This window comes from Amblyomma maculatum, chromosome 9 (genome assembly GCF_055883805.1).
Source record: "Amblyomma maculatum isolate TAMU_Amacu chromosome 9, ASM5588380v1, whole genome shotgun sequence".
Lineage (NCBI taxonomy): Eukaryota > Metazoa > Arthropoda > Arachnida > Ixodida > Ixodidae > Amblyomma > Amblyomma maculatum.
The window spans coordinates 50,561,309-50,633,397 of NC_139352.1; the positions used below are offsets into that span (position 1 = coordinate 50,561,309).

A 72,089-nucleotide genomic window follows, 5' to 3' on the forward strand; every position below is an offset into this window, starting at 1 on the left:
TGCTGCGAATGCATCGTAAAAACTGCGTTTGGTCGCTGTCATGATCTGGCAACAAATTTTGAAAGCTGAAAATTTCTTCATCATTGTAATTATTGTTCAGCAGTGACTTAGGGCGGTTGTGTCGTTTACTTGCAAAACAGGTGCCGGATATAAAACTGCCCCGGAAAGAAATGAAGTTCATCTTATTATGAGACTATAAATATGTAAGTTTATTCCCTGACTAAATGCCGATGGTTAAGCACGTAGGAAGCTATTTTACTCATCTTGTCAAAAACAACCAGTTTGCTCGAAAGACAGCACAGACGAAACGGGGTTCTAATGAATCTAATGGGCAACCAGTGTACATTTATCTATGTGTATTATGTAATATTTCGTGTAACAGGTGCTGTGAAGATTTGTTTCTCAAACGTTCAAGCATTTCTTTAAAGCATAATGTGTACATTACCACTGTTACAGGTGCGCAGAATCCTTCAACAACAAACAAAAAGATGAAATCAAGTGTATATATGGGTTTAACGTGCGATATCGGCTATATGACGGATTGTGTAAGGGCGGGCCTCGATGGCGTTGACCACGTGGGATTGTTTACCGTGCAGTCAACGGAGGGCCTTTCGAAATGGCCGTGATCAAACTCCCCTGTGCGAGGCTAGGAAATTCACAAAGAGCAAATAACATCCCCCGTTAGGCCGGTGTCTCAAATAAAAACACGAGCCTTGCACTGCTGTGACATGTCTCTAGATAACTAAGCTGGGAGAAAAATAGTTGTCTGGGCTTGCCTGCCTCTCTGCTGGTTGCACGTCGAGCCGCTTTTTTTAGGCGTCATGGCAGAAATGCGGAAGAGAGGCGCTGATAGGTTTTTGATGAAATGAACATTGACGGGTGATCGTACTTCATGATGTACCCATTTTGCGTTAACGGTGTTGGTTTACCATCACGATTGTTTTATATATGAGCACCGCTTCCTAATAATTCGTTTATTTTAACTGATACTGGCTTTTTTTTATTTTAACTGGCTTTCTGTACGCGGTTCTGTCTGATTCTTGTTCGGGGCGTCTGGAAGATGTAAATATGCTGAGAGAAAGGGAGGAGGGTGGGGGGGGGGGGGGGCTTTATTTTCCTACCGTTTCTTTTTTCTCCTTCGGCACAGGATTGGCTCCTCATGGGTGAAGGCTTATGGAAAGTATAAGCAGTGGGAGGTTCCCACGAGGTTGAAGACAGGTAGGGAGGGGGGGGGGGGGTTCTTTCTATCTCGTAAGGTTCTTCCAGACAATGAAGCCTTCATACACAGACACACAATTAGCAGCAGTTCTGCTGAAACAACTGCGTTGCTGCTGCAGAAGACCCATGGCAGCAAATCACTTTCATCCTGGGCGCCCGCGTCGCTATTATCTCGTGCGCGTGGGATACGTAAGCCATTTTTGAAATGTTTGGAGCCCGAGGGGTCTGTATCTTAGCCACACCGCGTGGACAGTATAGTACTACATCATCACTTATGCGAAGCTACTGAGGTTACATGCCATCGGTCCTTCTTTGTCCACCGGGTGGGACGTCCATGAATGCTCTTGGAGCCATATTAACAAGATTTCATCACCATGACCATCATGGCTACGAATGGGGCTTCTCAACAACTAAGCGTGTTGAGCTTTGCAGCGTGTGTGTGTGTGGGGAGGGGGGTGGTTGTGACTACAATTCCAGAAAGCAGTCCATGTGACCTGGGACTTTTCTGTGCCTATCCCGCCCTCCCTTCTCCCCTGTAAGTGCTCTAGCTTTTCTGTTCGCCCTGTTTTCTCAATTTTATCTTCTTTCAACACAAGATTCAAACAGCTATAATCACGAGGTTGTTACTGTGCCTTTTGGTTTGGTTTTATCGAGTTCAAAGTCGCACAACGACTGAGGAGATGAGAAACGCTGCAGTGGCGGGCTCCGGAAATTTGGATCACCTGTTTTTTTTTTTTTTTTTTTGACGTGTACTGACTTCGCACAGCACACGGGCGTCTTGCTTTTCGCCTTCATTCAAAAATGGCCGCCACGGCTGGGTTTGGACCCCGCACCCTCCCAACAGTCTAGCGCCCTAATCACTGCACCATGCCGCTCAGACTCCTCCAGAGCGCTCCGGCCGCGCTCAGGCTCCTCCAGAGCGCGACCCCATCAAAAGTCAAACACAACATCTACTGGATGCCAGGACACACCGACATAGCGGGGAACGAACGCGCCGATCAGGTATCTCGAGGGTACACGAGCCGAGCTTCCTCCCAATCGGACGATCTACCCGAGCGAGTCGGCCCTACGTACTCGGACATTCTGAACTACAATAAGGGGGTACGGATCCGCTATCCGCCACCTCATCAGGATCTAAAACAACAAGAGGCAGTGTACTGGCGAAGACTGCAGACAGGAACATTCCCAAACCTGCATATCCTAAGCAAAATTTCCCCGTCACAATATCGGGACACTTGCCCATTGTGTGGTAGCAAACCTTCGTTATACCACATCACGTGGCAATGTAAAAATAAAGACAGCTTTCGTAAAGACCCGAGTGCGGAACAGTGGGAGAGCCGGCTCTCCAGCGGCGATTTGGAATGCCAACTAGGTCTAATCCCGCACGCCCAGCGAGCAGCAAAGCTCAGCGGAGCCCTGGAATAGGGGCACCGACCCTTTGAGAAGACGGAAGATGGAACTCTTCTGCAACTAGCACAATACCCTCCTAGAGAAACTAACGTATTTTCTATCCTATCCTATCCTGCACCACGGCGGAGAGTATACTAAGATTGGTTCATTTAAGTTCGTTCTTTATGAAACACCGTTCATACACGCTTTCCTGAAGGCACACGGGCGGGCGTTTGGGAGGCTGGTTTGTTGGAGCTGACTGCCTAAAGCTCGAGTGCTTTTCCAGTAAATGGCCTGTCTTTCGGATGACATAACATGATGCTCCAAAGGATTTACCTTGCGTCAATGGAGCAGCAGATTTTAATAATAATAATAATAATAATAATAATAATAATAATAATAATAATAATAATAATAATAATAATAATAATAATAATCAATCAATCAATCAATCAATCAATCTTTATTTAATGTGCGCAGGAACAACCATGTGGTCTTTGTGCTGCAGCACAAAAAAAAAACAAATGAAAAAGCACAAACATGTTTACACACACAGAGAGAACACAAAAAAAAAAAAAAGAAATAAATAATACATGAAATGAAACTGAGACGAAAAGTATCACGGAAATTAAGCAAACAATGAGTATCATCACTTATATACACAGTGAGAGAATTTTTTAGCACACCAGGAAATAAAGAAAAAAAAAAAGAACGGTAGGTAGAAGAGAAAAAAAAAAAAATAAAAAAACAGATGACTGACATTGATTATAGTAATATAGAAATATACATAAAATAAACAACCATTCCAGGCGCAACAAGTGCATGGTACTTAAAACACAGGCTAGAAATACAGAATAATACAATAAAGAAGTAAAATTGAACAAGGGACAGTAAGATTCGAATATAAAGTTTAAAGTTGAAATATAAGCAAGAAACGGATAAAAAGTAGTTCAAGATACAGACAGCATTGAACAGGAGAAAAAGCAAAAAGTGAAGTAAATACAATTTAAGGCTAGAAAGTGGGAGTTATATGTGATAAAGTACTATTTAGAATACAACGCTACGAACATCCAATGTAAATGAACAGAGCGAGTTTTGGAAGATGTCAAGGTGAGGACAAAAAGAGTTAAATAACCACTGCATCCTGTCCAGAGGGGAGTGGGAATGAAGAGGAGAAACCTGAAATGGTCTGAATTCCCTCATGCTCTTTCGCGGAACGCGCAGTAGGATGTACTCTAAGAGCTGAGGGCACATAATGTGGCCATGAAGGAGTTTGTACAGAAATATGATATCAAGTCTGATACGACGGCAGTGAAGGGAAGGAAGATTCAGTTGGGCGCTCCTGGTGGAGCGAGAGGGGGAAGTTGCGAAAGGAAAGCGATAATGAAATATCCGTAAAAATTTCTTTTGTACTCTGTCAACCTTGTCCAAGTTCGATTTGCAAGTGCCATTCCAAACAACCGACGCATACTCCAAGACCGGGAGGCATATGGACAGGTACAGTTTTAGGAACGGAAGTGGAGTATGGAACTCTCTCGAAAGTCTGCAAACGAATCCGAGTGTGCGCATAGCCCGCTGAGCAATGCGTTTAGTGTGAGAGGAGAAGCTGAGGGTGCGGTCAAAAAGTACACCAAGGTCATTAATTTCATCAACCCTATCCAACAGCACAGAATTGACAGAATAATGGTAGAGAAAGCTATGTGTTTTACGAGTAAAGGACACAACCCTAGTTTTGGAAGAATTGAGGGTAAGTCGATTCATCGCACACCAATCAGAAAAAGCAGATATGTCCGATTGCAACAACACGCAATCTTGAAAAGAATGTATTACCTTGAATATTTTTATATCATCAGCATAAAGAAGAAACGAGGAGTTCTTTATCGCCGAGGAAACATCATTAATAAAAACGGAGAAGAGAAGCGGGCCTAGTACTGAACCTTGAGGAACTCCACTCGTTGCAGGGTAAACGAAAGAAGTCTGTCCATTGACACTGACAAAGCAGAAGCGATCAAGGAGATAGTTGCGTAGGAGGGCTACGAGAGAGACTTCAACGCCAGAGAGTAGAAGTTTTTCAAGAAGTAGTGAGTGAGTAACAACGTCGAAAGCTTTGCTCATATCACAGTACACAGTGTCAACCTGACCCCTCTGAAGGACTGCTGCAGAGGCATACGTCATAAACGTGACTAGGTTGGTGGAAGTAGAGCGACCCGACATGAAGCCATGTTGATTCGGTACTATGATATGTTTGAGATGGAAGGAAAGTACGCTGTGCAAAGCTAATTCGAAAAGCTTAGAGGTTGCACATAGAAGAGAAATCGGACGATAATTGGAAACATCAGTTTTGTTTCCAGACTTGAAGACAGGAAACACGCGTGCCATTTTCCACACGCGAGGAAAGGCAGCATTTTTTAAACAGTTATTAAATATGGCAGTCAGTACTGGTACGAAGATATAACTGAAGGCTTTTATGATGGCAGCTGGAATGCCATCAGGTCCAGGAGACAAAGATGGTCTCAGACGCTTAAGACTCTCAGTTATCAACTCCTCGTCAAAGAGAATGGAATTAGATAGTGCACCAGATGGGAGGCAAACGGAATCACAATGTGGATGTTTGTAAACGGAGGAAAAATGTTGTGCAAAACTGTCGGCAACATCCCGAATTTCCGAACCCTGAGAGTCAACTAAGCTGATACTTAAATCTGATTTAATGGAACGCTTGCGAACGTAACGCCAGAACTGACTAGGACGATTTGAGGCATACCTCTCTAAAGACTCAAGATAGGAGTCGTAGTCCCGCTTGTATAAGCGTTTGCAAAGAGAACGCACACGGCGAAACTCATCTGCCCAATTGTGAAACCCAGGGCGTTTCGCTTTACGATGGGCCCGTTCCTTGAGCTTTAACGCCGTTATTAGTTCCCTTGAAAACCAGGAAGGGAACTTCCTACGCGTAGGAGTATGCAAAGGTATGTACCGACGCATACCATCAAGAACTATTTCTGTAAAGCGACTGACTTGTCCATCTGAATCATTAATGTCATTTAAAAGGGACCAGTCGACGGAAGAGAAGAAATTGAAAAGACCGACATAATCACCACGTGCATACGCGAAACGGGGCGAATTCCCCACCCGATCTGAGTTAGTAGAAGGTGAGGCAGAGACAGCAGTAGTAACTAGAAGCGGAGGGTGAAATTTGTCACAGCGAGTCAGCGGTATGTCCGAACTCGAGACTCGAACACTTTCAAAATTCGATAGACAGATGTCAAGAATATTACCGCAACAGTTTTCAATGAAATTGTGTTGCTGCAAAGAGTTAAAGGCTATGAAATCAAGTAGAGCGTTACACTTACTTAATATGTAATGATTGTTGTGAGAAGAAATAAGTGAGTTCCAGTTGATACCAGGAGTATTAAAATCACCTAAAATAAGAAGTTTGTGTTTGGTATGACAGGTTATAACATGTTCGATTGAGAGCAGAACATCATCATAGGCTGAAGGAGGTAGATTCGGAGGAATGTAGAAAGCTGCAAGTAAAAGTTTTTCATGTCGATTTAAAGTGAGCTCGAGCCACACACATTCTTCAACAATAATAATAATAATAATAATAATAATAATAATAATAATAATAATAATAATAATAATAATAATCAATCAATCAATCTTTATTTAATGTGCGCAGGAACAACCATGTGGTCTTTGTGCTGCAGCACAAAAAAAAAAAAAATGAAAAAGCACGAACATGTTTACACACACAGAGAGAACACACACAAAAAAAGAAATAAATAATACATGAAATGAAACTGAGACGAAAAGTATCACGGAAAGAAAGCAAACAATGAGTAGCATCCCTTATATACACAGTGAGAGAATTTTTTAGCACACCAGGAAATAAAGAAAAAAAAAAAAAAACGAACGGTAGATAGAAGACAAAAAAAAAACAACAACAACAAATAACTGACATTGATTATAGTAATATAGAAATATACATAAAATAAACAACCCTTCCAGGCGCAACAAGTGCATGGTACTTAAAACACAGGCTAGAAATACAGAATAATACAATAAAGAAGTAAAATTGAACAAGGTACAGTAAGATTCGAATATAAAGTTTAAAGTTGAAATATAAGTAAGAAACGGATAATAATAATAATAATGATAATAATAATAATAATAATAATAATAATAATAATAATAATAATAATAATAATAATAATAATAATAATAATAATAATAATAATAATAATAATAATAATAATAATAATAATAATAATAATAATAATAACAACAAACATCATCGTCAGCCTGACTATACCCATTGCAGGGCGAAGGCCTCTCCCATATTTCTCCACTTAACCCGGTTCTGTGCTAGCTGCATCCACTTGACCCCTGCGAACTTCTTAACCTCATCCGTCCACCTAACTTTCTGCCGCCCCCTGTTACGCTTTCCTTTCCTTGGAATCCAGTTTGTTACCCTAAGCGACCATCGGTTATCCTCTCTTTGCACTACATGTCCTGCCCATGCCCATTTCTCCTTCTTAATTTCCACTAGGATGTCGGTAACTTGAGTTATTTCTCTGACCCACTCTACGCGCTTCCCATCTCTTAAATTTACCCCTACCATTTTTCGTTTTATAGCCCTCTGGGTTGCCCTCAACTTAAGTAGAACTCTCTTGGTTAGCCTCCACGTTCCAGCCCCATAGGTGAGTACAGGTAAGATGCAACTGTTATATACTTTCCTCTTTAGCAGATATTCGTGGAATTTTAAAGTGTCACCAGTAGTTATACTTTTGTAGAGCCGGAAAAAAAAAGAAGAACTTCTTTCGATTCATTTAAACGTGGACAAGAAAACAGCAGAGCCCATTCAATATTAATGGACTCAGGTTTATTGTTATGGAGAGCAGTACGCTTTTAGCGCCAGCACGGAAATACTTGGCCGAGCCAATTTTTTCCATTTCTTTATACGCGGGTGGGAATAATGAAGGCAGCATTGTGACATGGTTCTTTAGAGTGGAATTCGACATTCCACGGTCACATTCCCGGGAACATCCAGGCCGATCTCATAGCTTGAGGTTATGCAAACCGATGGAGGTCAGAGGCCGAAGAGACCGGGGCTGTCACTTGTACCTACGCAGACATTTTGGAGCACTACCGGGGGACCAGAAGACGGTGTACTCCGCCCCACAAGTTGTTAAACAGGGAGCAGTCAGTGTCGTGGCGGCAGCTACAAACAAATTCTTATCCATGCCTGTCTTTATACAGCAAGATACATCCGACCGTATACAGGGACACGTGTCCCTGGTGTGGACAGAAACCGACAATTTATCACATCACATGGGCCTGCCAGAAAATATATGCAGTGCCGATAATTCACAATGCCATGCCGGAGCAGTGGGAGGCTGCGCTGTCCAGTTTGGAGTCGAAAGACCAGCTGATTGAACGGGCCAGCAGGGCAACAAAGGCCGCGGGAGCCTGGACTGAGGACCCAACCACGGGGAGCTCCAGATTATTTTTCTTTTTTGCATTATATAATATTTTCTCTCTCTCTCTCTCTCTCTCGACATCATTGAAGAAATGCTGCTTCTACCTGATCATGTCATCGTAGCCCAACATGCTCGATGTCACTGTAGTGCTGCTGATACACATTTGGCGACGACATACTTACTTGGCATTCTTAGTCGCTTGGATGGAGCTGCCACCCTTGTAAAGCTACCTGGAGCGAGTGTGTGGTACGTGTATAAGACATACATATTTTTCATGTCGTGGATCTAACGCAGAAACGACTGGAAGTTATTCGCTTTTGATTGTTTTTGCCGTGACCACGCGACACTGCGACATTTGCTGCTTTATCTTCTTGTCATTACAGCATGACCTGCTCGTCACTGCTTTCCTCTACCTTCCATTAATGTCTTAATTTGTACTTATAATAGCTAGATTGTGTCGGCTTGCTTTTCCATTATGGCGCACCCAGGCTTCGTTGATTCTGGCTTCATTCCAACCAGATGTGCGCAGCTGTGTGGACACAACTGCATGCATCCAAGCACAGCTGCCAACTACCAACGAATCGGCAAATTTTGTCATGTCGCATTATCTTATGACTTCGCATTCACCGGCGAACAGGAGACAAGTGATCTGCTAACCACCATGTGTCAGAGTACCTGCCTACTCGGTCATTTTACGCGACCTTGTGATGTCGTTGTGCTCTAGACCTATCACTGCCTGAATGTTCGCTTCATGGTGTCCTCAGCTTCCACGGAAAGGTGTGTTTCAACCACGTTCAGTCATTGTTTGCTAAGGACTCCACCGATAATTTGGGATTTGGGTGTGGCATCAATGTTGAATGCCTCGGGTCTGGACGTACACAAAGGGACATGAGTGTGCCGAGGCAGTTGTGAGTCTGGGCACGGTGACGGGGCTTCGTTGTCTACACATGGTCAATCTTCTTCCAGCAGTTAGGTCGTTGGCGCTCCTCGATGATCCCCCCCCCCCCCCCTCTTATGAGATCATGTCCTTCTCGATCAATCAGCGACATTCCTGGCTGAACACGAAAATTGCATAATGGTTTGCCTGATGTTATTGCATAAATAAGGCAAAGATGGCCTCTGAGATGATTCTCCTTATCATGCATATGCGACACAGGCGTGATGAGTGGCTGAGTGGGGTGCAGCGGCCATTAGATCACAGCCACGCACTCAGCGTTCAGCCTCAAAGAGGGCGAGTCTGTATGCTTTTGGTTGGTCCTAGATTTCCGTTTCCTCCTTCATTTTTTTCAGCAGGTATTTAATTCTTGATATTGGTCTTGGGCTGCTAAAACTGCTCGCCCGAACCTGCTTATTAAGGTTACTAGACCTTCGGATATCGACAGTTCCCCGTAGATTTATAGTAGAGCTGCGAGCGTTGGGGAGAGTGGTGAGTTAATAATCGCAAGAAAGTGGATTCTGTGTTTGAGCTGATTTTGACCGGGTGCACTGAAAAGTTCTTTTGCTATACAATAAAGTCTTTTAATTGTAGTCATCATGTCACCCTGTTTCGTTGTTTGTTTATTCGCATTTTTTATTGGCTCTTTCTACTTCTACACGCTTTTCAAGCGCATCAGAAGTACGGTTGCCAGTAATAGTACCGCGTAGCTGTGAGGGAATAGAGTGGCCTGAGTGCTGTGGAGGTCGGGAGTGAACTCAGACGGTAGTTCACAACCGCGAATCATCAGCAGTGCAGAGTGCAACCTCTTGTTGTATTCATTGAGCGATTCATAATCCAAAGGAGAACTCCGCTGAAGCACCTTGCCAACACATGTTGCTCTCGCTATGGCCTCTCTGTGCGAAAAAAAAAGAATCATTTATATGCAACGCGATTACACTTTTTAAGCATAATTTTTTTTCCATAACAACACTCGATCGCGAAGTATTGAAGCTTTCATTATGATGAGCCCCATAATTCCATGTCTTGCATGTGGATTATATTGACAGCATATGAAATGCATGAAGTGGTAATAGTCTATATGGAATACGCATATAGAAATATGCGGACTCCATAACACCATATTGAAATTATATGGAAACAATAAGGAAAGTATATGGAAACCACGTAAAATACATGTACTTCGTTTCATAGCTGGAATCAAATGGGGTCCAACTGAGCGCTCCTTTATACGGCTTTACGAGACTTTGTTGGCTACATCCGGTACAGTCTCCCAGTACTCTCTAGTGTGAGCATTTCCTGCTTGCGGACTTTAGACAGCATGCAAGCGCAGGCACTGAAAATATGCCTTGGACTGCCCAGATGCACCTCTAACAAAGGCACAATTGAAGAGGCACACGCTCGCCCAATGTCCATATACTTGTCGCACGAACCACTTCGTGTATATTTACGAGCACTTACAATACATCGTTTTCACCCACTCCGCAAGATTCTGAATGAGCGGCATCACTGCAGTTTTACAAGCGCACTCCATTGCCATCAGTCGCAAGTACCGACAGGATATGCCCTCCCATATCGTCCCGCCCAACCACCATGGACGATGGATAAACCTTTGGTGCACCTTCGTGTTCCCGGAATACTAAAGAAATCAATGGTGCCACTTAGTGGACTCAAACAACTTGCTCTGGCGCACATCTGGATAGAATACCCTAATTATATTCACGTATACACCGATGGATCTGTGTCAGCACAGGCATCCGCTGCAGCAGTGGTCATACCAGCTCAGAAAACGACTCTACATTTCCTTTTGGGACATACGTCTACATCAACCGCTGCTGAACTTGTAGCCATTCGGGAATTTATTCGCTACATATGTGGGGAACCACCTCAAAATGGTGTATATCCACGGACTCAAAGACTGCATTGTAAATTTTGGAAAACTTCTTACGCCACGCTGCCAACCAGTCCCTGGCACTAAACATTATGGAACTCCTCACATCTGCCCAGCTGCAAGGCCACAGGATAATGTTTCAATGGATCCCTGCCCACTGCGGGTTCCATGGGAATGAACAGGCCGATGTTGAAGCGAAAAGCGCACTCAGCAATGGCCTCCAAGCAGCCGTGCCTTTTTCAAGAGCGGATACGACGTGCCTTCTTACGAGTTGTATGAAGAATGCTACAGCAGCTTACTGGGCCCAGCCAGACGCCCGAGACATTTGTCTAAAAAGGCTCGATCGAACATTGAAATTTATGTTCCGCGTTATATTTCGCGTCATCAGGCATGCTTGCTACATAGACTTCGTTTAAACGTGGCTTTCACACGAAAGTACTTAGATTTAACTGGACAAGCGGACTCGCCGGAATTTTCAACTTGTGGCATCCCAGAGACTGTGGACCATATATTATTGGTGTGCCCAGTGTACGCGTGCGAAAGAAGTGTGCTAGCCGCTTACTTGAATCATTTGGACAAGAGGCCTCTGTCGGAGGAACTGCTGCTGGGCGCTTGGCAGGACAAGGAGAAGGGTGTCCAGGCAGTTCGAGCTCTTTGCCGTTTTGTGTGCGCTAGCGGACTTGATTCGCGCTTGTGAGGTAAGCTACTGTGCCTGTGTATATATTTCATATGCCTCCTCCCACATCGTCATTCATCATGATCTTCTTTCTTTTCTCCTTCCCCTTCCCAAGTGCAGAGTAGCAGGCCAGATTTCAATTATTCCGGCCAACTCCTCTGCCTTTCCTTTCAATAAATCCATCTATCAATCTATTCATGCCTTTTTCTTTACCATAAGTCTATATTCCCATAATTCCATATGATTGGCTCATACGAAAATTTTCAACCGCTTCTTGCTCGTTGATGTGACAAACGCGTAGATCCGGACTGGCTGTGCAACAGAACGTAACGCTACAATCTGACGCAGGGTTAACGCCCGACTCCTTTACAGTTATACTTTCGCAGATATGCACATATATATATCAAGTAACCCGAGAAAGCCTTGGACCCATATATTTGAATCTTTATTGATTTATCTGCAGTTTCGTATCAACTTCGACCCCGCCGCGGTGGCGCAGTGGTTACGGCGCTCAACTACTGTTCCCAAAGATGCGGAATCGAATCTCGGCGGCCTCGGCGGCCGCTTTTCCATGGAGGCGAAGAGTAAAGCGCCCGTGTGCTTTGCGGTTAATGTACGTTAAAGAACCCAGGTGGTCGAAATTTCCGGACTCCTCCACTACGGCGTCTCTCATAGCCAGAGTCGCTTTGAGACGTTAAACCCCACAAACCAAACCAAATCGTATCACTTTCCTCACCTGCACTCATCACCTGAATTGTGCACTCGAAGGGGATATTGTTGCAGACACTGCTGCAGCCAAGTCTCTGGGGTGGAAGCCTCAGCCTTGAGAAAACCTAAAAAGCGGAAATTTGTTTACAGGCAGAAAACGACTACCGTACTAAAGCCACAAAACTCGTTATGTCATAGAAGTTCTTTTATATGGAATACCTTGAATTGCTAACGGCAGACTGCATGCACCACTGCGCGAACATTTGTTTACTTCCCGCTGGTCTTGTTGTTGGTCGGATATTAAGGGGAATCCCCCAAGGTGGAGCAGATTTGTAATAAGGGAGTAATTGCTCATTGACATCCACCCAAGCTCAGCCATGGATATACGGCTACAAACGACGAATTTTTCTTTAACTATACGAATTTTCTGAGAAATCTGTATAGCTTTTCTTTGCAGCCGTATGGCTTATTACAGGTCTTGTTGCTGTTGGCGCCCATTTCCTGTGCCACGTTCGTCATCATCAAGTGGGAAACACGCCTCACCATGCAACCACTACACGTGTACACTCCGAGCCTCGCGTTTTCCTAACTATTGTCGCGTTCCAAACTCCCATCACCATGTGAAACGCGTAGTCGGAAGACATCGCCAAAAGAATCAAAGCACCTCTTTGACGTTGCGCCTGGGGGATGGGGGGGTGATAGTTGACATTTAACCACATAGGTCTATGCAGGCAGATGCTTTACGTCGCTTATTATTTAATTCGCTGAGTTTTCGAACGCAGAGGCGAGCTTTGGCGGCTCGAGCAACGATGGGAACGGGAACGCAGGCGCCTCCAGGGGTAGTGTATACCTAGTCTGACTAGTTAAATAGGCGTTAAGTAACTTCATGCCCCCAACGTCAATCCCTGGTTGAATGATCGGCAGCTTCGCAGACAGAAATATGGCGATGTACAGAAACAACTCGCGCGTTTCCTTCAACTGGAGCCTCAGATAGTATACCTTGCTACTCTGCCTCGAATATTTTGTACATTTGGCTACAGCAAAAAGGTAATAATAATGCTTTCGTTTGAAATACGGGCTCAGTACATTGTTACATTCGTGGCTATGTATACGTGCCATGTAAGAAGGTATCACTCTCCAGCACTCCTCAAAACTGAATGCACTTTATAACCTTATAACATTTAAAACTTTATGGCCCTGAAAGGGCTTATAAAGAGACGGGCCTCCAATTAAAAACAATCGTTCAAAACATGACAACATGATATATGTATCAAAATTAAGCTCTTGTGCCTATGCAATTTACATAAAACGCCTCCAGTGATGTTCTTTGTGGCCACGTCTTGCGTAGGAGTGCACATTGCGGATGCTATCGGATCGCCTCTTCCACCGACCGTTAGGCAGCCCGAGTTGATGGGTGGAATGCTCTAGACGGTGCGGGCTACTTCGCGTCCGAGTGGTAGAACTATAGGTGCTCTAGGTGATTAATAAATTAGCGAGATGCTTCTCCGCAAGGAAGCGCGCGCATCGCATTGCAAGAATTGCAAGCGCTGACTGCCACGGTGTTCGCCATGAAGCAGGTGTCTTCTGATGCGAGCGCCACATTGCGGAAATGCAGTTCACCGCAGCGAAGGCTCTTTTGGCACGCCTCGCGAACTTGCGCTCGCAAAATGAACACAAAGGTTTAGCGAATGTCAGGCTGAAGTCGCAAAGCAAAGTAAGAAGCATTCTACTCAGGCGCCAGCTGGCTTGACACCGGCGTGTCTGGTATTCAAGGCCGCGGCCGGTCTCGAGGGAAAGCGCGTCAAGGCAGAGGGGTGCCGCCCCATGCAGGCGCCACTATGTCGCCTCCATAATACGAAGACATACTAGCACTTTGCTGAGGCCTAATGATTATTGCAGTGATTTGAAAAGTCGCTAATTTTACACACATTATCATACACTCATAAGCTACTACTTTACGTGCAAGACCACATGAAACATAAGAACGCATTCGCTAGATTCCCCTCTAACACGCATAACTATCTTTTGAGGCCTCGTAGCGTTTGCCTCGATAGCGGAGGGCGTGGATTCGACCACGAATACCCATTGAAGTGACGCACTTTTTGGTTTTATCTAAATGTCGTGGTATTATGAATTGTCACCCTTGCAAGAACCTGCTTGGCAGTTGTGGCTCCATTAGGAGCCGGCCCTATTTCCTGTCACCATTTTCTGGTTCGTTGAATTTTTTTCCGACCTTCGCATGACCGAAGCTGAGAGACGACGCCAGGATTTTTGCGTTACAGGGCGCTGACACTATCGCTTAACACTGAGAAAAGTCAGTTGAGGTGTGTGCCTCATTCATGCATTTCATCTTCGTTTCTGTCGCCTGAGGCCCCACCTTCCGCTTGGTCCGATCTTGCGTACCGTACCATAAAACGTTACATCGTACTAACACTACAATACACCATTACTTACACTGCTTTTTTTTCTGTTGCCACGAAACCCATACTCTTGCCCTCTTTCTGCCGTGCGCACGCTATACCACATCGCATCATACCATACCATGCCATACCATACCATACCATACCATGCCATACCATACCATACCGTACCGTACCGTACCGTACCGTACCGTACCATACCATACCATACCATACCATACCATACCATACCATACCATACCATACCATACCATACCTACACCGTGCCGTACGATAGCTTACGATACAACACAACATCACGCCATACCGCACCGTACCATGACGTACCATACCATACAATATCACGTTACACAAGTGCCTAAAACTCCAGCTATATGAGAAGGCGTTCACTCACCTTTAACAGCATTTATGTCGCAAATGAAATCTCGAAGTTGTCGATAACCTTCTTCAAAAGAAGTCAGATTGGCTTTGATATATTCAGGACAAAAGTCAAGCTGATCGTGGCACAAAGATGGCAGCTTCATCCTCCTGTGCGGAGAGTCGAGTAAGTAGGACTTTGGAATTTGCGTAAAACATTTCAAGTACAGAACACAAGTACGGATAATTTGTAGTAATGAATGTAATCTCGTGAGCCAAAATAAGAGGCTCTTGCGAGCGCGAGCCGAAATCACGCCAAACTGCATGCCGACGCCATCTAACAAAGCACTCCTATTGACGAGACATCAATGCAGTGACCCGGTTTCGGCACCAGGAGTGGTTCGTCACATGGTACCTGACTGCATTTCTTCATGATCCCGGAACGCACTTGCAGGGGTCTTTTAAATTGTCTCTGAATTCTTTGCAAAGACCAAAGTACGCTTCCTAACCCTTGGCTCGCGCATGGTAGGAAGCCTTTTACCGGCATAAGTGCTGATCGTTATTTTTTAAATTTGACAATGTTTTACGCTACTTTAGTGGCCCATAAAGAATGGGCAGGGCCAATTTGCAATACACTGAACCCATGGCAGCTGAGATAAGGACAGTCCCTATGATAAGCTTAGAAAGAATAGAGCTTGGTTATCAATACTGGCATATCTAATCTACGCTGTTTAGTCGATCATCATTATAATCATTAGCAGGACTATACTCACTGCATGGTGCAGGCCCATCCCATATTACTCTATTAACTCGGTTCTGTGCTGGCTGCATTCACTTGGCCTCTGCGAACCCCTTAACCTCATCTTCAAAGTACTTTGGATGGCACGTGATATCCTCCCCGTATCACGTCGCGTTGGGTGCCTCAGGCTCATGAAGCGTTTATCGGATCCAGAAAGCGTTATCAAGTTTAGCAGGGCAAAGGAAGAACTTTGAGTAATCACCAAATCGGTCAAAGAGAGTTTTTTCAATGTCTAGTTAGGAAGTCTTCTAAAAACTAATACACGCAAATTTTTGCGCTCTGTCTTGCCAACAGAGTCTGCATCGCCATCTATAATCATCGGTTATGAAACAACTAATCATCCGTTAATAATAGCTGACGCTTTTAGTGCCCACTTTATATCTGTTTTTTTTCGTCGGACACCCACAAATTTCCCTCTATTCACCCTCCTACTGTGGCAGCAACGATTACTGATATCATGATTAATGAACATGCTGTACTTAACTTAATACTGTAGACACACACACACACACACACACACACACACACACACACACACACACACACACACACACACACACACACACACACACACACACACACACACACACACACACACACACACACACACACACACACACACACACACACACACACACACACACACACACACACACACACACACACACACACACACACACACACACACACACACACACACACACACACACACACACACACACACACACACACACACACACACACACACACACACACACACACACACACACACACACACACACACACACACACACACACACACACACACACACACACACACACACACACACACACACACACACACACACACACACACACACACACACACACACACACACACACACACACACACACACACACACACACACACACACACACACACACACACACACACACACACACACACACACACACACACACACACACACACACACACACACACACACACACACACACACACACACACACACACACACACACACACACACACACACACACACACACACACACACACACACACACACACACACACACACACACACACACACACACACACACACACACACACACACACACACACACACACACACACACACACACACACACACACACACACACAGTGGCTGTACAAAGTCCTGTTATAAACATGGATCTAATTTTCTTTTATCACTTGAATGCAGATTTCGTCATCGCCAGGACGTGTGTAGACGTTAAAAAACAAGCTGCTTGCGAAATAGAGAAGATGCTTTCTTCTGTCAGACCTGGTGACGTGTTCGAAATAAAGGCTTCGGAGTGCAGGTAAGCTTTAGGCGGGAGCTTGGTTTCTTTTTGGTCACTTCGGCGAAACAATGTGCAGGTCTCCTTTCCCATTATGCGGGAATGGCGCAACACAATGGGCTTCTGGCAATGGCGCAACACAAAAGAGTGCGGCTATCATCAACTTGAATTTTATAAGATGAATGCTACTGAATTTCTGTCGTATATGAACTTCAGTGCTTACTCCCAATTTTTAAGACTGCACAAATCGCCGGCTTTCGCTGTAAAGGACATTTATCAGCGGCCGGTGTAGCTTGAGTAAACACAGACATGCAGTCTTTGTCAAAAGTTTAGAGCCCAGAGCTGGGTCTGCTCGTAAGGCGTGTAGTGGGGCTTCTTTAGCTTTTGTGGAAGTTCTGCCCGTTGAAGATGAAAAAACAAATAAATCTTACCTTTAGGAGATTTGGAACACTGGGAATGTATTACGAAGCCCGCTTTGCAGTTCAGAAGCAAGCCACCAGGGCTGTTAAGTTTTGACAAAGACTGTACATGAAAAACAAAACAAAAAACGTTAGCGCTCGTTCAGCAGAGTTTCTTTTCGTTCACCTTTTTTTTTCAACGTCTTCAATGTATAGATAAATATTTATGGGTGCTTACGCTTTCTCTTTAGGCGAAATAGGCGCAATATGGTATTTTGTGCAAACTTTATCCAAATAGGTGGAGACTGACATTCGAAGTGCACCTTGAAGAGCTGGAAGCTTAGCACGCGATGTGTGCAGCTACGGAGATATCACAAATTATGAAAGCATTTTGAAAGTTTGTTCTGCGGAGCAAGTGAAAGTGCTAGGGACTTTGGCATTAGGAATCGTTTCGAACCCGGAGTGCCTCCGCAAACGAATTTTGGACAACAACTGTACCTAAGTACTTAGGTGTCCCTCTTGAATTTTACACTCCTGGACCTTACTTGGGAAGCAAGTTTGCATAATAAAAGGGAAACAGTTTGTTAGATTGAATCTCTTAATATCAGGACGGGCGATTGTTTGAGATCTTTTTTCGGTCAGCAAGCTGCGATACGTGATGCATGTACTACACTGTTCACGTCTATATGTGCTGTGCATAGGCTATTTGCAGTTTTGAGAGAGGACAAGTCGGACTAACCTGTTTCAGCGCTGGAGGTCTTTGTTCATGCTATTTATTTCTATGTAACGACAGCCATTAAACCGCTTAATTTTCTTTGGGTATGCTAAGGACTTATTTTTACGTGTTGTTATTGAGTTGAGAATAGACTAGGGTTTGCTCGCATTTGTTGCGACGTAACATCGCATTTAAAGGCCTATTCCTGGATATTTTAATGTTTTGCAATCTTGTAATTTTTGTTATAAACGGTTTCTATGATATTACCTTCATGTAACACGCTACAAAGTTTTTCAGATATGTAGGTGCGTCACTGTTCCCTGCACTATAGCATATCAACAGTTATACAGTGTAGGCCCTGGTTAAGATATGTTAAGAAGAGTTTAAAAGTGGACATTATTCATTCTGTCAAATAATGTTTTCGTCTACATCACGGGCCTTTGCCAGTTAAAGAACGATTTAAAGAGATATTATTTTTTCTTTCTTGGGAATTCCTCTGCTTCTTATGCAAGCAGAAACCACTGAGCATGTTTTCTTGAAATGCTGGGAATCATTTTTTTTTGTGAGACGTTAATAGGGATTTGTCGTTTAACCATCACGGCAACAGGTATCTCCTGATTGAAAATAGGGGCGCTATGACATTGTAATGGCGTTGGGCATGCATAGGATAGGGAGAAGCAAGATCGCGGTGCGTGACGCAGATCTTGACGCACAGACAGCCAGAACATACTTGAATGGAGCCATTGTATGATTATATCGAAATTATTAACCTTGAGGATCCAGATCTTGACTGGCTCTCGGGCATTGAAACATCAAAGATGATAAAATATGTTTAGCAAGGGTATTTCATTGGAACACGGCTGGTGGTTCTTGCGTAAATATTGTACGTTTTGAGTAGCATAAAAAAAAGCAACTAGATTACACAGTCCTCCAACGCAGTGGTCAACAAAACTGATATATTTGCCTCGGCCACGAGGAGGAAACTGTTGTATCCAGACGCCAGGCCAAGGAACAGGAAGCTTTATTGTGAGGTGCATGCTCGCAGCCTCAAACCAACAATCCCCGTACATGGAGAATGCGCGCTGTCTTATACCTGCGTGAGCTGCCGGCGCATGCGCAGACATGACGAACGTGGTAAGCCATGGCAATACACAGCGAGCGTCCTTCTCGCGATACAACACGACGCTATAACAGAAACAAAGCCGCCTACAGGCATGCCCGAATTCTTCTACACCGGACATTTTCCCCTGAAGACTATGGAGGATGATGTGACCAATAGCCTCAGCAGTGTATGCTGACAATTTCACGCCATACAGAACAGCCAGGCAAGTGTACCCAACAGCACATAAATATTTTAACACGTTAGAAGAGAACACCCTTAGGAGACTACAAACACATATCCAACGCCAGCTAGGCTACGTACACCAGTAATACCCTACACTATACTCTTCGCAATGCGCACACTGTGGAGGAGCAGCTAATCCCTACCACAAGGTGTGGGCATGCCAATTCAATGTCATAGTTGAGCCCATTCCAAACCCATCAGAGGAGCATTGGGAGGATTTTGTGCTCACTGATGGACCTGAACGTCAACATTGACTGGTGGGGGAGACAAGTTCGGCAGCAATGTCCAATGGATTACCTGACTAGGCGGCCCACCCTCATGTTCTACAAGACTCTGTAAATAAAAGATGTTTTCAATCAATCAATCGAAGCTAAGGCATATTGCACTACTGCCTGGAGAACTGAGAAAGCGCCGAGAACTCGATAGATATGTTCGAGCATGCTAGAAATACCCATAGAGTGATATACTTTGATCCGTTTCTCTTATCTCTGCGCACAGAGATGAACGAAGGCTGGTGTAAAACAAGATGAAAAGTGGAAAATTTAGGGCACACCTAAGCTCCGTCTTTGAGGGCATGAAGATAGCGTAGGCTACTATACCTGACATATAATGCCTCACTTTAACCATCCGTACAGTTTCGTTTTATTAAAGTGAGACTTTATATTTCGGCAGTAGGCAGCCCCTCCCAAAGTTCTTATATCATATGTTCTCGATAAGTTGCAGAAACTCGAAGAAGAATTGAAGAAGAATCAGCGCCGTGTCATGCCATCTCGCAGCTACCACCTTCCAGCGCCATGGGCCTGTGACGTTTCGCTTACAACAACGACGTTGACGGCGACATCGCTTTGTCTGAGGGACGGGCCCCTCAACGCTATCGCGGTACTAAAGAGCAAATGTTCATGACACCTCGCGGGTCGGTTGATTCTAGTGACAAATATTCTGGCGCAAATCAGAAAACAAAGGTAAATGAAACAAGGAGAACTTTATGCAACACAAAGGAAGATAGCCAACAGAAACTGGCGCCAAGGAAATGACGTCTAGTGTCCGAGGAATGTCTAAGCATCTGAGGACATCTACATTTGACATTCAAGGATGCTCCTGACAGGGCGCGGTCAACACGGGCCTGTGGATGGGAGAGTGAGATCGGAATGCAGCCTCCCACCCTTACAAAAATGTGCAATGGGTTGATTTAGAATTTCTTTACAGTTTTCTCATTTGAGTATATTGTATTCCTTTTAACTCTGTATGCAATATGTTAAATGAGTTTGAATAATTATTTGGCCACCGCATTCTTACACAACCACGAAAGACGTGCTTCTATCGAAATACAATAGTGAATGTCTTTGGCAACTCTTTAGAGAGATTCAATAGATGCTCTTTTAGGTTTTTTCTATAGATACTATAAAGTAAATAATGATTTTCTATAATTACTGCCTAATGCGCTCCAATATAGACCCTTGGATCCGTCATTAGACATGCTGGCTCCAAGCCACGCAGGCCCGGTAGTTGGCAGTGATTGGTCCGTGGTTTCTATCCCATTGCCTGTCTTTTAATTTGTGTTTACATTTTCTCAAATTATACCTGCATTACGTCAACTGTGAGTATGCGCGTCACATGATTTAACCGTATAAGCTCGCGTAGTGAGCCGAGGGAATTCAGACTGATTTGAAATCGGTGGTGAGCCTGGTCCTTCTCGGCAGTTGGAAGCTGAGACAGCCATGCTATTGCTCCTTATATTATCCATGTTCCGTCATAGGCACCGAGATCAAAAGAAGCCGACTGTCGGAATAAATACCACGGTGGAAGAAAGAAAAGTGCTTCGTAAGCGCGTCCACGCTTTGGCAGCCACTAGCGCGCTCTGCTAGTAAGAGTACGTGTTTCATCATCATCATCATCATCATCGTCATCATCATCATCATCCTGACTATACCCACTGCAGGGCGAAGGCCTCTCCCATATTTCTCCAATTAACCCGGTTCTGGGAACTAATCATGAGAGGTTGCGGCCAATTACTGCACCAGGGTGGCCAACTCCTGTTCTGTTGAGAGAGTGCGTTTCCGGAGGTGTGCACCGGCATCAGGTCGCACCCCAAACTTGTTTATATTACGTGTTTAGGAGACAGTAATTTCCGCCGATTCCGCTGCCGTCTTGTAGAACATCAAATGAGGTTGAAGACCTACCTTACTTAGCTACTCGAAATTCCAAATATTTCTCCATTCTTCGAAGTAACCTCGACACACAATTTTACGCTTCTTTCGGGCTCCAGAAGATTTATTTAATTTCAGTTAACGGCGAAATATACAACACATCTACCCACCATAGCAGCCCAGTCTAGCTGTTTTATGAAGTTGTGCCACAGCATATTATATTTGTAATTTCACTGCATCATTTGATCAGCTCGCTTGCCCCTGCACTTGAGGTCGTTATGACCATTTTGTGGTGTTCCTTATGAAAATGTGTTTTGTGATTTTGGCATACCTAGCTCACTTCAATCACCAGCAATAGCATCATTTTCCTCATTTTATTTTCATTACTTTGATCCAGAGCCTTACTGATCCTTTGATATCGTCGCCAACATCACCCATTCCTGAACGGTCTTAAATAGGAAAAATAATTGCAGCAAGTCTTTCCTGCAGTACACTGCAAACAGCCTCCACTGTTAGACTTGGAGGCTCGAAGCAGGGGCCCCATGCAAAAGGTCGCCTTCAATCTCACACAAGAAAAAGAGAACGTCAATTGCAGTTCACATCCAAGCATTACCATGTTTCAACTTTCTTGCAATTGTGTTTTTATTTTTCAGGAATTGGGGAGTTCAGGCAACTTGTTACGAAAGGTCATTCACCCCGCCATGCCTTGTTGCCAAGGCAACCGCCATCAGCGCTATCAAGGCAGGCTACACAGCAGCTGCCCTGCTAACCGGCTGCGATGACCCGAACGGAGCAGGAACACTGACGGTGTCTCTTGGAACGGTCACAATTCTCTTCGCTCTGGGTCTATTCCACTGGACCAGAGCTTAGTTGTGCCGTCTCCTCTGGGCCCGGCTTAGTTGGGTGAAACCAAGTGTTTTTACAGGCCAAACACGAAATCCCACTCCCTCCTACGAGCAGAGCTCAGGGGAAGAATGATCATCTTAGCACAATAAAAGTACTAAGATTGAAACTTCCTCGGCTGCCTGAGTGATTTGCTTTTTTCTTCTAGTTTGACCTAGGCAAAGGATAATTGCATGGGCCTCGTTAGCAACAACTGCACCTTGTCTAACGACCGCTGTGTAGCGCGAGCACTGCCGCTGCAGAACACTGTACTTAGTGGGGCTAGATTATAAATATTTGAAGTGCGTAAAATATATCTGATGTTTACCTTGACACTTTCTCTCGTGTGCATACTTTTTCTCCTTCCGATCATCCATGAATGGATAGTTCTACTAACAGAGTTGTATCGACTAGGCCCTAACTACTCAAAAATTATTGATGGTCCATTAGCACAATAAGTTCGATATTAGTTCGGACATGAACTGCATGTTGCTATTCAATACTAAAGTGGTTTACAAAGAAGACGGAATCGTTAGAATATTCTATATTATGATAGGGTTGTCGGAAGTGCGGAGTGAAGGTTCCAAAGGTGTGTTTTTGACAGCGCGGAGAGGATAGTTTGCCCATGTTTTCTAGGTAACTGTTGTATTTGTTTGGTTTGTGCTGACCAGCAAAGGCAGCCCCCCTCCCCCTCCCCCCTTCTCATATTGGCCTGAGTTCCTATCGCTCATGCTTCTCTCCTCTTCTTTAACCCTCTCAGTACGAGATGGTTTATAATCTGGGTTCTGGGCAATAAACGCTGTTGTTCACTGCCGACCATCGTTCATTCTGGTGCGCAGTTCGCGCCGGCTTTACTACAGTGGCGACGAGCCCTGAAACCACCTATGCGGTGAAAGTTGAAGCCGACAGACAGCCGCAACGTGAAGCACCGACGAGAGCTATGGCCAGGTTGTAGCCATAAAGAAAGGGATTCTGTAGCTCCCGACCTTCGTTGACACGTCAGATAAGTGGAAAGCGTACCTTATAAGGGCAGAAGCATATTTTGAAGCCAATGCTGTTACTGACCCAAAAATTGGAGGACGCTTAAACTTCGCCTTTAAGAATGGAACGCGATAGCGTTATCGAGCAACTTGCTATACTCATTTTTACTTATTAATCCTTCCGGGACGTAGAAGCGCTGCCAGCCACCTTGCCGAAACGTGCAGGCCTCAAGTTGCAGTCGTAGTTCGTCGGCAACATCGTTGCCGATCCGAGCCGTCGCGATGAAGTTCTCGGAGGCCATGCCCTGTCTATCTTATTCCGTGCACCAGACGCATGATGGCGCTACGTGCACACCAAGCGAAGAGGAAGTACAGCGGAAAAGTAATTTGCCACTGGCCTAACTGCGTGTTCTGTATTTCTGTAATTTACATGCTCATAATTATTATTATACGCCACAATACACTTCTCTAAGAGACATTTCTGAGACAACACTGCAATCAATAGACGCGCCTTTGTCCATTTCAAACCATCTAGTTGGCGTGGTGGAGTGGTTGTCATGCCTCTTGGCTGACAACCGTGTCTAATGGACTTTCATTACCACAAGTTCGCCCATCAGACTCAAGACCTCCTCCGCAGCGTCTTGCTGCTTCAAAATTTCTTTTAGTTTATACACTTGTTTAAAAAAATAATCACATACAGATCGTGCATCGACCTCACAGTGTCTATAAGCCATCCTACTCCTCCATATACTGTGAAGGCCCAATAGCATATTGGTTTCACCGCGCTAACACATTGAACGACAGAAAAGACAAACACCACGGAGCGCGCTCCGTGGTGTTTGTCTTTTCTGTCGTTCAATGTGTTAGCGTGGTGAAACCAATATGAATAACCAACTAGGCCCAATTCTCGCCATTTTCCCAATAGCGTGATGAGGTCATACTGAAAATCATCATTAACAGTTGTCAAGTACCGAATTCCACGTGGCGTCAGTGGCAGGTCTTTTTTAAGTGTCCTTTGTAACACATCCCAGTAAAACACCGCATCCCAACAATCCAGGAACACGTGCTCAACTGTTTCAGGTTTCCTACATAGTAGACAGTTTGAGCCCCAAGGTACAAAAAGGCCCTTTTCTTCCATTCATGTTTTGACTGGGAGGGTTCCTGTATGCAATTTAAAAAAGAATGTTTTTACGCCCGGTGCAACAGTCATATTTTTAACTCGCTTGAGTACGTCTTTCCCTGGGCCTTCACAGTATGAGGTTCTGTACAATGGAGCTGGGAACAATTGTGAAATAAGATCCTTGTACAGCCGCTTAGGTGGTACCGTCGCTAAATACTCTACAGAGTACCGCACCTTTACTCATGTATTTGTACCAATTCATGCAATAAAGAAAAAAAAAGTTGGCGTGGTGGATTGGTTAGCGTGCTCGTCTCACACCCCGGAGGCGCACGTTCTATTCCTCAGGTCGACCATTTTTCCTACTCGTTTTTATTTATTAATGCTTCTGGGAGTTTTCGCTCACGGCCCACGCCGGACGACGCGGGACGGCGGCCGCCGACGACGACACCCACTTTTCTGCGACACGGGGCCCTTAACGCTGTCGCATTAAAACAGCAGCGGGCCTTTCTTGCGGCAGCACTCAGCAAGCAGACGGTGTTAGCAGGACGGATTGCACCTTGGACACCGAATTCCCTCGCTAATGACGAAGTAGTCGCAGCTTTAAACAGCTACTACGACCCGAAGCGTCACGAGATAGCGGAGAGCTATAATTTTTTTCACCCGTTGCCAATAAGAAGATGAGGCAGTGCACACATTTCTGGTCGAACTACGGCGCATAGCAGACGGCTGCAACTTTGGGACTGCGCTAGACCGAATGCCGAGGGATAGAATATTTCGCGGTGTAAGCTCAACTGACCCATGCAAGCAGTTACTGGCGAAGAAAGACGACGCTGGAGGAGGCCGAAGCGCTGGCAATAGAAGCAGAAACAGCCGAGAACGATTCAAACGATATTAGTGCACAACCACCGACGGTGATACGAATGCAAGCCAGTCATCGCTCTTCGTCGTGAGATAACCATACCAGCGGCGCAGCGCAAGAGTGCGGACGATACGGAAGCGCGAAGCACGGTGATAACGACTGCCGCTGGGCTAACGCACGGTGTTTCCGCTGCGGGCAAAGTGGGCGTTTGGCGAATCAATGCTACGGGGCCAGAACAGATGAAAATGCTGCTGGCGAACCGCGTGTGTCAAGGCATTGACGATTGAAACCGTGTCTAGCAACCAGAACACGGGTGAGGCACTCGTCTAGACGTTAATTTCAGGAAGGAAAAACGCCTTGGAACCACCGTTTCGCCACTCATTTCGGTGGGGGGAAATAGATGTGGACATGGAAGTGGACCCAGGCTCTCCGGTGTGCAAGCCAACACAGAGCGCAGTGGCCACGCTTGAAATCGCCTCATGTGAAGTTGTCGTGTTACGCGGGACAAGTGCCGGTGTTTGGTGAACTCGAACTGCCGGTGTGATACAAAAATGTGTCGGTAACCTGTCTACTTATTGTGCGTGACTGTTCAGGACCGAGCCTGTGCGACCGCGATCTGATTGCGGCACTTGGCAAGACGAGTGTTCCGATGAAAGAACTCACTGCTCCGGATTCGACAACAGGAAGCACTCCAAGCGACCACATGGTGAACAGATTGTTCGATGACTTTTCGACAGACCAGGGACCGCCACACAGCCTACAGCTCAAGGAGGTGGCGACACCGAAATTCGGTAAGGCCAGATCACTTCCTTACGCCCTCCGCGATTAGGTCTCGTGAAATTGATCGCTTAATGTCCCTTGGGGTCTTACCCCCTGTGCTACATTCAGAGTTGTCCTGAAGGAAGATGGCACCGTAAGAATATGCGGAGACTTTAAAGTCACGCTTTAGCCCTGCATGTGATTAGAGCCTTACCCACTTCCGTGGTCGAAGACATGTTCGCAAACTTAAATGGAGGTGAATACTTCAGCAACTTGGTGTTGAAGGACGCGTACAACCAAGTGCCCCTTGACGAAGGGTCATGAGGACTTTGTACTGTTAACACGCATCGCAGACTGTCTTTACAACGGACTTCCGTCTGGTATAGCTTCTGCACTAGCTATATTTCAAAGAAAGATGAACGCTTTACTCGGGGGGCTACCAGGCGTCAAAAAAAAAAATGGTATGAGGCAATAACCTCGCATTTTTTTCACACAATCTCACTCAATTCACATACGAAATCACATACAAGTCGCATATAATTGCTAAGGCTTCATAGTTTCTTGTATATTATCATAAATTATGTGCGGTATTTTATGATAATTATGTGCGCCGTATGAGAGTCTATGCGATTAAATGAGATTTTATGAGGTTATTTCCCCGTAGAAATCTTGGTTTTTCAGTACCTCGACGACGTGTTAGTGTCAGAAGGCAAAGGGGACAAGGAAGCGCGGTTCAAGAAAGTGTTGGAACTCTGCTTCGGCTTTGGACCGCGGCACTGGCTATCTCGTCTCCGAGGTTGGCTGTGACGGTTGCTACTGCAGCCGCCCGACCTTGATAGAGGCTGGCGTCAGTGTACAGAATGTTTGTTTTGCGTCGTATGACATTTGTGATTTTTTTAATTTTCTTGGCTCGGGCCTTTCGTCGTTCACCGTGGTGTAAGGGGTCCATGTTGGTTGGAATTGGGAGGACATGGTACTCCCCGCGGGTGGCCAAGGGTAGCCTGGTTCGTGGTGTGTCAACCACCGGGATATGTCCTTTCATTGGAATCCCTGGAAGAATGTATAGTGACGACGCACAAAGTTCAGGAGCTCACGGCCAAGGGCCCGAGGTTAGCCAGTGTCACGCATTTTATTTTGCATGAATGACCTCAAACCACTAAGGACTTGCTGCCGTTTTTTGATCGTAAACTGGAGCTATCGTTGGCTCCGTCTAATCTACTGGGGCAACACAGTGGTGATATCGCGGGAAGCTTAGGAATGGATGTTGCAGCTGCTACATGAAACTCATCAGGGCTCCTTGTCAATTAAATCAGTCATGCGGTCATTGTTTTGATGGCCAGGCTTGGATAAAGACATTCAAAACTTGTATACGCAGTGCCGCAACTGCGTGCAAAACCTACAATGCCTACGGCAGCCCCACAAATGAGTCGGCCGACGACAGCGGTCTCGTATTCACATCGATTTTGCAGGCACGTTAGCCGGCAAGATGATGCTAATAGTGGTTGATGCCCACCGGAAGTGGATTGAAGCAGTACCCTTGAAGCACGCGAATACAGCTAGTACAATCCGATAGCATGTTTTGCTGATTTGGCGTGCCACGCACAATCGTGTCCGATAATGGCAAACAATTCACAAGTCAGGAATTCGCCACTTTTGTATCGAGAAACAATATCGTGCACCTGCGCACTGCGCCTTTCCACCCCCAATCTAACGGAGTATCAGAAAGAGCGGTTCGGACCGTGACGGACGGGTTGCGGAAAAGGGGAGAAAGACAGCTGGAAGATAGCCTGATGCGTTCGTTATTCAATCACAGGCGAACTCCTCAAAGAGAAGGAAGGTCACCTTCAGAGATGTTTCTCGGCTATCAACTACGTTCCCGTCTAGACACATAGGACACGGTTCCCTTTTTTTCTTTTTTTCATAGCTACCGACAGGCTTCTTCGGCTCTACAAGGAGATGAATAAATAGAAAATGTATACAAAATGTACGCGTAGATATTCTACATGATGCCAAAATTTCACCTTTTAGACGCATATAATCTGGAAACTACGGTATAGCTTAATTTTTTTAATTACCAGGTGGGATTAAGGTTTGCCCACGTTCTTGTATTTTCTTTTTCTTCGTTTGTTCTTGTCGTTTTATATTTACCTTTTAGTTGTGCTTTTTATATTCCAGTGAGTCCTCTTGTACTGTGTGAGGCTTATCTCACCATACATGTGAACAAATGTATAGGTCACATTTCCGTATTTTCCTCATGTGCTTTCATCTGTGCTTTCTCTTACTTGTTACTTTCTTTTGTCTGAATTTTAATGTACATTTGAAAGGTTACATATTATTTTCCAAGTCAACCATCCGGAAATAAATATTGAACAAACTTCAGAATCTTTAAGCAATATCCTAGTCCTTTGATGTCAATGACTTCTTCTTGCTTTTTTTTTTTTTTTTTTTTTTTTACTTTGTGAAGCTCTGATAGTTCAAAGCTTATCTCCGTGTTCTCCTTAGCTTGTTCTAGTCAATAGACTTGAACAGTCCAGCTGTGTTCATTTTTTTATAAAGTTTCTTTGACAGCTCAGAGTGCGTAGGATTTTTCATAAATCAACGACATGTGAAGACATATTAACGGTCTTTATGTTTTCGCATCTTCCAATAGATTGTTATAGTGTACTCATGCTGAGTGTCAGATTTTTTTACTTCCAGTTCACTTTGTATGCATTCAATATTTATGTTGTTTCTTGAGGGGGTAGGGACACCAATCTCTGAATCTTAAAAAACGTGTTATGGAGTTCCTCTATAAGTAAGGTCACCTACGGCAGATTACTGGATGCAACAAACCCTTGACATATATCTTTAATTCGGATCCAAAGTGCGGGGAATTATGCTCTTTCTCCAGATCGAGGCCCATCGCTAGCACCATAACTAATAACGTATGAAGCTGGGAGCGAAACCAGTGAATAGTATAGTGACGTCACAGCACAGCAGCGTGACATACTGCCAACGGCGCAGCAATTCACGATATCGGCAGGTGTCACTGCGGCGCAACATTTAGGCTCCCTAACCAGTATCGGCGCTTGAAACATTCGAGCCGATGAAACTACGACCTGACTAGCTTTTCTTTGTGCCTTTATTGAGAATATAAATAAGCGAAACGAGACTACATTTATATATTAACACATCGACACTCAGACGAAGAGAAAAAAAAAATGCAGCATTGCGGCAAAGTACCAGCAAGGAACGAGGCTGTTTACAAGAACCATCATCGAATCAACGCCAACCAACGAAAACCACGTGACACGGAACCTTACTTAAACGAGCGCGTCACAATAGCTGCGTGGGATCTGGAGCCGACACGCTTGCAGACAAGCAGCTTACATTGCTTTTATATTGCTGCAGGCTAGTGGTAATAATCCAATTCTGGTTCGTAGATTATTAATTGCTCTGCCGGCTCCACTTCCTACAAATGCTGTGTTTATTTGTCGAAAGCGAATGTCGATGAGGCTTTGTAGCACATGTTTTCGTCTTTTTGCATATAGGCTTTTGTGCTTCGCACTGTAATTATTGCTTTCGGGCGATGTTGAGAGGAATCCCGGATCACTGGACTCTGAGGATCCAGAGCTACTTAAAAGCTTGCAAGATGGTCAAAGTGCAGTCTTGATCAAATTAGAAAACATTGACACTATAGGCTAGCGAACCGTGAGACAATGATGGCATAAATTAACAGCAAACAGGATCCTACACAAGGCCAGGCTGCAACGCTACACAATACAGTAAACGAGCAAGGGAACACTATTAAGGACATAACAAAAATGGTTAGAAGACTGCATGAAAAAAGCGTCGACTCAGAAAACAGAAGCTGCCGAAATAACCTAGTATTTTAAGGAATCGATGATGATGAATCGGAGACGTGGGGACAGTCTGAATAATTGCTTAAAAATGACTGCAAAGAAAATTTAGGTTTAGAATTGCAGCTGGTAGAAAGAGCGAACAGTATAGGTCGCCGTCATGGAAATAATAGAAGGTCGATTGTTGCTAATTTTTCCTCCTACAAATAAAAAGCCAGTGTTGTTTCCAATGCTAGGAAGTACGAAGGACCTTCATGCAGCATCGCCAAGAATATTCGGCTGAAACAAAAGATATGCGGAAGCAGCTTTGGGAATATGCGAAAGCCAATAAAGCTATTGGAAGCTGTCGCATCAAATTACGTGTTCACAAAGTACTTGTCGACGGCAAAATGCTTCGGGGGAACAAAGAAAACAAAAGTTGTCCCATTTGTAAAAAATAAACGGCCTAAACACGTGAAAAAAGAAAGAAGTGATAAATTTGACTTCACGGTGGTCACAGTGGACTGTAGGAGCGTTGTTAACAAAACTGACGACCTTGCTGATATTGTTTCTGTTCAATTCGATTCAGTCTTGACTCTTTGGGAATGAATTGGGGCTTGATTCTTCTATCAAATATAGTGAAGTGCTCCCTCATGACTTCGTTGCTTATCGGAAACATAGGCACCGTAGGGGTGGTGGCGTCTTATCTTAGTTTATCTCAATTTATATAGGTCATGATGATATAGAATCTGTCTGGTGCAAGGTCACAATGCCGGACTATTTGTCATTTGTAGCCACAGCGTTCTGCCGGCCTCCAAACTCGTATATCACCTCACTAAAGATTTTACAAGACATAATTTCCGAAGCCTGTTGTCATACTTTGTTGTTAGCGTCAGATTTTAATTTTTCTTAATTGCAATGACGTGATTATGGAACTTTCCAGTACGCAGCGGGTGGAAGCTTCAACTTAGAAATGAAAAGTATCGTAGATTATTTCGGATTAACGAGTATGTGACTAATCCAACTTGTGGCACTTGTATATTGGACTTATTTTTATGCAACTCGCCAAACATGGTAACTCTTGCCAACGTCATTCCGGAAATAAGTGACCACCATGCTGTAGTCGCAAGTATTAAAACCAGAAGTAACAAACAAAAGTGATCAGGAAAGTGTACTTATATCATAAAGAGGATTATGCCAACTTTTCAAGGAAGCCTTTTGATTTTTTATCGCATTCGAATGCCTTTCTGATGATTGTAACAATCATGAATTATGGAAGAAGTTTAAAGAAAAACTGAAGGAACTTAAGTTCCTTCAGTTTTTCTACATTATACAGCGATATCTACATTCTCAGCGTCGATGATAACAAATTTAAACAACGTAAGAAACAATAGACGATAGCGCATACTATAAGCATAGTTAGGAAAATAAGGCGACTGTTTCTAAATTATTACAGAGCTAAAAATGTTCGACACTTCGAAAGTTTGCATGCTGCAACCAGAGATGTAAACAGAACATAAAAAACGCGAAGAGAAGCTAGTTTGAGAAACTCCGACGGGAATATTTAATTGCAAAGCATTTTGAAAGTAGATGAAAGGGGATGGAGCAGATCTGACTGACATTAATGAGATGGTTTTTAATAATGAGAGGTTATTAGGTGACACTGTTAAGGCTACCTGTCCGAATAACTACTTCTGGTCAGTATATTTACCCAAACACAGTTGTAGTTCATTACAAATCAAATAAGTTCTGTTCCGGCTATATAACCGGTTGAGCTAAATATGAATGGAATCAGATCCCTGCTAAACAATATTAACGACAATAAGGCTACCGGATCTGATAGTATTTCTTCGACTTTTAAATCATTGTGTTGAACCTATTTTTCTTTATTTTTATGCAATCTACACCAAGTCGTTCTCTCGCGGTGCCCTTACAGCCGACTAAAAAATGTCACATGTTGTTCCTATTCATAAAAGAGGGTCAAAGAAAGCAGTAGATAATGATATAGGCCAATTTCACTTACATAAATACCTTGTAACAGAACATGTTTTATATATAGAGATAATGACACATTTGCTCACTAACAACTTACTGGTTTCAGGACAACATGGCCTGCGTAAGAGTTTATCCTATACGACACATGACCTTGTATCATGACCTTGTATGTTATCTAAAAAAAAAAATAAAATGAAATCAACCTTTATTTGCTTCTCAAAGAGAAGGGGGGGGGGGGGGGGGGGAGCGGGTAAAAGGCGCCTAACTGCGGCTTGACAAAGGCCAATTCTGCAGCAGTTATGGCATGGTACACGAAACATGATACTGGATTAATATTATACACTACACTTCATATGCAGATACTAACACTTCAAAGAACATGATCACTGTACATCAAAACATATTAAGTCCAACATACATTTGAAAGATAGTCGCCGTGAGACGCACTGTGTTCCAAACATAATAAGAATCGAAAAAAGACATTTAGTTTGAAATTACGTTCAGTTTAAAATGGCTCAAATATTGAGCATTAAGACTGAAAAAATTTTGAAGCACATCATCAAAATAAGTCCAAGAAGATGTTGGTATCAAAGCCACAAAGTACAAAGGGCAATATACAAGAAATAAGGAGATACCACATGCTCGCAAGTAAATGTGCATACATTGCTCGGCGGATAAATAAGCAGTATTTTCCTGGACTTCCATAAGTTGTTGGATACTGTTTCTCCATTATCTGCGGATTATTTTGTGTTAACTGGCTAAATTGCGTAGTTGTCATTAAGTTGTCACCGCTGGCGACAACTCGAGACACATTCGTTCCCATCTCCTCAATTTGCCCACATCTTTCACTCCACGGACTTCCCACCATACTGCACCACATGCAAGGCCACCCCACTTATTCTCTACCATTACTTATGGGAATGCTCACATCCCATCCGCGTTTCTCCCGTGAAACACCCCACCCACTCCTCCTGGGAGGCAGCCCTTCTAGCCACGCAACCTGCAGATCAGTTACAGCTGGTTTAGCGGGCCAATCTAGTAGGAACACCCAGAGGGCTCCTGAACTAAGGCATTTTCCGGGGAATGTCTACATTATTTTAATTAAATAAAATTGTCCTCCTTCTCCCACACTTCACTTTTAAGAGAACTTGCTGCAGTAAATGTTAACCACACAAAACTTGCTTGGATTGACGTACAGCTTTTATCAAACGTTTACAGCCCAGAGGGCTTGCTTCTAAGCCATATAATATGACTTCTGTAATAATCGTAGAAGTCTTAGCCATTGGATAGTGTAGGAAGAAAAATCTTCTTGCCTGCAGCAAGTATAGAAACCTGGGAATGCATTGCGAGCCACATAGTATCGCTCAGAAGTAGACCTCCTGGGCTGTTAACTTTTGACAAAGGCTGTACCTCTCCTCCGACAGTGCGTAGTATTAAATAGACATAAATCTTGTTTTTTAGAAATGATATCAGGTGTCCCGCAGGGTTCAGTTTCTAGGACCGCGCTTGTTCTCAACATATATATATATGATATTTGTTCAGGAATCGATTCTTGTATGCGGTTGTTTCCCGATGATTGTGTTTTATATAGTCACACTAGAAACGAAAGAGATGTTGCCCAATTATAAAAAAAATTATCATGTGTTCTTGAATAATGTTCAGAATGGAGAATGATGTTCACTAAAAAAATGCGTTCATGTAACCTTACACGTAAAAAATAAGTTAACCCTAGAGTCAGTGATCATGGGTAGGTAGTTGCAAAGTTCGCCAGGACCTTAAACTTTATACAGATAAATCTGAAGCATGCGCCTTCTTGCCTGGAATCAACAGCCTACTTAATACACGTCTGACCACTCTTTGAAAACGCTTGTCCCGTATTGGATCCTTGGCCATCAGCCCTGAGTAATAAAACTGAAAAAAGAAAAATCAAAACAGATGATCATTTGTCTCCTGTCTAAACGGGAGAACTGATAGCTGCGCCGACATGAAAAATGAAATAGGTTCTGAAACTCTTGCCTCTTGACGAAGAGAATTATGTTTTGAACTCCTGTATCAGATATATCCAAACAAAACAGGTATTCCGAAGAAGATATACTTACAGTTGGCAGAATTATGTCTTTGCTCGCACAGATCATTGCTCAAAGATTTGGATGATCATGCTAAAACTAACATGTCAGCTCTTTTTTCTTTCTTTTTATTCGTCTCATTAGCAAACACATTAACAGGTGTGCTGTATAAATGAAGACGCGTTATATTCCACTCTTTAACCTCCTTACTGTGGCGCCCTCGGTGTATGCGGGGTGATAGTGAATAAAGAATTAAGAGTAAACAATCATAATAACTGGCGTTTTCCACCAGACGATGTTATTCTCCACATATATGAACCCTGGTTTGGATAAAAAGTTCTGATCGTTCAATCTATGCTTCGTAGCCTGCGATGCATATTTTGTGAGCCCTGCTGCCTTTTGTGTTTACCATTCGCGGTCGTTGGCTCTATGTTTCTTTTACGCGTAAGAGCAAGATGACTGCCGCTAGTCCCACGATGATGGTGTGAGGGACAAGAGTGGCTTGCGATGACCGCTCACAACCAAGTAGCATCTGCACTGCGGCGCTAAGCCTTTTGAAAGATGCCCTGAACTCGTCGTATTCCTTGGGACAACTCTGGCGGGTCGTCTCCTCAGTACACGTTGTGTATAGGCTCGCCTCCCTGTACCAAAAGGAAATTATGTCCAACGTTACTCATGACTTCAAGGAACATTGTTTTTGGAATCATATTCTTAATTCTTTAAGCGTTATGCCTTTAATTGTCTAGCTTGTAGAGCACAAACAACGTGAATGTTACATATCATTACCGGCACTGCCACGACTAGATTGTAATAAAAATGGCTGAGGCTCTCGTGCCCTCTAAAGAAAGTCAAAGAAAGGGAAGAATATTTCTCCAAGTTCCTAACCAGTAATTTTCTTCCTGTCAGGACGCGGGATTGAATCCCGGTCTTGGCGGCCGCTTTTCGGTGCACGCGAAAAGCGAGGCGCCCGTGTGCTATGCGATGTCAGTGCACGTTAAAGAACCGCAGGTGGTCAAAATTTCCGGAGTCCTCCACTACGGCGTCTCTCATAGCCTGAGTCGCTTTGGGACGTTAAACCCCACAAACCAACCTAATTTTCTTCCTGTCATTTGTTTAGCCCTCCTTACCTGCATTCGTCAACCTGTTCTTTAAGAGCGTCGGGCAAATATTTCCGGCGGCACTCTTTCATTAAATGATCGTCCACGCAAGGAACCAACTTGTACAGGCCTGCAAAAGTACAAGAAAGGATATTTATCACAAATAATAATGTTATGCATCGTCACGGGTCGGCGACTGTAGGGCGCAATAAGGGGGCAAATGAAAAAAAAAAAATTGCCGACGATTACGTTACTTCCTAATGCGAAATATGAGCGCAGCTCATCAGCTGCTTCATCTTTTTCGATAGACTAAGCAAAGATTTCGAGCAAGACATGTATGTACAATTACAGAGAACGTTTTTTTTTTTTTTTTTTCACACATATTCCTTCAATAAACACTCCACTACAGTTCCTGACTGTCACGAAGGAAGCTTTGTGGTAGGAGAAATGAAGAAAAAAATTAAGTTATCGGGAGGTTGCCGGAGGCAGCGCGTGGGCCCAAAGGAACGTTGCGCGGCGAAGAGATAGCGGCGACTGACTGACGCCGCTGACGCCGCTAGAGAGTCAAGAAAGCGTGGCTCCGCGCTCCGGCTTGGAGGAGGAGGAAGAACATTTATTTCCGCCGAATATGGTGCAGCAGCCACCTACGGGTCCGCACGCAGGCGTCCGGGGAGGCAGTCTGTCACACCGCGGCCAGAGGACACCCGGCCTCGTCTAGGAGAAGAGGTCTTCAGCCTCGGCCGCCAGGCGGACGGCGAATCGCTGTGTTTTTTCGTCGGAGCTTCTTAGCGTGGTCTCCCATTCACCGCTAGTTTTGATCGCGTTGCGCCCTGGGGCACGAACGCATCTCCATATTATATGATCTAATGTTGCCACGTGGCCGCAAAATTTACAAATTTCGGTTTCTGCACCGTCCCTCTTCCGCCCTCTGGCACCCGTCCAACTCCTCCACAGGGGCGAAAAGAAATTTCGAGCTTGGAGTCTTCTCCAGTCGTACGATTCCTTTTTACTCAGGGATCTAACCGGTGGCGGATATATTCTCCGGTCTTTCTTCAAGTTGTCGGTTACATCCCTAAAGGTACCTATACATTCTTTGGTTTTAGATGTTGTGGAGGCGTCCGCAGCACCCCGAGGTAGCGAGCAGCGAGGAGCGGGCGAGCATGTGGGCAGCCTCGTTGCCGGCGAGACCGGCGTGTGCTGGGGTCCAGATTATGGTCACGCTTTCGGCGAGAGACGACTCGTTCAGAAGTTTGCAGCACGATTGCTGACTCTACCCTTGCTAAAATTTCTAACCGCCGCTTTGCTATCGCTGATGACGTGTTTCACGCCTGGTCGTGCAATGGCAATGGCTATTGCAATCTCCTCCGCCTCTACCGGCGGTAGATCTCGGTTTCTTTTTATTCCTATGGCGATCCCAGTGTCTAATACGGCGACCGAGGTTACGTCGCCTTCTTTCCCGATCGCTGCATCGGTGTAGGCGACCGATCCCGGCGGGAGTTTGTCCAATTTGTTAGCGAGGTGCTTAGCTCTGCCTTTCCTCCTCCCATCGTCGTGTACGGGGTGCATGTTCTTCGGTATGGGCGAGACGTATAGATGCTTTCTGATTTCTCGATCTATGCTTTCTCTGACACTTTCGCCTTCCCCGGGCGCCAGTAGGTTTACCCAGTCGAGGATTTTCTTACCCGCCGCCATTCCTGCGAGTCGCTCTCTCTGGGACAGCCTGACCGCCGCAGCCAGCTCTTTCCACTCATTATGCAACCCCATTTTCTCTAGAATGTCGGTAGAAGTAGTTATGGGGAGTCCTATAGCGCACTTCGTGCATCTCCTAATTATGGTGTTTAATTTGTGTTCTTCGGTCTTGTTGATATTTAGGAATGGAGTCGCGTAGCACATTCTGCTCGTGACAAAAGCTTGTACGAGTCTGAGTCTACTAGCCTCCGTGAGACCACTCCTTCTGTTGGACGTCTTCTTAAATACTCTGACTACGAGCTCCGCCTGATCTTTTAATTTCTTAATCAGGCTTTTGTTACTACCCCTGCGGTTGACAATCATACCTAATATTCTAATTTTATCTACTTTCCGGACTTCGTTTCCGTTGACTTTAATTTTGATATCTGGAGTTATCTTCCCACTACTGCTGGTCATTACCAGGAGCTCCGATTTTTCTGGCGAACAGCATAGACCTACGTCCTCTGCGTGATAGCTGATTATATCTGCTGCCTCTTGGAGCCTGGATGTGATGTACGAGTCGTTTCCTTCGCACATCCAGACGGTCACATCGTCCGCGTAGATGCTTAGTTTTAAGTCATCGAGATGGCCAAGCTTACTGGGGAGCTTCCTCATTACGATGTTAAAAAGGAAAGGTGAGAGCACAGCCCCCTGCGGAGTGCCTCTGTTACCCAGCGGGAACTCCTCCGAACATAAGCCCTGAAAGCTGATAATCGCCGTCCTGTCTCGCAGGAATTATCTAATGTAGGTTCTTTCGCCTACTCTAAGCTCAGCGAGCCCGTCGAGAATGGCGTCGTGACTGACGTCGTCAAAAGCTTTCTTAAGTTCTAAGCCTAGAATAGCTTTCGTTTTTTTTTTTTTTCCTGAAGTCTCTGACAACATCGTTATGTAGTCTGAGCATGATATCTTGCGTACAAAGGCCGGGCCTGAATCCGACCAATTCAGCCGGCCACGCATCATTCTCTTCGGTGTATTTGGTTAGCCTCCTCTGAATAACTTTCTCAAGTAGTTTGCCTACGCAGGATGTTAGTGATATTGGGCGGAGATTCTCCAAGCCCGGTAGTTTTCCCTGCTTGTGGATTAGGGTGATCTTAGCCCTCTTCCACTCTTGGGGTACATGACCACTCTCCCACACCTGATTTAAATATTTGGTTAGGGCATTGATCGATTCGTCGTCCAGATTTGCGAACATCTTGTTATTAACGAGGTCCGGCCCGGGGGCCGAGCGTCTTTTTAGGCCGTGCAGCTCCGCTCTGACTTCTGCCACTGTTATGGACGCGTCAAGCTCGCTGTTCGCCGGTTCGTTGTAATCTCTGTAATGCGCTGTGGCGGGGGGAGCTACGTACATGGACTTGAGCTTGTCAATGAGCTGTTTGTCCGTACCCTTAAAGTTATACCTCGCCTTGACCTGTTCTATGTTGGCGGCCGTTTTGGACTTACTCGGGTCTATCATGAACCTGAGCAGTTGCCACGTCTTGGCCCCATTCATGGTGCCCTCCATCTCGTCGCATTTGTTATCCCAACGTTGCGACTCGAGTTTCCGGGCGTATTTTTCTATTTCGACGTTGTGTCTGGCTATCTCTCTCCTGAGATTGCGGTTCCACTTTTGCTTTTTGAGCTTCTTCGTTAGCTCTTCTTTCTTTTTGAACATGCCGAATAGCCTGCTATCCATCGCCTCAGGCAGAGCTTCGCCTTTAATTTCTTCGGTGGCCTCGTTGACATGGGTAATTAATTGGGCGGCCCAATTTTGAATGCACTCTATATCTCCAATTTCTTCCCGTTCTCTGATCTGTCTGAATTTATCCCAATCCACTTGGGTTTCCGTCCGACACACAGCGGGCTTAACGCTCACTTTCCTACTTAGTTCTACCTCTAGCACGTAGTGGTCGCTACCTAGATCCTGATGCTTGTTCGTCCACTTGACTATGCCAGTTCTACGGCAGAGAGTCAAGTCCGGGTTTGTGTCCGCTGACACACTGTTGCCCACCCTCGTCGGGCATCTAATGTCGTTAGCGATGTAGAGGTTTGACTCAGTGATATCTTCCAACAGCGTTTGACCCTTTGGGCTGCTGGTCGTGTAACCCCATTCTCGATGTCTGGCATTAAAATCGCCGGCTATTATTAGTGGGTTCTTACCTGCCAGGCTAATCGCTCTCCTAAATATCGGGCCAAACCTCGCCTTCGTGCACTTCGGGGAGCTGTACACATTGAGTAGAAATATGCTGCCTCTGTTCTTTTTACCGGTCAGGATTTCCACAAAGACCGTTTCGGTCTCCCTGTTACCTTCTTCGTGCTGGACGACGGCGACGTTGTTTTTGACGTACGTCACGACCTGTGTTTTACTTCCCTTCCCGCTATCGTAGCTTTTGTACCCCGAAAGCTTCCATACACCTCGCGTTCCCTGCAGAGCCATTGCCAAAGGCTGTGTGTTCTGGCTAGCTACGTACTGTTGCAAGAGCCATCGCTTCATTGACAACGACCGGCAATTCCAATGCCAAATTTTAGACGTTTTGGGATCCATTATGATTTTGATATTGTATACCCGATGCGTTGCAAAGGGCTTGAAGCATCGTTTCTAGCACTCCAAATCTCGCCTCAAGTTTCTTATTCAGGTTCAATTCGAAGTCTATGATTTCATCCTTGACTAATTTTCTAAAAGCCACGTGCTTTCTGGCTTGTCCAGTTACACTAGTGTCGTCTGATTTACGTTTCGCGGGTCTAGCCTGATCGATATTCATTTCATCTGAGTCGTCACTGTCCCTGCCACAATTGCTCTCGCTTGCCCCACCGGGGCCCCGTATGACGGGCGGCCTGAGCATCGGAGGTGCCGGTGCAGGTGTAGCTTTTGCCTCTTTTAACTCTTTAATTACCTCGACTAGGGATTTGAGGGTTTCTTTAATCTCTTTGATGTCTTCTTTAATGATTCTGATTTCTTTGCTATGCTCGGCTTGAGTCTGTTGTAATTCCGAAAGTTCCAAGTTTTTTTTCTTTGGAGACCCGGCTTGGGATGCACGCACCGTGATCCGCTGATAGCGAGCCGGTGCTTCGGCAACCGGAGAGCACCCTCGCCGTCACGCAGGAAGAGGGCGAGGGAGAAGGGGGAGGGGTGGAGGTGCGCGCGCTGCTCAGCTGCGGAGCTGATTACCAAGACAACGGCGGCGACGGCGTGAAACACGGGAACGGGCGCCAAAGAACTTCGCTCTAAAACACTGCAGTGGCGGGAAACATAGTCTCAAAAAATGTTTGCAGCACGCACATCTTTTTCTCCCTCTTCTTTTTCTTTCTTCTCTATTTTCTTTCTTATGTCCGCACGAGGCAGCGGAGGTGGCTCAGCTACAGAGCCAGTAGCAGGTCCGTGCATTTTCTTTTCCTTCTTCCTTCAGTCACAACAAATACTTCAAAACGGGTTCCGGGTTCGAACCCGACCTCGGCGGCTGCGTTTCGATGGAGGCGAAACGAAGAGGCGTCCGTGTGCTGTGTGATGTCAGCGCACGTTAAAGATTCCCAGGTGGTCGAAATTACTCCGTAGCCCTCCACTACAGCTCCTCGTTCTCTCTTTCTACTTTCACTCCCACCTTCCTCCCTTTCCTTGCGGTGCGGTTAAGGTGTCCACAAAAACCAAGTGAGACAGTTACTGCGCCTTTCCCTTCCTATAAATAAATCAGTCTCATAACGGGTTCGGAGGAATGGAAAGGCGCATTATCTGTCACACTTGTTTCTGTGGACACCTGAATCGCGCCGTAAAGAAAGGGAAGAAGGTGGGAGTGAAAGTGGAGCTGGTTACGAGGGGCAACGGCGACGACGAATAAAAACCAAGGAACAGGCACCAAAGAGCTGCGCTCTAAAACGTAGGAATCTGCCATCGCCCTAAGGGTTCCTAATACCTCTGAGGAATCTGGCGTTGTTGGTGTTGATATCCAGCGCAAGTAGTTTGCTAGCATTCGTGCAGTGCAGAAAACGCTCAAGAGTCATGACGTACTATTGTAGTTATGAACGCGAAGGTTGAATAAAGTCCATAGGAGCTGCAGCATGAAATGAGAAAATCTCGAAACGCAGCCAGTTCTACACGGCTGTAGAGAGAACGTGCTACAAGTAGACGAGGTTAAGAAGGGCTAAGCTTATTACCTACAAAATCATCGGCATGCTTTTATGGAAAGCAGTGAACTTCAGATTGATTAAAAGGGGAACAAAATGCAAGACTGACAGAGACCTCAAGTAGTAGTAGTAAAAACATTTATTTTAACAGAGGAGTTCGGGGCGCGCAGGCCCCTGGGCCCCCGCACGGCCCCACTACACTCAAACGTTCATGTTCCTACGGTTCATGACGTCGGCGGCCTCAAGCAGAATAGTCGAACAGGATAATCTGAAAGGCGGTCATAGCAATGGCGATAGCTCTAGCTTCAAATGGGAATTTGTATCTTGTATCTTTTATTTTTTTAAGTAACTTTTTTTTTGCCCCGTAAGCCAGAAATATTTATTTCATCAATATTTTTTTCTCCCACAGGCTTCCTCGCATGGCTTCAACACTCGGACAAAATACGTTTATTGTTCCCAAACGCAATCAACATGCGGGCCTATATATTTTCTGCGTCACAGTACTTCATCTGCGCAGCCGTATGTTGACAAAAAAAAAAAGAAAAAAGAAATGTTTTAGAGTTTATAACCGGAACGAAAAGGAGGCGTAGACAGCCAGTGATGAGATGGAGAGAACAGGTAGAGAAAGATCTTCTGAAGAGAAAGCTTCCCGAGGGGACATAAAAAGCATCGATACAGACATAACTCTCTCGCCTCGTTAACGTATACACAAGACAATACCTTGCACGTATTACTAACCATTTAAATTTCTACCTTTGTTATTGTACACGTGATAATTCGCTTACAGTTTCTAATCTACCAGATTACATGAAAGACCTCCAACGTAGGTTTAAAGCCTTTAAAACCAAGTCTTGCTGAACGTACGCGCCTGTTTTGTCTAGGTTTAGCATGTCTAATTCGTGATCCAAAAGCCCTGAATGCTGCAATGCTATACCACCCTCTCATTGCAAAGGCGATGTCTGAGTTGGAGCTCCTCTTCAATCGACCTCGCTAATCACTATCATAATATCCCTCAACCTGATGAACACGCGCGTTGACCATATTAGCAGCCAATTAAACTTTACAAGAACAAAGCCCGCGATTTGTAGCTCAAAGCGCTGGCAACGACAAACCCGACACCGTATTTCCTAGGAAGCGAGAGCTTTACCGCCATCCCCTTAAAAGTAGACAACACTTATTAAAGATAGCTACTTCACACAGGCCAATCTATTAAGCTCAAGGATGCAGATAGGCGTCTTTGCACTCACCTTTCAGCGCATCTTTGTCGCAAGTGAAGTCCCGGAGGCGCATGTACCCTTCTTCGAGAAAGCTGGCGTTAGTCTTCACATCCTCAGAACACAAGCTGAGTTCTTTGTAACAGTCAGAACGTGACGGCAGCTCTCTGTGGTAGATGCAACGAAGCGAACGTTTTCACCTTCGCAAGAAATGTGTTGACTAAAAGCCACGAACAATTAAGCATTTCAGCAAGGGCAAGAGTGTATTACAGCAGACACATTGCACAACACTGACTTTTCAGTGTGAGGCTACTGTTGGAGACCTCCACGAACTAGTGTGGAAGTCTGAATTGTAACAATAGCGAGGCGATTACTTGTCCTACTTCCGTAATTTGCGCGCAGAAACATAGAGTTTCTTACACTAAGAAACTCTATGCGCAGAAAGAAGCTTCTTCGAAAAGCAAGGATTCACCTCAGCTTTTTTTGTCGGGAGCGGCTACCTTCTAGCAGCCAAGCACTGTCTTTTTTCTTTTTTTAGAGTTCAACGAAGGCGCGGATAAAATGGTTCTTCTGCATTGAAAAAGCACGCACCGTTTAAACGGTGCACTGGATAATTTTTTTTCAGCAGATTCAACAGCAAAATTCCCGTCATGGATGGCCTTCACATACTCACCGTAAAAATGAAAATATTGTAAGAATGTTTTTATTTCTGTGTTCTAGCACGCACATTAATATTCGCGGGCTATCTATATTTAATCGTAAATTGGTGCCCTTTCAAGCAAACTGATTTTTGAAAACAAATGTCTCAAAAATTTCAACTCAAAAATTTATGGAAAAACAAAAAAACAAAAGTACGACAGGTTTCGTGCGGGAATGAAGACTTAAGAAACCGTCTTTCATGACGTTGATTTATCTCAGAAAGGGAACTCCGGCCCGACTACTGTGCCGGAGTTCCCGGGTTCGAACCCGACCACGGCGGCTGCGTTTCGATGGAGGTGAAACGAAGTGGCGCCCGTGTGCTGTGCGATGTCAGCGCACGTTAAAGATCCCCTGGTGGTCGAAATTACTCCGTAGCCCTCCACTACGGCTCCCCGTTCTCTCTTTCCACTTTCACTCCCACTTTCCTCCCTTCCCTTACGGCGCTGTTGAGGCGTCCACAGAAAACAAGTGAGACAGGTACCGCGCCTTTCCCTTCCTATAAATCAAATCAATAAATTCGTTCAGGTGCCCACAGAACAAGTGTGACATAGATACTGCGCCTTTCCCTTCCTGCGAACCAATTAAAAAATTAACGTTTCCCCATTTCTTACTGTACATAGGTACCAAAACTGCACAATGTCTAGCATTTTCTTGCTAATAAAATAATGACTTCTATGACTATCACAATTTTTAATCGTCCCTCGAAGTGTGATCCACTCAATCGTAGAATAGAAAAAAGTCATGCAAAATTCAATAATTTCTGCATATAGTAACTTAAGGTGTTTCAATGCATACTCTATATCGAGAGAAACTGAAATGCAAACGGCTTGAACTTTCGGAACGTCGTGTGCTCTTTTCTGTCCGCGAGGCGTATCGCGAAACAGGCGGTTAATCTACCGCAGCACCTTCTGGGCACAGTAATTAATGTCAATAATAATAATAATAATAATAATAATAATAATAATAATAATAATAATAATAATAATAATAATAATAATAATAATAATAATAATAATAATAATAATAATAATAATAATAATAATAATAAAAATAATAATAATAATAATAATAATAATAATAATAATAATAATAATAATAATAATAATAATAATAATAATTGGTTCACAGGAAGGGAAAGGAGCAGTATCTGTCACGCTTGTTTCTGTGGACACCTGAGCCGCGCCGTAAGGGTAGGGAGGAAGGTAGGGGGAGAAAGTGGATACAGAGAAACAGGAGCTGATAGTGGAGGGCTGCGGACCACCTAAGAATCTTTAACGTGCGCTGACATGGAGGTGGTGAAGGGTGGGTGATCCTGGCCCTGATGGGGCTGGGACATGTAGGTCACCGCCGCTTGCGACGGGAGCTAGCCTGCCACCAAACTGTATCTGTTTTAGGCCGTCATTGCACCCACCACTGCTTCGGTGGTGGACGACTGCTGTTGTTGCGGCGCGCGTCTTTCTCTTCCTCTTCCTCTTCTTTCTTCTCTAATTTCTCTTCTGCCCGCGCAAGGCAGCGGTGGTGGCTCAGCTACAGAAGCAGTAGCAGGCCCGTGCATTTTCTTTTCCTTCTTCCTACAGCCACAACAACAACGCTGACATCGCATAGCACACGGACGCCTTGCTTTTCGCCTCCATCGAAAAGCGGCCGCCGAGGCCGGGATTCGATCCCGCATCCTTGGGCAGCCGAGCGCTTCAACCACTGCACCTCCCTGGCGGGATAACATTGCAAAACTATTTTTAGAAGCTACGGTCCCGCCGAGTAGTCAGAGCTACTACATAGAACCTATGGTCGCTATTTTCGAATACACTCATGCGTCAGCTGTGGGCAAATGGTTTGGTTTAGGGGGCTTAACGTGAAGCGACTCAGGCTGTGAGGGACGCCGTAATCGAGGGCTTTGGAAACTTCATTAACCCATTAACGTGCACTAACATTGCACATGGCATGAGCGCCTTACTTTTCGCCTCCATCGAAAAGCGTCCGCAGCGGCCGGGATTCGATCCCGAATCCTTGCGAACCGCAGTCGAGCACCATAGCCACTGAGCCACTGCAGCGAGGCAACTGTGGAATATTGTGAAAGTTTAAATGAGAAAGTTTAAATCACTCGTCTATGCCTTTGATGCGTAGCAATATTTCGATTTTGAAGATTTTTCTGCCCTCACGAATTATTGAGACTGCCATAGAAATCCAAATACATAGTTTGCTTTTCTGAAAACAAAAAGCAAGAAACTACAAGTGTGTCAAGAGGATCTGTGATCATGTTGATTGTTACGATGTAATTACGCCCTGTAAAAAAATTACCTTGAAAACGTTTTCAGAAATTATCTAAAATTTTCGAAAAAAAAAAAAAAGGCGTGATGAAAAGGTATAGTGCACCTGCATAGAGATCGAAACGAGTGCACTGAAGTGTCCTTCCTTAGCTTTCTTGAGGAAGCGCTCATCTTGCGGCGTTCCCTGGTTGGAGCCTATCTGGCTCGACCATGAAGGGCAGCGAAACCTGTTGTTATAGCATTTTTAAAAATGACCTTACCTGCACTCCCTCTCAAGCTCTTCATCGTTAATATTTCCCTGCGCGTCAGGCTGCAGCTCGGCTCTGGCTTTAGGAGCAAGTTCCCGGTAGCATGTTTTTATCGCCTCCCACGAACAGGGATCTTGACCTGGCAATTGATATGCAACTGTAAATAGAAAATACAGCTTATTCGATGATGACACTACAGGTTATAGGAAAATATAATACGCCTTGGAAAAGGCGTGTTAAAAGGGAATGTGAAGGAGCTTCAAAGTCGGTAATGTGTTCAAAGTTCCCGCCGACTACTCTACATCTCTGTGCACTTACTCTTCTGCAACATGCTCTAAAAAGCGACCCTGTGTTGCTTACGTAAAATGTCTATAAATAAATGGCACACTCACAGTATTGCATGGCAGTGGGCAACATAATTCTGTGGTACTCCATTTTTCATGCATTAACTTGGCTGTGACGAGAAGCATGGACATCGAAGGCTGGCAAGAAACTCGAGACGTTTGTCTGGTGAATTGGACCACAAAATGCGACCAGGTGGCGGCAGTACACGCAAGTGTACTGAGCAGACGAAGCAGTAAAAATACGTGCGGGTCTTGGCCAATGGCAGTTGAAAGATATAATAATGAGTTCAAGAATGAGGTGCCTATACTATCGACAAGTCACTAAAAACTTTGAGAGCACTGCAAAACTTACATTGGGGAAATGAGAAAGCCTGAGCGTTACTGCTGCTGTTGCGACACTAGACGCGTTGGCATCATGTTTATATTTTCCGGTTCCCGTTTCGCCATCGGACAACAATAAGTCCGCCCCGCGCGGCAAAAGCCCATTATGCGGCCTTTTCTTTTTGGCGGGAGGAGGGGGGGGGGGAGTGACCCTTTTTCCCAAGCATTTCACCCAAGAAGAGCCGAGCATCAGGCCGGGGGAAAGCATTTATCTTTCTTCCTGTGGAGTTTCTTCAGCACTATAAAAATCAAGATCATATACCAACTAACCCGTCAAAAAGTCCTTCCGCCATCTGGTGGATTCGCCTGACACTATGCTCGCGAACTTCGCCCACGCCCGTCCAGATGACTTACTTGTATGGTGTATTTACCTAGGTTAAATAAAGAAGTTGCGCAGGTGTAACTTCTTGAAGTCGACGACATTCAGTAGACAGCGCGAGAGTGTGTTGCATTTTAAACGAGGCGTGATTGGCTGCGGCGATAATGTAGTTAGAATAAGGGAGGGGGGGGGGGGGGGAGGTCGGCGATAGCAAAGTGCTCTCATACGTGTGGCAGGGAAGCTGAAATGTTAATGCTGTGTGGATTCGAAGCCCTCTTGGTGCAGCCTTTTTTTTTTTTCTTAAGTATCAGCTCATGGAAACACACTCTGCTGACACATTCTGATGAGAGGCCCTGTCCACACACTCTAAAGACACTACTCATCAGACAAGAAAGGCTGTCGCCTTAATATAAAACATTGCAAAAAAAGGCAATGGTATTTGCTGAACGTACTGGTCACGTCTCTTTTAGGAAACGGAAAGTCATAAGGGTGCTCGACAGGGACCAAAAACCGAGATAAATAAATAGAAAGTCGCGTCATGGCTGAGGCTATAACATATTACCAATGAATATTTCACGCGCAGCCTATCCTTTCGAATATAGGTTGCATGCTCATCAGCGCTCCTTGAAGATGATTACTCACTGGAGCAGCTAATTTCTCACATCAATAATTGACGATGCAACGATGAGACCGATGAGACACTAACTCTTTTGAAGTGAGTTTGATAATTATAGATTTCCTGTAGCAATTTCCACAAAAGAATCAGATAGGTATGATAGTGTATGCTGTGTATGCTGTGTACAACATTTGTTTTTATTCGTTACTCGGTTCGATCACTTGTTAAGCTGCAGAGTGGTGAGCAGTGTATAGGGCCGCTGGCAGTGACCTCATAACCTCATAGAACCACCCTCCAGACATCAGGCCCACGATGCAAAGTGCGTAGCTATTTAAAAAAGATAACAAGATAGCATTCTTTTGATAACATACGCACGCGGCGTGGTGTTATCTGGGTGTATAACGGCAATATTGAAGTGAGGCCAATAAGCATCTCCATTCGTAGCAACCCGGGCCCACTCGCACTTACGTGATAAATAATAACTCCTTAATGCGCAAATTGCATATTGACGCTATAGAAAACAAAAATTGACGAAAACAGAGGCTGTAGATTTTAAACATGCGTGCCAGATGAAAACGTGCGCGTTTGACCGATAGCTATTGCCCTTCTTTGAGAAATAAAATGCAAATTCAGATTTCATTTATTTATAGCATCCTGAATTATCATTCCTGAAAAAAAAAAATTGTAGAAAGGTTGTACGCATATCCAACTTACATGCGGGATCAAATGAAGGGTAGCAAGAGGAGCAATAATTATAAAACCTACAAATTTCGATTACCTGTCGCTGTTTTAATTTTTTTCTTTTTGTTCCACGGTACTCGAAGTTTAGAGAAACTAGTGACTCTTGTATAGAACGAAAATATTAAGATAAAATTTCAACATTTCTCGCATTAAACGCTCATTACTGCATACGAATAATTAATAGAAGCATCGACCATGACTGACCTCTCTAATACCCGAAATTTGAAAGTATGCAGCTTGTCCAGAGCGTTAGATCTGTCTTTTGCGGAGAAAACTATGTGAAATATTTTCGAGGATTCTTTGCATTTGGCAAGGAGTTTGTGCCTGTGCTGTTCACAGGCCTATTCGACTGCCCGCGAGCGCAAGTATTATCAGTGAAAGCCGGTGGCTCCTTTAAAATTTCATGTTAATTACTTCGCACCACACAGCGCGATAGCTTTAGGCAAATCTGATTGGCTTTTCACTAGAGTAGGAAGCTATGTTCATTTTTTTTTTTTTTGCACAACTCCTATGCTTTTTTTTTTTTTTTTTTTTTTGCTGCTTCCAATTCTTTGCCCTGCTGTGATCTCGTTGACTCATGACCTTCTGTCTTTCAAATAAGGCTGGATATCGCGGTGTGCATATCGTAATTTTGTAATAAGGAAGTAATTACTCGTCATCCACCCGAGCGCAGCCATTTTTCTTTCCAACGGCAAGCCACCACGTCAGTCTGAAGTGTACAAATAATATGATCTCCTTATCTGACCGGAATTTAGCTTGGTAACCATTTTTCTAGCAAAAGGCAGTAAACAAAGCTCGTGCAAGCTTTATAACTAATCACTGAGAAAGATTAGCCGTTTTGACAGCGATGAGGTGACAAACTTCGCAAATAAATTCCAGCAACCTTATTTACTGCTCCTGAGCCTATCTGGTTAATACTTTCTATTCTGCAATAGACAGCATACTTATGTCGACTTCCTAATAAGTCACTCGATAAATAGTTTGCATCAAAATGCATTCGACGATACACTATTCGGATACTGATAATAATTTTAGATTTCGCCCTCAAAACCTCTAGTGATCAAAAATTTAAGAAACGCATAGTCAGCCTACTTCTAGAGGCCTAAGCCAAACAAAACTTCACTTACACCTTTTCCATTTCAAATTTGCTTTTCCAGACACGATTGTCCAGACGTGTGACACCTTTTCCATTTCAAATTTGCTTTTCCAGACACGATTGTCCAGACGTGTGTCCCTGTGATGCCTTGTAGTCATATATGTATTCCTTCTGCACATATGCTATGTTTTTTTTTTTGTTTTCTCGGAGTGTTATGATATTATGTTATATCTAATCTGTTTCCCATCGATATGCTGTCATATAACTTGTTTTGTAATGTATAATTCTGTGCATATTTCATGTTGTATGTCTTCATGCGGTGTTTTGTTTTTAGATTTATTTCTGTAAACAGTCTTCTTACGGGGTGGGATGGGTGGGCCTTCGTCAGGTGTTGATACACTTTTTGCCTGCTCTCCCCTTTTCATTGCTGTTGTAATGCAAACCAAAATAAAATCTTAAAAAAAAAATGGCGGGGGAACTTAAGCATGATTCCTTCTATAGCCCAATAAAAAAAGTAAAATTCCTACTAGGCGTAACGCTCGTAATGTGCACGTTTGGTAGTTAGGTTCTGCAAAATGACTTATGTTAGTTCAATGGTATTTTTCAACTCAGTCTTAACGTAGTTATGTCACGATATTCCTGTGACGAGACAGGAACTACGTCACCTACAATATTATACAGATTTCAGAAAAGGTGCACAGTCATCTACCTCTTACATTTGCTGTCTGCATTTTTTGTTAATCGCTGTGCCGTGACGATCGCAAACACTCTAGCAAATATTTGGTGTTCATATAACTGCAGATGAAGCTATGTCTAATTGTCTTCGCTTTCGTTAATTAACTATGTTTACAGATTGCCTTCGCTTTAATTACCTATGTTTACAAGTATCAATAAACAATTACGGCACAGTTAAACGTTTGGTGCGACATTTCTGTGCAAGCAGTTGAATGTTCCCTCTACCTTTGCCTGCATGTTTTACAATAGTGAATCTTCATTACTAGCCTAAATGCGCCTACTGCAGGGCGAAAACCTCTGCCAAATTTCCCCAATTAGCCCCATTCTGTGCCACCTTCATCTATTTTATCCCCTCAAACTTCTTAATATCATTCATCCGCTTACCTTTCTGCCGCTCCCTTCTAAGTTTGCCTTCCCTTGGAAGCCAGACTCTGTCCATCTTTCGGACCATCGGATACTTTGACTTCGCATTGCGTCATCTGCCTCTGCCCATTTCTTCGTGATTTCTAATAGGCCTTCTTTAACGCGCATTTTTTTCCTGACCCATTCGACACCCTTCATGTCTATCAACGTTACACCTACCCTATTAAGTTCTATAGCTCTATTCGTAGTTCTAACTCCTAAATTTAAGTTGAACATTTTTTCGTCGACATTAACGTCTCTGCCTTATATTAGGTGATATCAAAAAACAGCGCGGCTACTTGGGACAAACAGAGAGGAGAATAACGGACAAGCGCTGACTAACAACTGAAGTTTATTCGAAAAAAGCACAGGTAATATACACTTTTTTTCCTCAAGAACCAGGACGCATGCGCTCCCAAACAAGCATCAGTCTAATCATGGGAATCCAAATATGCAATCTCAGTGTCATGCAGAAGCACCGATGGCGTGCTCACGCAACTATCCCCTTTTCTATGGATGTGATAGGCTTCCGATAACTCTCTGGTTAGTTGATCCTTATGCCTGTAGATTACATTAGTGTTGTTAAAAAGAGGTGTGCATAGTTTTTTTTGTCAAGATATCTCGGATCATTATTTAAAGGGCAGTCCCTGTAGTGCAGGGCAAGGTTCGAAGATGGGGCATTTTTCAAAGATGCCTTATGTTGGCGTAGACGGGTGTTGATACATTTACCTGTTTGGCCTATATACCTCTTTCCGCAAGAAAATTCAATGTCATACACCACGCCTTCAGCACATGGTACGAACTTAACCTGGTGATTTATTTTACACGACCTCCTCTCGCTTATTTTTTGTTGATTCTTCATTCTTCTGTCCACTATGGCACATATCTTGGCAAGTTTTTTGGGGGCTGAAAATACTACATCAACACCATATCTTGATCCTATGTTCCTTAACCTATGCGACCTATGATCTTACAATGCACCAACTAGCTCAGATTTCCGTTCTTCTGCATATTAGCTGATCATACAGGTAAGGTGTAACTGTTATACTTTCCTCTCCGGGGATACTGGTAATCTGCCATTCGTGATAATGCATGACAATAATGAATACTAATCATAAAGGTAGGGCGAAGGTGGGATACAAAGGTTTATCGAGGTGGGCGGGCAGCCGTATATTTAAAGCGGTTTGGTGGGGACATGTTCAAGGAACGATGCTTATGGAGGGCGGAAAGATCGCTCTTTGTGACCGCAGACACATGCCAACAGATGCCGACTTTTAGAACCGAAGCCGTTATTGGATTCCAGTAGTCATATAGCTCGGCATTTTCGCCTAGAATCTACAGGGATTGTTGTAAAATTATACCTTTTATTTAAATAACTGATTAATTTCCTTCAATTGATCCAATTGACTTGTTTATAATGGAAAAAAAAATCCAATTTCAAATAAGCTTTCCTTTGTAGCCGTATGGCTGTGCTTGGGTGGATGACAATGCTGAATTACTCCCTTATTACAAATCTACTCCGCCTTGGAGTATTCTCCTAAATATTGAATAAAGGGTAAATCATCTACCTGATTTCATCAGAGAGTCGCTACATTGATGGAGTAGGCTCTGACGTTGGCGGCCTCTTAAAATAGAAAATGAAGAAAATTTGCCTAATCGTCAAACTCTATCACGTATATGACCTCCTCTTTGTTCTAAAACCCATATACACAGACTGCACAGACGTATCTCTTCTTGGGTTACAAGCGCAATTTTGTAAATGCGTAAAAAATGAACTGGTGCACATCAGCTTTTATGGGAACTTCCAAGCGGAATAACAATTATGTTACATCCATTCGCGCGGTCTTACGGTATATCTGTTCTTCCCCTTGACAAAATATATTGAGCGTTGTAAACTACGCCACTCCTCTGCACCCGATTCGAGGTCCCACACCTCGGTCCATATCTAATTTACGCCTCAGGACCGGCAAATTAACAAAATAACTCACATTGTGCTGAAGCCCCAACTTGGAGGAAGGCTAGCAATAGTAACATGGCGAAGGCAGTGGTATACATCGCACAGGTAACGTGTGATGCCATAGCCACCGTCGACCACAAAAGTACGCGACCAGCTTCTGCGTTCTTGTACGGCCTCTGATATGCAGAGAGGCCCACCCGCGGTGAGAGACCTTCGGATCACTCAAGTGACGGCGGTGTTCACGGGCGGTGCCGTTCCGGCTCTTATCGCACCTCCGCTTACCGTTTACTTCACACCGAATGACGTATGTGGCTGACGCAGGCCGCGGCAAGCTCTTATCGGCTGACATATGCAGGTCGCGACTGCGGGCACTCCTTGTCGAAATGTCAAAGTGTTCTTCAGAGATTCATGCCACTTTTAAGCCAGTATATTAGAAGGAGGGCGGTGGAGGGAGGGGGGGGGGGGGGGGGCAAGAGAAGCGTAAATACTTAGAAATAGCAATTTAGTATAGCATCCATTGTTGTACTGGGGCCATTTAAAAATTGATTCGATGTTCTTTGTTCTTTCACTATATAGTACTGGTAACATTTAATCCTTTTAGCGCACTTTGCCGGGAATTTCCTGCAAGCAACTTCATACGATCAAGGCGAAGACATCTTAAACTGAAAATTTTCTCTTAATGGTGGACAAAAAAAAAAAAGAAAAACCTGCCCGGCAATATTAGCAGGCATTGTATAGGCGCCCCGGTTGGATGTCCATTGTTAATTGTGCGCCCCCAGTCGCAGGCCACTTTTTTTTTTTTTCAAACCGCATTTTTTGTGACCGAAGCTTCTTATCACATCGTGAAGCACTGCTCCCGAATAATCACCTCCATTTAAATTATGCACTAGTGGCATCACTGTGTTCAGCTTATCAGCCCGCACTATGAACCTTTTCCCGGTATCCCCTCCGATAATTGTTTGCGCCAGCTGTGTCTACCCAATTCTTCCGCGGTTCCGAATCTCGTTTTTCCATCTTAATTCGCCGTATTCAGCCATATGTGCTGTCCGTTGTAAGCAACTCTACTACCTTTGGAGGCAAGCTCTGCCCACGCTTTTCTCTTATCCTTGATTTTCAATTAGACTATGATTAACTTCATTTGTTCAGCAGTCAGTCCGCTCTGATATCATGCTGTTTGTTATTTTAAGCCTATCATTTTTGTTCACATAGCTTCGCTCTGCTCTCAACTCAGATGTCAACTTTTTTCCTTAGTCAGCGAGTTAGTGCCCTATCTGTGCGACCACAGGTAGGACCGATTAATATATCCTTATCTCTCGAGATAAGCAGGGGGCGGCAGAAACTTAGGTGGGCGGATGAGGTTGAGGAGTTCGCAGGGGTCAAGTGGATGCAGCTAGCACAAAGCCGGGCTAATTGGAGAAATATGGGAGAGGTCTTCGTCATGCAGTGGGTATAGTCAGGTTGTTGATGATGATGATTTCTTGAGAGGAATCTGTACGTTAGTATTCATTATCTAGGAGCGCCTGTCAAATGCGGTACACCAAATTCTTATTCTCCCAACTATGCATTTCGTCGTTCACGCTCGTCGTCTGTATCTGTGGTGACTACTTTTCCTAACCACATGCGATATACGTTCACTCCCTATACCATAATTCCTCACTGCCAATAGTAAACTTCTGCACTCTTCTCAACTCGCTGAAATTTATTCACTTTTCTTCACGTTAATTTTTAAACAGATCTTTCTGGTCGACCTCCTTGTTCCCTCAACCGCTGAATGGAATTCATACCTTCAGCAAATTGAGTAGGGCAGCGTGATATCCACATTGGAGATTACCACAGCCGATCCGGATATATCGAACCCAGATATATTGAGTCATTGCTTATATCGAACTCAGAATATTCGATCGCCTTGAAAATCCCATGTAAAAGTACGGGAGTCATGTTCGCATTTATTGAACTCCCGCTCAGAGGAACTACCGATATCGAACTGCGTGCCGCATACCTACAAGTTGCGCTTCTCCTTATGGCTTCCGTATGATGATTTTTCACACGCAGGGCCTGGGTCGGCTTCGTAGGCTTTGGCACACCCTGGCAGCGCTATCTCTGCAACACCGCTAAGACGAACGTCAACCGTCTCCGCTTCCACGCAGCACTGTTGTCATGCGGGAAAGCCAAAGTTCAATATAATGATCCTTGTGCGGTGAAGTCAGCCTAGCTGACCGAAAGCATGCAGCCTGTTTGTGGCCTGCTTCGCTGCTGAAACTGAGAAATCAACTGTATGCTATTTTCACTGACTTGTTAAAGCGTTTATAATGTGTCGGTAGCAGAATTACATCTCTTATGGTGAAAAGTGGTGTTTCCCTTTGGACTCCTTGACAAACTCTAAATTCACCTCGCATGTTTCCCACAGGCATTTTGCAAGCTGTGAACTCTATAAGCACATTTGTCGGATCATGCATTTCATTATTTGATTTTATATCATTACTCCACGAAGCACCTTAACACGTATTTAATGGCCGTGCTTTATCTCCCCCTTCAATTCTATTATTTCCCTCACCATTCTTTTTTCAATCTTTCCCTCCCGAATTCCCCTACCCACACAGAGTAGCATGCCAGTGAAATCTAAATCCAATAAAGAAAGGTGTTAGGCAAGGAGACACAATCTACCCAGTACTATTCACTGCTTGCTTAGAGGAAGTATTCAGAGACTTGGAATGGGAGCAGTTAGGGATAAGGGTAGATGGAGAATACCTCAGTAATCTGCGATTTGCTGATGACATTGCCTTGCTAAGCAACTCGGGGGATGAACTGCAAATAATGATTGATGACCTAGACAGGAAAAGTAGAAAGGTAGGCTTGAAAATCAATATGCAGAAGACTAAGGTAATGTTCAACAGCCTCGGGAAGGAACAGCAGTTTATATTAGGTAGCGAAGCAATGGAAGTAGTAGGCAAATATGTCTACTTAGGACAGGTAGTAACCGCAGATCCGGACCATGAAAAGGAAATAACAAGAAGAATAAGATTGGGATGGAGCGCATTTGGCAAGCACTCGCAGATTATGACTAGCATCTTACCGGTATCGCTCAAGAGGAAAGTATACAACAGTTGCATCTTGCCTGTACTCACCTATGGGGCTGAAACGTGGAGGCTAACCAAGAGAGTTCTACTTAAGTTGAGGACAACCTAGAGGGCTATGGAACGAAAAATGGTAGGGGTAACATTAAGAGATAGGAAGCGCGCAGAGTGGGTCAGAGAAATAACTCAAGTTAGCGACATTCTAGTGGAAATTAAGAAGAAGAAATGGGCATGGGCAGGACATGTAGGGCGAAGAGAGAATAACCAATGGTCGCTTAGGGTAACAAACTGGATTCCAAGGGAAGGAAAGCGTAGCAGGGGGCGGCAGAAAGTTAGGTGGGCGGATGAGATTAAGAAGTTCGCAGGGGTCAAGTGGATGCAGCTAGCACAGAACCGGGTTAAGTGGAGAAATATGGGAGAGGCCTTCGCCTTGCAGTGGGTATAGTCAGGCTGATGATGATGATGATGAAATCGAAACGCCGGCAAAATTATCTGTTTTTTCCATTAAAAAGTCTCTCTCTCTCTCTCCAAAGCATCTCCCCAGCAGCCTTGGTGCAAACAACTCCAACGATACAAACACTGCGCAGCGCTATAACGCTTGGTGCGAGCAACGTGAGCTAGACGCCCTGATCTTACTTTGCCAAATATTTAGAGCAAGTACTCGCGTTCACCGATTGGCATGTGGGGGTGCGCTCCTCTTTATTTGGCGGCTGGAGCGATGAGACGCTCGCAGCGCGCGTGAGCATACATGCAGTACATCGCCGTGCTAAGTGTGCTGCTGGCTTGGCCGGGTACATCGTACTGAAATTTCTGTGTTACAAAGGAGCTCATCTCTTGGCATATTTTATATATTGAATTATCTATATACCGAACTATTTGGTAATGCCCTACGATTTCGATATATCTGCGACAGACTGCACCTTCGGGGGCAACTTTAAGCTGCTATGCAGACAAAGCTACAGAGCCGACGCGTACTAATTTTGTGTGCAGCAGAAATAGCCCCTCCAGAAATTACGTAGACCTGTTTTCGGGATATTATGCCCCTACGAAGTTATCCACGTTACCTTTCCCTCAAGATTTTACTACAATACTGTGCAGTACAAAGTTAGTATAGAACCTTTAACGTCAGTACAATACGTTGTCAGGATGGATGAATGAATTTGGAAGGATTGTGTCCCCTTTCAAACGGAGTGGTGGAAGTTTCTACTCATGCTCGGATTTTTTTTCCTACACCTTGAGCATTGTTATCAATCCATCAACTATTTCGTCCTTGAAGTTATTAAATTTTTATTTCTGCCATTATGCCAACTTTAGGCCTTTCAGTCACCTATCTCCCGATCGATTTTTGCTAACTTCCACCGCAGATTCATTTATCCGACCACGGTGCCACTAAACCCTAGGGTCTCAACAAGAGTGACTGCGCCTGCATCAGTATCCGGATGGATACCATTACTTTCGACTATAAGACGTTCAATTGTTTCCTCACATTTACCGCACATTGCATATGTGTCCTTCTCTGATTATTTTTTTTTTTTTTTTGTAGCTGCGTGTTCTAAAGCACCCTGATCTAGCTTCAAAAAATAGAACACTGGTTTTGAGTAATCAAAGAAAGATTTCTTCCTGATCTGCCTTTTTCAGTTACGATATATATCTACCATCTGCTTCTTCCCATTAAAATTATCTAATTGTTACACTGTGCTTTTTACCTGTACATGCTTCTTCCCCGCATACTTACTGGTTAGTTTCGTGGTTATTTGCCTCCATTTTGAGTCTACCCTTTCTATTATATATTAAATAAAATAAGATAATAAATCAATTTAACTGTCCACCTATTACTGTCCATTTTCCTCAGTAATATTTCACTCAGCTTCCCGTGCTTGGAAAGAAACTGAGCTCATATCACAGTACACCGCCTCATTTGTGGTTTTCCCGTGGGTATCTAATGCTAATCGTCCAACAACTCACTGTCATATTTCTAACCTCAACTAACTGCAAGCTGATGAATGCGCCAGCTCTCGTGAACCCCTCGAACCGTACGTGGACCGCGTCAGTTGCCTCTCCTGGCCGGTTTTTGTACGCTTCCATAGCGCGCATGTTTGGAACACGAGCGCCGAGTGATTTATTAATTAAACGCAAATTTACGTTCACAAACGCCTTGAGCGGTGTAAATGCCATGATCATATTTCTACGTAGTTGGAGACACAAAAACTGGTAATTCAACCTAACGGTACAACTGAAACCGGTGCCGTAATTATGGCTGGATATACTTAGACTATTTCGTGTAGTAATAATGTGAGGAGAGCCCCGCCGCAGTATCCTTGGCTGCATAGTCACCAAATGCTGTCGCTGAGTATATGACCCCATCCACAGCACTTCTCGGTCCGGTCTTCTGAAAAACTCCTGTGAACACACAATAAATAGTAGTGGAGGAGAACGTGCCTGACACCCTGTCCTGTCCTTATTTCAGATTAGATTTATTACTTTCAATAACTTTGTTGTTCATTCCCTATAATGTTATAAAGCATAGTCCTCATATATGCCTTGTTTTCGGAACGCTTGCAGTGCTGCAGATGTTTCAAATGAACGAAATTATTTCTAGTAACCTTCAGGCAATACGTGGACTATTGGGCAGTTAGCGTGTTTACTTTAATGCCCCCCTCCCCCCTTCTTTTGTTTTCGAGATCGCGATGCCGACAGTGAGGGCGAGAGGGCAGGGGGGTGCTTAAAAAAATCTGAAACATAAAAGCATGCTGATGGAGCTGTCGGGGTCGCTTTTCGACCGGCTATTGGCGTTCTGTGTCGCCAGCTGTGTAGTGTCGGAACGCAGTAATATAAGAAGCCGGATAGCCCTGTAAGTAGACGTCTACCAATCAGAATTGGACTGCACCATGAGTGAATAAGCACGCTGACAACTTTGTCTACATGCTCTTCCGCGCTAAAAAAAAAAAAAAAAAAAATGAATGCGATTCGCATACAAAAATTTCTAACAACTCTTCTGCGAAATTAGAAGACGTGCATAGAACCTGATGTCACTAGAATCGCTAAAATACGGTGCATTCCATTTCCTTCTCACCTGGTCGGTAGCGTAAGTGCAACGAATTTCAGGGTATTATTTCCGAAAGTCAACTTTGTCTTGTAATGGGCGTAAATCTGTAGTGGTCAAAATTCGCTAAGCGATTACTTTAATACATACCTCGTAAGCAAACTCAAAGTAAGCTAAAAATTGTTTAATTTTGAGAATATTGATATCGCTTCTTGATTTAGATAATGTTTCTGTTTTCCAAGCATTCAGTGGCTTCGATTCCTTAAGACATTGCGTATGAAAGAAGGCAAACTATCTACCAAACTGTGTCCCACCTCCTCTCCACTTTCATTGCTTCTAATGTTTTCGGTGCTGAACTTTTCGGTAGCTTACTACTGGTGCCTCTTCCACTCATCAGCCTCACTAGAGACTCCATCAGCAAACTGGTTTTTGCATTTTTAGGGTGTCTTTTAGGATGTACATCTGGTGCTTGCCTATACCGAAGTTCTTTGGCTCTTTCAGGCTGCCTTTGCAATATGCAGAATTCCCGATATTCCCCGTGATATCCCCTTGACAATGTAGCTCAACTTGTAAATATGCGATAGAGTATCCTGCCACTAATTTTACAAAGTTGTTGGAGACTTCTGCCTTGGAGTTGGTGGCGTAGCGGTCGTCACCCGTTTCGTGATCGAGAGCTGCCGGCTCCCTTGGCGGTGGCGATGATTATGAGGCAGTGCCTGTGAGATGAACAAAATGCGACTTTATACAATATTTACAGGGCATTGAACAGGACAACGTCGGCATACGAGCCGAAAGACTAGCCGACTAAAGCCATACGCGACTGCTCTTGCACAGCGACGGCCGGGAGACATCGTCTCATTAAGTCCCCTCGAGCAGCACTGCACTCGACGGACGCTCGTGACAGTCTCTCTCTCTCCATGCGAAAGTGCTCCCGCTTATATATCCAAAATTCGAGGACACTTTGGCGACTAAAGTGATGAAAGGCGAAAGCCTGAGTGTTGCATTCTGCTACGCGACTGTTGCGCATGTAGCGATGAATGCTGCCACGAGTAAAGTGAGCGACTACTCTTTCACATTCTGCGAGTGCATTTATTCAGTGAATTCTGCTTAGCAGCAACGAGATCGCGCTCCTTGTATCTTCGCAGTTGTTCTACGTTTACTGCTGTGTGGTTGATTTCACCGGGTGCGTGGTATTAGTTAGTAATTAATAAACTGATACTAATTAGTCACGGTTCATAACCTACTCATTAATTAGTAATTAGCACCTCATTACTTATTATTAGTAACTAATTGGTTATTAATTAGTAATTGATCATTGCCATATGGCCATATAAGGCACGCATTCGCGCATACTGTGGTAGTGCTCTGTGATTGGTCGAGACCTCCATGACGTCATCCCGTCTCGCCCCAATCAAAGCCGCCGCAAGAGGGTGACAATTTTGCTGACGACAACGATGAGGCAGTAAAGGCTTTCGCTTAAAAAAAGTCGTTGCCACTCGAATTGTCCAATCCAATGGCAGCACTTGGCGGTCGAGTCAGCGAGCGCACTGGCCATCCGCTTCAAATCTGCCGCGGCAGCGGAGGTGGTAACAGTCTTTATTTTATATATAAATATTAAAAAAAAGGAAGGAGCGACAGTAGATTCCGTGGTCGGGAGACAAGTCTGAGGCATATTATTCTTTATTATTTTGGGCAGCCTCACCATACTATGTGTCTCACTCAGATCTGAACAAGTTGCACACCGATGCTTTTTTCCTGTGCACTACTGCATAGCGGCGCAGCACCGTAGCTGGTCGAGGGGCGTTAGTCCGATAATTTGGCATCCAGCTGAATTGGAATCCGGGCAGTTTGCACGGGCACAACAAACTTTCGTACTTTAATGTCTCTTGATTGTACCTTCTGTATGCTAGGTATGTGGGGAAAACTTGAATCTTCCCTGTCTAGGTATAACGAACCTTCCCCATCCCCACAATTGCAGTGATTACTCCTTCCTTCATTATGATGATGAGATGATCGAGCAATGCTTCTATGTTTATTCCGGTATCCTAAAAGGAAGGAGGATATCTATTATCGAGTGAGTTGCCGAGCGGCTATATTTTCCTTTTATGGCTAACTTGTTTATGTGATTCTTCATTAGCTTCTTCCGTAATCTATTGAAATCCAAGAGAATTTTGTCCCTCTATACGTTACGCCCCCTACAGCTCGCACAGCGTAGGACAGTTCAATATGAACTCTTAATTTGGAGTCCTGCTGTTCGATGTCTGAAAAAATCACTTACAGTTCATCTGTTCTCCGGAAAAAGTACTTGCTTCGTAATAAAACTTTCTCTACGGTTTCACACTACCACTCTCCTCTGATATTTTCGTACTGCTGGTGGCTGCCTGATTTTTCATTATTTTGTCATTTATGCCAGCCATCAGCGGAGTTTATAAGTTTTGTTTTTCTATTTGGCATTTATACACTATCACAAAAACAATAACTCAACTATATCCTTTCTATAACGGCATTTAGGCATACGCAGATGTTTATAGCATTCAACTTCTATTTGTAATCGAGATTATCTAAGACTATGCCCACCTTCTTAACATTGCAAAATTTATTGATGTTGTCATGTACTGGATCCTCAACCAGCAGGAATAGCCCACTTAATTCTTTCCTCTATAGTAAGTCTTGACAACGTAATACATACGTTACTGTTAGCGCTGGATACCCATATGTTCTCCTAATCTCACTTAGTCCTATTGTATCCCGTTTAACGTTCGCACTGCTCATCTAGCCTGACGCGATACGGTTCTAACTGTAAAGGTTGTCAGATTGCGTCACATGACCCGCCGACCAATCATCGTCTGACCATGCCACCTGCCGCAGGGATGACCGTAATTCCCGTGACACAGGCACAGACGCCACCAACGGCTTTTGCGTCAATTAGCCACATAATGATTTGGCAATATTGAAAAGGCTACAATTGAGCCACTAACTGAACTGCGTGCGACATCTTTCGCGCTAACGCTTCTGATGCCATGTGTATATAGAATGGTTACTATGATGCCCGAGCGGGGAAAATACGACAGTTCAAAATATGTCGTTGAATAGGCCGGCATGCAAGCACATCATGACTGGCATTAGTATCAAGATTAAACAAACTTTGTTCCCACCCATCTTTATCGAGCTAGAAAGGAAGAGGTCGTTCTACTCTCAGCAGGTCATCACGACACACAGGCTCTGACCCTACTTAACAGATAGGCCTCAGGTTTAATGAGCTCCACTAAGACGCGTGCAGTGGACAAAGCAAATTTTATAAAACGTATTTGTTTCTAACTTTCTGGCAATGTTGCGTACACTTCACTTACTATTAACATTTCCAAACGTCAATATCACAATGCATTCAATAAGCAAAGACGGTTCCAGTTGTCACAGCAAGAACTACCTAAGTACAATGACCTAGCTCTTAGCTCCTGCTGGTCTTGGTCAGGCTTACTCGCTTGTGAGGGTTTCCTTTCAACAAAGACGACAAATTTCTTTTCATCAGAAAATTCGTAACCCTTCGATTTCGGCCTCTTGCTATCCTTTTTGATGCTGGCCATTCAACTGAGCGGCGATTTTCTGCCGAGTTTTCTGAAGAGGACCGTGGCGCTACCTCTGCGTAGTCTTCGTCCGCATAAAGTGATGTGGTGTCCGGCAGCAGAGATGGGGAATTAATCGGTTCAAATGGAGCCTGAGGCCTTTTAGGCACGTATTTTGTGCCGACAGGCGGTTGAAGTGGATGTCTTCGTGTGTTTGACACAAACCTATTTGCGTGTTCACTTGCAGAAACCTCTGATTTCTCAGTAATATCAGTTTCGTAGGGTACGATTTCAGGTAAGACTTCATCGTACGGTTTAGGGATATCATTTCGAAAGGCTGCTGTCTCGTTTCCATTCGAAACTTCATCGTAGTAGTAGCCCTCACTTCCCATTGTCGCTGCATGCCCGCTTGATTTCGCGGAAAATAAATCATTGTAGCTGTTGCCACGTGCAGATTCTTCAGAAGCAGTTTGAACCGTAGTGTTGCTGGCATTACTTGGCACTGATGCGTCTACGTAGCTTCCGGTTCTGACGTAGCTCGCCGCCGTCGTTGAATGTACCGCTGGTCGTACTGTGGAAAATGTTATGTCGCTTGTGTTGTACGGGACAAGCGGCTCTGGAGCTGCAGATGACGCGCTAGGATGACCAGAAAACATCTCGGCTCGTCGACTAGCTTGTGGAGCAGCTGACTTAACAACCGTCATACCATGGTGCAAACGGGTACCTGTCGCCTTAGTCGAGGTCCATGATGTGTCTCCAGGAGCGCGTTCTTCACTCTGCGCTGACTCGTATTTCCTTGGTACTTCGCTCATAGAGGTATAGGGACCGTTGCTTTGGCGAAACGTGACGTTCCCTATATTGCTGTTTCGGAATAATGGTGACAAGGAGACCACCGAGGATTTTTGGCGCGTTGAGCTCGTAATGACAAAACTCGATACTTCACCGTCTACAGCACCTCTTGCGCCCGTTATAGCACTCGTCATGTCTGGATCCGCAACACCAACCGAGCTGTTTTTGGTTAGATCTGTCCAATTCATGCTTGTTTCAGAAACGTTTTGATGTTGTCGTCCAGTCAGATGAGATGTCGCACTGAACGTTTCCAAACTAGCCGCCTCCGTCACTGCTGTCGTGGTGGTATTCATCGCAGTTCCCGCCCCTGCAGTGCCTTCGGGGTATGGCTCGACGTCCTCCCGTCGTGTATCGGGTGGCTGCGTCTTGTCGGAGTTGCCAGCCGGAAGTGGGGCTCTCACGGGCGGCCTCGTGTGGACGTGGGAGTGCGGCGCTGGCGGGATCGCGGTGGAGTAGTACAGGTACGAGGCGCCTACGGCGAGGACGGTCCAGACGAGAGGCCCTACGATGAGCCACAGCAACCGTGTGCGACGCTTGCTCTCCTCGGCCACCGGCGGCGTGAAGTCTTCGTCCCTGCCGGCAAGGTGGTCCAGTTTGTACAGGTTTCTCATGGCGTATACACCAGTCTCGAACTGCTTCCGAGCTCAACTTTGTCTTCTTCTTTCCCTCTCTTTGCGGGGATGTGAGCTGGGCGCTAATAAAATATCTCTGGTGAAACAAAGCCAGCATATGTTTCGCGTTTTGTTACCCTAGATGTGAGCACGTGAACAAAAACAAAATATATAAAACAGGTGCTGAATTTTGTCGAATTTTTCCCGGCCATACGTAATCGGCCCTCTCACCAAACCCGGTTTTGACTTTAGGGCTGTGTCGCTTTTTGCTGCCCCATTAGAGATTTAGCTTACCGTGATCTGCGATCCGCTACCGTGATCCGCCACCGCGCGTTCCACTGCGCATGCCCAGATCCGCTTGACGCCGACAGATGGCGCCACATACTGGATGTCGGCACACAGACCTGCCGCGTCGGGACCAATCAGCTTGTGCGCCCCGCCCACGCGCGGTAGAGGGTCACGGTGGCGGATCGCGGATCACGGTAAGCTAAATCTCTCTATTACTATAAGCAATAAAACGCCGAGTTCAGGTGTTGACACCTGAACTCACCTGAACATGTTTGTATTTTGACGTGATGGCGTTAAATGCTTCGTTCTGAAGAAAGTCCGGCGTCATCAACGTCATCATTGTCGGCGTCGGTGTTGCAAGCTAAAAAAAAATATGAGCATGGCTTTGGAATTTTGCAGATGACATCGTCGAGCAGTGATTCATCGAGGCGGTGTGACGTAACCATACGACATGCTGTCGCAAAGTGTCGGAATCAGCATTTTTCACAAGGGCGCTCTACGCATGCGCGCCTCTCCCCTCGTTGTAAACAAACCACTAACCCCAGATGCCCATGCGCATTTCTTGGCCTCCACGATCGGCGCAGCCGTAGCTGATCTCGGAGGCCATGTGTAGTTAATATTCGTGAGGTGTATGCGATAGATGGCGGTAGCTGTCAAGAACACACACCGTCATTTCGCTGGTGGCTGCATCTCCCAAGTAGCGGACGAATTTTCAACTACTCCCAGATTGCGGCACTTTTTGTGAAAAAGGCGGATTGCCAACTCGTGTTGCCCATTTGAGGTGGGAAGGTAGGATAGCAATCAACTTCCTGGTTTTTTTGGTGCCGAGTAAGATACGCTACTCGCCATGTAGGTACGGCCTGTTAAAATGGAGCTTTATAACTACGTTGGTTGGTCGCTTACGAACAGTAGCTACATAACAGGGTAGCTTGGACTGTATGCTAGAAAGCATGTGTGAGATAGTCAAGACACAAGTTAAAAGATGTGTAAGTGAACAAGCAGACCATGTGTACGCGAAAGGGAAAATGCATGCGCAGCCGCAGACAATAGTCATTACGCTATTCAATCATACCCTTAAAGATGGAGCTTATAGGTTTCGCATATTAGGAGCCATAAATCATTGTAAGTCTGTACACGCCTTTTAAAATTCTACAGAGCGTGTTCCATTTTATGGCTTTCGGAGGGGGTGAAGGGTGGCTGTTCCTGGCCCTACGGGGATGGGACTGGTAGGTCAACGCCGCTGGCGGCGGGGGCTAGCCAGCCACCGAATTTTTATCTGTTGTAGGCCGTCATTGCACTCGCCACCACTTAGGTGGTAGACGACGGCTGTTGCGGCGCGTGTCTTTATCTCCCTCTTCTTTTTCTTTCTTCTCTACTTAGTCTCTTCTGTCCGCACGAGGCAGCGGAGGTGGCTCAGCTACAGAGCCAGTATCAGGCCCGTGCATTTTCTTTTCCTTCTTCCTACAGCCACAACAACTCCTCAGAGTGCACGCGGCGTGTGAGAAAAGTCGTTCGGCAGCAGCTCATACGGGATAGCTGAGGAACAGCTTTGCAGTTCGACCGCCGAGCTTTAAAGGGTGCATTTAAGCTCCGCCGGAGTCCCTCAGTACTCCCAGTGGTCATGAAACCTCCGCCGATGTTTGGTTCAAAGAAAAATTCTGCCGCTAGGGGTGCCACCGCGGATCGAAAGGCCTTCAGCGTTTGGCCGGCCAGGGGGTGTATGGTACGGCTACACCTCAAAGTGTCGCTTTCTTGCACGTCCTATTATTTGAGATTTTTATCACTTTACGCAGAATTGAAGGCGATGTACAGGTAGAAGCAATATGAGAGGGAACATGGAAGTGCGTGGCCTTCACCCTTTGCAAAGCTCTGCCACCGACACGGGATAAGGTTCAGCGGGCGCATGCAAAGTTGCTTCGTTCGGCTGCTCTTTCCCAGCATACCCCTGGTGTCACCCATTATCGTCTTCTGTTGGTGGCAGGGCGTTGCGAAACGCAAAGGCCACGCGCTCCCGTGTTCCCTCTCATATTTAATGTAGCTGTACTGCATGCGCTGGGATCCATAAAGGGGCGCTTAGATGAAGAAGGCGCTGCCACTAGAGCCACAACTAGCTCCTTACCCGTCATCTGCATGGTGCGCTTTACTTTTTTCACACTTATATTGGCCACTTATCATAATCTTCATCAGCCGGACTATACCCACTGCTGGGCGAAGGACTCTCTCTTATTTCTCTGATTGTCCCGGTCCTGTGCCAGCTGCATTCTCGTGACCCCTGCGAACTTCTTAAACTCATCCGCCCACCTAACTTTCTGCCGCCCCCTGCTATGCTTTCCTTCGCTTGCAACCCAGTTTGTTACCCTAAGCGACCATCGGCTGTCCTCTCTTCGCACTACATGCCATTGATAATTATTTGTTATCGCATACCCAGCCCATAAATGCGAATTCGCGAACTGATTCAATACGTATTCTTACTGATTCCTATGAAGCCTACAAGGAATTCACTACTCCGGGTTCGCAAGATGCAACTGCTACGGCCATACAGCGCCTCTTTAAACGCCACCAGCTCGCGACCAGAACTGTCCTTATTCAGTGGACCCCAGGTCACTCGGACGAATCAGGGGGCAATGCGGCGGCACACGCCGCGGCTGCCTTGACAGTTGGGATGTCAACATTTACTTCCCCACCCCCCTTGCTTCATCCTTATTCGACCTTGGGCGGGCAACTCAGCCCTTCTCTTGCCCATATGCATATGCACTATACTCAGACCAGTCTTCGTAGCCTCAGTCAGCATCGCATGCAGGTGGCCACACCAGACCCACCTTTTACGAGAAAAACCCACCTCACCCGATGTCAAGAAGTCTTCTTGAATAAGCTCATCGCCCATGCGGCTTACACGCCACGTATTATGGCCCGCTGGCGTCAGTATACAGAGAAAATGATTACGTGCCCCCACTGTACGACTCTAACGCGCGGCGGCATATCTCATTTACTCTGGGATTACCCTGGTTTTTCTACTGGACGCTCCGAGATCGAACCTTACCGCCTGAACTACCATTCCCTTCTAGAAACTGATGATAACACACAAATGATATTTGCCAAGTATGGGTCCCTTAGTGGCCTGGTCAGAGCAATATGATTTGAGGGACGACCTGTGCAAACAATGAAGATTCTGCCCACTCCCCTTTACCCCCATCCATGGCCATGAGCCTTCCTATTCAATAAAGGACGTTCAATCAATCGATCAATTAATTATTTGTTCACAGGAAAGGAAAGGCGCAGTATCTGTCACACTTATGTGGACACCTGAACCGCTCGCTTAAGGGAAGGAAGGAAGTATGGCCGAAAATTGGGGTGGGCTCATTAACCTACAAGATACAAGTAACCGCGGAGCAGCGTGCAGTAAGCCAAAGTATGAGTTAACAGATTCAATTCAATTTATTTCACCAAATACATCGTTGGAGCTCTTGGGCAAAAAGATGCTCGGGCAGCTTGACGAGGCCCAAGAACCCATAAAAAGGTAGAGCGTGACAAATACATGATTGCAATAACGCAAAGAAAACAACTAATATTTTATACAATAATATACACTCACACTATATACGATGAAAACAGAAGTGCATATAATGTAAAAGTAGCTTGGCTATGTAAGCAGTTCTGCTTGAGTGCGATTAACGAACTATTCTCTTTACAGTACGGCCATTTTTTTAGCCTACACCAGTGCAGCAAAATTACATTGTTGGTATAGGAGATTTGCTACACTGGCGTATTTGGTGTAGGTTAAACAAATGGCCATAGTATTAACACATCACACGTACAACATTAGGCAAGAAACAAATATAGAAACAAAAGAAGTATTTAGCAACATAATTACACAATAAAGATCAAAATAATTAAAAAATAATAATGTAGACAAAAAAAGGCCAGAAGCTACGTTTTATTTAGTTGATTTCCGTCCTAGTTTCTTTTCATGGAGCATTTAGAAATAGTTGCCGTAACTCGTTTGTTTTGGCCTTAGCACGAAATGCATACTTGTTTAGCAGTGAAGGGAAGTTGTGTTTTAATGACTGGTACTTATAATTTGTTAGAAAATGAGGAACGTGATAGTTTTCATTGTTTCGCGTATAGACGACTGGCTCATGGCGTTGTTGTGAAGCAGTGGCAATTAAAAAGTCACGAAATGAATTATTTGAGCAGAAATATACGCGCAACATACGGAGTTCATATAATGAGAAAACAAGAATGACATTATAGGTTGCGAAAAGAGGAGTGGTATGTGCTAGATATTCCTTATTCCCGATGTACCGTATAATTATTTTAGGATTGTAAAAAGCTTTTGTTTATTTGTGAAAGAGAATGTTTACAAAAAGTTTTATTAGACATCAGACATTCACATGGTAAACTAGACTGTCCACTGGTTTATTTATTGGTTATAGCGCCCCTGATAAGATTACAATAGCAGATATGTGAAGCAAATAAGGCATGGTATATTTGTAGCTTGAAGCGTGTTGGAAGGAATGTACGGCAGCGCGAGCTACTGCAGAGATATTTTTACATATATTAACAACGTGCAAGCCCCAGCTTAACGTGCTGCTAAATGTGAGTCCAAGTATTTTATGCGATTCGACGATATCAGTGTTGTGGGCTTCACAGGTTATGGCATGATTCGAGTGAAATCTCAGTGGATCCGTACTGCGCCTGGGTTGCTCGCCCGATCTGAGTACAGATTTGACAGCATGCTTCAAGTTATCTTGCGGTACCCGAAGCATTAGGCGGTGTAGAATTTTTTTTTTTTTCGGAGGTTTTATGCGCACCTAGGCGTCTGAGACTGCCACTGACGAAAGCGCGAGAATGTAGTTCCTGACTGCCATTCGCGGCATTCAGACAGAGACCTTTTGGAAACACAGGACATTCAAATTCGCTGGCTACAATTTCCCAGCAGAAAGCATTGTCACTTATATAGCTTTTCAGTACATTACTCAGAATTTTGGCGGGCATGCATTTACCATTTTGCCAATATGCTTTCACTATTCTGAAGGTGAAAGTGCTACGACACAGCGCAGCTTACTTCGAAGACGAACACCGTTATGAATTTCGACGTGCCTAAGTGTGTGCATTATTGAACTTAATTGCATCTCATGACCCGCTCTTGAGAACCGAATTTCTTACATACGATTCCCAAGCGACCCATTTAGCTCTAGAAAAGATTATGGCCATCTGCCCGGCCAGTCTTTACCCCCATATCGACATTTATATATAAATAAATTGATCTTACCGTAAAGGAAAGGCGCTGTATCTGTTACTTTTTTTCTATGAACACCTGAACCGCGCCGAGATCTGGGACCGCTTATTCCTGACTGGATGTGTAACATGTTCACTTTATTTAACAGCTACAACAACGTTGCCAGGTGTGCGGTGCCGTTATAGTAATAATTGGTGCATAGGAAGGGGAAGGCGCAGTATCTGTCACATTGCCCTGCGGACACCTGAACCGCGCCATAAGAGAAGGGAGGAAGGTGGGAGTGAAAGTGGACAGAGAGAAAGAGGAGCTATAGTGGAGGGCTACGGAGTAATTTCGACCACCTGGGTATCATTAACGTGCGCTGACATCGCACAGCACACGGACGCCACTTCGTTTCGCCTCCATCGAAACGGAGCCGCCGTGGTCGCAATAGTTCAAATTCGCCAGGCCACGCTTGACAGCTTGCTTACTCGGTGAAGTGCTTTCTAGGCGGATAAGTGGGCCTGATACCTCAAATAGGTCATAACAGGCGTAGACCGCAGTGTATATGAAATAAATAAATGAATACATTCAGCATTACCGCGCAACCGAAATGCCTAAAAAAGCATCACACAGCAGTAGTTCAACAAGTTAAAGTACGAAGATAGAAAGAGGAACAGTAATAGAGGGCTACGGAGCGGCCTTGAAAAATTGTTTGGTTTTGGGGGAAAGGAAAGCATAGTGAGGAGAGCATGTTGCCGGGAGTTCATGATCCATTAAGTAAAAAAATTATCGCAAAAATAAAACCCAATGGACAGAGAAGGACACCTAGCATTATGTGTCCATCAAATAGCGCTCGTCAATCGTCTTATGTGTCCTTCTCTGTCCATTGTGTTGTATTTTTGCGCTAACTTTTTGTCTTAATGAAGACATAGCATCTGTCGCATTTATCGCTGGAGATGTACACTTAGAATGAAGGGCTTACAATTGCAGGTACATATGTCATTGGCTTGTAAAATTTTGAGAGCTCTTCTTATTAGTGAATGTCGTGCTTAGGTTTTTCTAGCATTCAACTGCATTCCCGAATTCCCACATCAAGCATAAATTGATCAATTGGAATCAATAAGGAGAATTTCTTATTTACACGTTTGTCACGGATTTGTAAACTACATAATTATTAGCAAGGGGAGCAGTGTTTCGTCCTCAGAGGGCGCGGAACCTTTGATGATAACCATTTGTTTGAATTATAGGAAGAAAGCCTACATTGAGAACGTCATTACAGCCCCTAGCGTAATCTCCTACAGACGGCGGCTGGGCTACTAAGCAGTCAACGCCACATCAACATTCTAGTTCAATATGCTGGCAATAAAGGGGTATGCGAACCATGCGGGCTTGTCTAGCGAGTCTAAGATTTTGGGGGCTCCCTACTGAACGCAAAAAGCTTTCTCTATAAGGCAACCTGCGTGAGAATTACCACGCTTCTGCTTTCTGTATACCGCCAGCATAAAGTCGGAGGGCGGGGAATATCCTTTTGACAAATAAATATTTGGACTTCTCCCAAATAAACCAACCCCACCTACTAACATACTACCAAGGTGCGTTCGAAACCGCCTTATTTCGTGGACTAAATCTTCGCACTGCTGAGGTGTATTCGCACATACTATAGACACGAGTACTAGCAAATACTCACACAAACTACCCAGTATTCGTAAAGGTTGATTGGCCATTCCATTCGCACCGAACACCGCCAAGTTGGCTCGTGCCGTCCCAGTGACTCTACCCTTGCAAGATGAGGGACCCCGCTGCGTCGGTGTAGTATGCATATAGTATGCAGAGCGTGGAGTCGCGTGCCAAGCCGCGGTCACATGCGGCGCCCCAGTCGCGTGCATCGTGTGCCTTTCTTTGTTAGCTGTGACCTGCCCCCCCCCCCCCCCCCCCCCCCCTCTTCCTCCCTGCAGCTCCGCAGTTGTCGTACGGGGAACGCAGCGAGCTTTGGAAGTCGGGAAAGCCCGCGCGCTAGAACACAATGCGAAACGTTCAGGCAGCCGAAGCGACTGCTGATGTGGGGCTGCAGAGTGGCTTTTTAATGGAGGTACCTCGACCACCCGGCGTATATGGCTGCTTTATTTCAGTGGGTCGGGACAGCGTGGGAAACATATGCTCCGCTCCACGACGGATGGGAACCGTGTCAATACTCGATGTGTAAAAACGTGCACGCTTGACGGCTGTATTTGTCCCGAAGCTCACCATAGCCTTCCTCGGCGATCGTTACTTTGTTTACATAGAAACGAATTGCAAATGGTGCCCTAATGCTGCTTGACAGAATACGACTGTGCGCATTTGTTCCCGTGCGGAAGCCGTGCGAACTTTTTCCTTGGGAACAACGGTTTACGTTTGCCGCCCGTCACTTCTGGCATATGGCGTGTAAGTGTTTTACCGACGTATACGAGTCACGGGAGATAGAAAGGCAGCGTAGCGTCATTGAGAATTCTCATGCGTCGCACTTATGGGTCTTCCATCATATGGATGAATATCATATCATATCATATCATATAATATCATATCATATCATATCATATCATATCATATCAGTTTATTCAAACATCGTATGATGCTTAGGGGCAAGGACAAAAAGCCCTCGATGGTATTGACGATCGAGTTCCGTGCCCCTTGCAAGGCATACAGTGGACAGCGTTTGATGCGTCAATGGTAGAAATACACTAGCAGGACGCAGCTGCTCATAAACGGAAAGTCATACAAAAGGATAAAAATGTGATGCGAATAACAATGACAAACTTTTAGGGTATGGAATATGACAGATATGATGAACGAAGATTGCATAGCTCTGGAAAACAGCTGAAAGAGTACATATGACATGGTGACATCGTCTGTAATTGATGCTAACGGCCGCTGGTCGAGTCAGCCGTGGCCTTGTACTGCTCAGGAATCTACCGAGCAGTACAAATTGTCATGAAGTGTGCCACTGATAGCTTTTTACACGCAAATAACTGATATACGAGTCCCTGTTTTGCGTAGTAAAGACTGCATATTTGTGTTTTGGCCCAGTAAAGATGGGACAGATTCATGCTGTCATATTAGGTAACACCATTTCGTCTCTTAATTATAGTCGCTCTGACACACGTAGCAATATCAGGTGTTTATGTCGGTAAGAAAGTAATATAATAATACAAAGCAAGGGCGATATGGCAGTGCAGTAGTTACTGTAGGGATCGA

The 72,089-nt window shown here is 44.7% G+C and overlaps 2 protein-coding genes and 1 long non-coding RNA gene across 4 annotated transcripts; 1 reads left to right on the forward strand and 2 right to left on the reverse strand.

Moving 5' to 3' along the window:
- Positions 1 to 9,606: 9,606 nt before the first annotated feature.
- On the reverse strand, positions 9,607 to 15,274 carry LOC146179049 (uncharacterized). The gene is made up of 3 exons (XM_084579836.1): positions 15,108 to 15,274; positions 12,322 to 12,418; positions 9,607 to 9,914 (listed from the first exon to the last, which is right to left on the reverse strand). The coding sequence occupies exons 1-3, from the start codon at positions 15,235 to 15,237 to the stop codon at positions 9,674 to 9,676; spliced, it is 468 nt and encodes a 155-aa protein (XP_084435962.1). The 5' UTR covers positions 15,238 to 15,274; the 3' UTR covers positions 9,607 to 9,673.
- Positions 15,275 to 17,094: 1,820 nt separating this feature from the next.
- Positions 17,095 to 22,742, forward strand: LOC146179050 (uncharacterized). Its single transcript, XR_014700908.1, has 2 exons — positions 17,095 to 17,207; positions 22,445 to 22,742. It is a non-coding gene; the product is annotated as an uncharacterized LOC146179050 (long non-coding RNA).
- A 9,650-nt stretch (positions 22,743 to 32,392) lies between these two features.
- LOC146179051 (uncharacterized) lies at positions 32,393 to 52,441 on the reverse strand. 2 transcript variants are annotated; one of them, XM_084578772.1, is made up of 6 exons: positions 52,241 to 52,441; positions 45,631 to 45,775; positions 42,438 to 42,571; positions 35,398 to 35,497; positions 34,680 to 34,911; positions 32,393 to 34,115 (listed from the first exon to the last, which is right to left on the reverse strand). In XM_084578772.1, exons 1-5 carry the CDS (start codon positions 52,329 to 52,331, stop codon positions 34,698 to 34,700), a joined length of 684 nt encoding a protein of 227 aa, XP_084434898.1. In that variant the 5' UTR covers positions 52,332 to 52,441; the 3' UTR covers positions 32,393 to 34,115; positions 34,680 to 34,697. The 2 variants fall into 2 exon arrangements, with proteins under 2 accessions (XP_084434898.1, XP_084434897.1); XM_084578771.1 differs by lacking the exon at positions 32,393 to 34,115 and having other exon boundaries at positions 34,383 to 34,911; positions 52,241 to 52,437.
- Positions 52,442 to 72,089: the final 19,648 nt, after the last annotated feature.

Bases quoted from the DNA above. Each gene is read 5' to 3' on its own strand.
- LOC146179049 (XM_084579836.1), bottom strand. From the start codon at position 15,237: ATGAAGCTGCCATCTTTGTGCCACGATCAGCTTGACTTTTGTCCTGAA. The intron at 12,419-15,107 runs GTGAGTGAACGC...TCCGCTTTTTAG, and splicing joins CGACATAAATGCTGTTAAAG to GTTTTCTCAAGGCTGAGGCT. The intron at 9,915-12,321 runs GTGAGGAAAGTG...TTTTTCGCACAG, and splicing joins AATTCAGGTGATGAGTGCAG to AGAGGCCATAGCGAGAGCAA.
- LOC146179051 (XM_084578772.1), bottom strand. From the start codon at position 52,331: ATGGCATCACACGTTACCTGTGCGATGTATACCACTGCCTTCGCCATG. The intron at 35,498-42,437 runs GTGAGTGCAAAG...GTACTTTTGCAG, and splicing joins CGACAAAGATGCGCTGAAAG to GCCTGTACAAGTTGGTTCCT. The intron at 34,912-35,397 runs GTAAGGAGGGCT...CTTTTGGTACAG, and splicing joins GAACAGGTTGACGAATGCAG to GGAGGCGAGCCTATACACAA.